The sequence below is a fragment of the Hyperolius riggenbachi genome, chromosome 2, assembly GCF_040937935.1.
Source record: "Hyperolius riggenbachi isolate aHypRig1 chromosome 2, aHypRig1.pri, whole genome shotgun sequence".
Classification (NCBI taxonomy): domain Eukaryota; kingdom Metazoa; phylum Chordata; class Amphibia; order Anura; family Hyperoliidae; genus Hyperolius; species Hyperolius riggenbachi.
The window spans coordinates 108,098,097-108,170,185 of record NC_090647.1 but is presented as its reverse complement, the minus strand read 5'-3'; the positions used below and the strand labels follow the sequence as shown (position 1 = coordinate 108,170,185).

At 44.8% G+C, this 72,089-nt stretch overlaps 1 protein-coding gene across 1 annotated transcript; it reads left to right on the top strand.

The window, feature by feature from the left end:
• The first annotated feature begins 25,263 nt into the window (after positions 1–25,263).
• Positions 25,264–42,558, top strand: LOC137544020 (indolethylamine N-methyltransferase-like). Its single transcript, XM_068265087.1, has 3 exons — positions 25,264–25,480; positions 31,322–31,529; positions 42,105–42,558. Exons 1-3 carry the CDS (start codon positions 25,324–25,326, stop codon positions 42,529–42,531), a joined length of 792 nt encoding a protein of 263 aa, XP_068121188.1. The 5' UTR covers positions 25,264–25,323; the 3' UTR covers positions 42,532–42,558.
• The last annotated feature ends 29,531 nt before the right edge of the window (positions 42,559–72,089 follow it).

Below are 72,089 nucleotides of genomic sequence, written 5' to 3'. Positions count from 1 at the left end.
TTGAAAATCATTTTTCAACACGCTGCAATTGTAAAGGTACCAAAAATGGGTACTGTTAAAATTATTCTGAATATTTTGTTGCTTGCTGGTGGCTTAAAATGCATTTTATTGGTAAGTAGTGACCTAGGAAAAAATGTGAAAAAATGTGAAAAAAACTATTATGCCCTTTGAACCCCCAACATGCAAGAAAATACTCAAAATAATGTTGAGGGGATGCAGAGGTTGTGGCTGCACCAGGGCCCCTGGTCTTGAGGGTTCCACGCAAGGCTCACCTCCTTGCAGCAATTTAATTTTGTGGTGCTGTAGTGCTAATGATCACCTTTATGGCCTCAATTCACTAAGCAGTTTAGACTAGTCTACTAATGGTTTTTAGTCTACTGATGGTTTAGTGTAAATCAGTTACATCAAGAGGGAATTCACTAATAATTACCAAATGTTTTAGACCTGTTTTTAGATCTGGTCTAAAACATTTGGGGCTTGATTCACAAAGCCGTGCTAACTGTTAGCACGCTTGTGATAAGCCCCTTGTGACGCCTAAACTCCGTTTAGGCGTGATAAGTTCTGATCACGTGCAAAGTCCCACAAGCCAAACCATCAGTAGACTAGTCTAAACTGCTTAGTGAATTGAGGCCTATATGTGCTTTGAATGGTGGTAATCATTAAAAAACCAGTGTACAAGAGAGATAGACTCCTAGCACTCAGAATCCGCTGATGAGTAGGACTGAATAAATCTATGCAATTGTCAGTTCGGTGCAGGTTGGAAATGAACGGTTGTGGCGCGCACAAGTCACATATATGAACATGTTTGCAAGTCCAATGGAGGGACAGGAGAGGAGAGAGGATGACTGGAACTGCCGACCCGACCTGGCGCCCACTTAGCCCCATGCATCATATGCAACTGTGTGTTTTTTACATACATTTAAATAAACTTTTGAATGGCAGTTCCAGTCCTCCACTATCTCCATTGAATCATTAACAAACCATTAATTTGGCTATCTGAACACCACTTGCCTGATTACACACAAATAATTATCATAAAACATCCAAAACACTCTAAAATTCTCATTGTGTATTGGTGGACAGATATTCAATTCACTTTTTCTCCCAAGTTTTCTCTTGGGTGATATTTTAGGCCTTAGCAATACAATGCCTTTTAAGCCACCAGGAAGCAAGAAAATACTTAGAGTAATTTTGATAGTACTTTTTCACCTACTTTGGTACTTTTTGATTTGCAAAGTGCTGAAAAATTATTTTAATCACAAGATGAAAAATTATCTCCTAGGAGAAAACTTAGGAGAAAAATTGAATAAGGGCTGATTCTGTCAGCAGATAGAGGCATTCTTGCCTTACTACACTGTCATCGGCCATTAAGTGCTGACTATTGCGAAAAGCTCATGAAAAACACATTAGCTCCTATTCAATTATTTTTTTAACACATTGGCCCCTATTTAACATGATTGAAGTATTGTCCCAGGATTTTACACCTTATCAATAAAGTGCACGTTATGCCATCAACAAGCAAGAACATACTCAGAATAAGTATCATATTTACTTTTTACCTACTTTTTAGTACTTTTTCAATTGCAAAGTTACTAAAAGTTACTTCGTAGAGATGAAAAAAATGTCTCTTTTTATATACTTAAAGAGGAACTATTGCGAAAATCTTAAAATTTAAAACACATACAAATAAGAAGTACATTTCTTCCATAGTAAAATGAGCCATAAATGACTTTTCTCCTATGTTGCTGTCACTTACAGTAAGTAGTAGAAATCTGACATTACCCAAAGGTTTTGGGCTAGTCCATCTCTTCATAGGGGAATCTCAGCATGGCCTTCATTCTTTATAAAGACATTCGCTGATCAAGATTTATACAATGATGCTGGACAGCCTCCCTGCTCACCATACACTTTTTTGGCAGTTGGACGGAGCAACTGTCATTCACTAAGTGCTTTTAAAAATAAAGGAAACTCTAAGAACCCCATATGAGAAGATGGGCTAGTCCAAAATCTGTTGGTAATGTCAGATTTCTACTACCTACTGTAAGTGACAGCAACATAGGAGAAAAGTAATTTATGGCTCATTTAACTCTGGAAGAAATGTACTTCTTATTTGTATATGTTTACATGTATTTTAAATTTTAAGATTTTCGCGACAGATGTGTTCTTCGATGATGGCTAGGTGTGACTGCATTACAGGTAGGCCAATGCACTATCCATTTTAAACTGTTTTCTACTATTGTAGTAACTTTTAGGGCATCTCCTAGAGTTCTTAGTATAGGTACCTACCTCTGTTGGGAGATGGATTCGTATGGGCTATTCATAAATATTGTTTGAACCACAGTTCAGTGTTTAAGATAGGCCATGATGGTTTATTGTTTTAAACTACAAGGCTCTGTCCTGGCTTTTTAGCTATGGATAGGGAAAATGATGTGCCAGGTTAGCGGTGATAGGTTCAAACATATGGCATTGGAGTATAGCTGAAACATCACCAGCTGAAGATGGTGGAAGGTGAGTACTGGCTAGGGTTACCAGTTATATTTAGGCTTATAGAGTAAGAAGATTAGATTTCAGGGGCAGTGTAGGGGAGGGTAGCTTTACTCATTAGAACTAAAAAGTTATGACTAGGCATTCAAAAAGGAGTTAATGTTCATATAAAGGTTAGCATTAGATGTTAGGGAGAAGTTAACACTGGGTGGGGCATATATCAAATAAGAGTGCCAGGAAAAAAAGGTGCTTTGTATAGCTGAAAGATATTGTTGATAACATTTTTTTAATCATTTCTTTATCTGAGATAGAATAATAAATACGTTTTAAATGGTATTAAGAAGGGCATCGTCTATAACAATCAAAAGAAAAATATATTTACAGTCGTAATGAGCATATGTGAAAAACATTGTTAAATGTTACCAATATTTTACTACGACTAAACCTAACCCTACTCTCAAACAGAACCCTCCCTGGTGGTGCCTGACCCTAAAAATCCCCTGGTGGTGCCTAACCTTAAAACCCCTCTTCCTAATACCAAACCCTAAAACCCCCTTTCTGATGCCTATTAACCCTAAAACCCCAGTATTAATAATATTAATACAAAAAGCGATACATTTCTAAGATAATACATTTCAAAATTTACGAACTTATAATTGTCAAAATGAATTTTAAAACAATATTTTTCAAAACACTAATTCTCAAAACTAAAAATCTTGGTTGGACAAGTCCGGCACCTGCTATGTATCGGGCGCCCAAATTTCGTCTTTGGTGCCCAATAGCCGATATTTTACATTAGCGCCCCTGGGGCACCCAAATAGTCCATTAGCACCATAGGGGCCCACATTGCTTGATTCCTGGGACTACGGTGGTTAACTTTAGAATTCAGCAAGGGGTTATTGTTAGAGTGGAAGTTAGGGTTAGATATCAGGAAGTGGTTCAGGTGGTTCAGGTTGGGAGGGGGTAGGTTAGGGTTAGGTGTTTAGGAAGAAGAATAAATGATGAGGGAATAGGGAAAATTGGGCTAATGACAGATCATAACAACTGCAAATCTTGACAAAAAAAAAACTTTGAAGCCAGTTGAAAAGCATTGTAACAGACTAACAGCATATTTCTGATACCCTGAATATTCATCCAGCAATACTGTACAAGGAAAAATGCATACACAGTTAATGTTTTGTTTTAGACATCGCCAATATTGGTACACGTTCATATGATGAATTACAGCAGAATAAGAAACACTAGGAGAAGGTCCCTGCCCTTGCGAGCTTACAATCTAGAGGTTAGTGGGTTGGAAACACTAGGGAAGGAGACACAGGAGTTAATGGATGAGACAGTGAGCCTCCATTGGGACATACAGTAAATTATAAGCTTGTCTTAAAAGAAACACAAAAAATTGCTTTCCTAAAACAGAAAGAATTTGCGATAATTCAGGTTGGAGTGAGCTCGAGATGTCTCCCAGAGCACCACTGCTGAATATATGCAAATTAACCATTGTACCCTTAGAAGCTAAACACACCTCCAGAACCGCTGGAATGCAATGATGCGTCAGCTTGTTAAATTGTACAGAGCCATAATAATCCAACATGCATACAGACTGTTTCGGATTGTTTGATCCTCATCAGTGCATGGCATGGATTAATTTGGCTCTATGGAGTAGGGCCTGTAAACTGAGAGGCACAGACTAACCAGCAAGCTCATGGTGACCCAGAACTCATTGGAGTGTGTAAGGGACTACAATGGTCCTAAAAGCCCCCTTACTAAGATGTTAAGAAAAACAAAAAATTGCTTTCCTAAAACAGAAAGAATTTGCGATAATTCAGGTTGGAGTGAGCTCGAGATGTCTCCCAGAGCACCACTGCTGAATATATGCAAATTAACCATTGTACCCTTACACACTCCAATGAGTTCTGGGTCACCATGAGCTTGCTGGTTAGTCTGTGCCTCTCGGTTTACAGGCCCTACTCCATAGAGCCAAATTAATCCATGCCATGCACTGATGAGGATCAAACAATCCGAAACAGCCTGTATGCATGTTGGATTATTATGGCTCTGTACACATTAACAAGCTGACATATCATTGCAATCCAGCGGTTCTGGAGGTGTGTTTAGCTTCTAAGGGTACAATGGTTAATTTGCATATATTCAGCAGTGGTGCTCTGGGAGACATCTCGAGCTCACTCCAACCTGAATTATCGCAAATTCTTTCTGTTTTAGGAAAGCAATTTTTTGTTTTTCTTAACATCTTAGTAAGGGGGCTTTTAGGACCATTGTAGTCCCTTACACACTCCAATGAGTTCTGGGTCACCATGAGCTTGCTGGTTAGTCTGTGCTTGTGTTAAAAGGTGTGTTTTGAGAGTAGGTTTGAAGTTTTCCAGGCATGAAGCATGACAGGCTGTGGGAGAGAGTTCCAAAAGAGAGATGACACTCGTGAAAAGTCCTGGATATGGGAGAGAGATGAGGTAACCAAGCCAGAGGACAAGAGGGTCTCTTAGGAGGAGACAAGAGGGTCTTCCAGGTCGGATGGTATCTGGAGATTAATGAGGAAATGTATGGAGGTGACAACTTAATGTATGTAGAGCTTGTAAGATGGTCAAGGTTGGAAGACTTCCTGGAACAAGTAAGAGAGTTTTTAGGCATACAAAAAGTGAGAGGTACCTGGTAGTAGAATCTTAGAAAGGCCTCTTGCACAACCTGTCTAGTGTTTTGAGCTCCCTTACATTTTACGGAGGCAGCTAGCAGCAAATGGAAAGTGCCAAGCGCAGCTTCAGAATCACTATCCATTGCCAAATATGGCACATTGTTATAGATAGATCATTTTACTATGTGGCCCCATGAGGACATGCACCCTAAGGCCCTGTTTACACTTAATCAGTTGCTCTCAGTTATAACTGAAAGGACAACTGATTTTCAAAGTAATGCCTATGTTTTCCTAGGGGCACCTTTCACACATAACGTGTTTTGACTGAAATCTTTTTTACAATGCACTGCTATGGAGAAGAAAAAAAACGCGTACCAACTGATTAAGTGTAAACGGGGGCCTAAGGGCCCGTTCACACTACACACGTTTCCAGCCGCGTTTTGGAAACGCGTGCGGGTGGCCCGACACGCACGACATCAGACAGTGCATAGAGTGCACTTTCTGATGTTCACACTGCATGCGTTCCGGACCTGTGCGGTCCGGGAACGCATGCTGCACGCAGATTTAGCAAAAACGCGCGGCTGTCCCATTCACTTTTCAGTGATGGGATCAGCCCCGCAACGCATACAAATGCGGATGGCGTGCGTTCATACGCGTTGCGTTCCGCATGCGTGGCCATCCGCGTTTGTAATGTGAACCGGCCCTAAAGGTTTTTTCATATTTTTTTTGTTTGAGAATTACAATCAATTTTTCTGACTTATTGTAACTTTTATAACCTCTGATCCACAGTTATGAAAACAAATATCAAGAACTCGGAAAAAAAATTGCTGGAGTCTATAAATCTATAAATTGACAATTTATCCTACACCATACAATTTTCTAAAAAATGTCATCTGAATTTTTATGCCATTCCCGCTTGACTTGTATAAAAAAAAACAAAACTGGAAATTCAATCACATTTGCAGATAAAAAAAAAGAAAAAAACACCTTTGTGGCCACCTTTAGCCTGATGTCTATTCTCTGCCTACACAGGTCCAGATGAACAAACTCGATCTTGTTAAGTAAAGAGAATAGTCATAAGATACAACTGTTTCAACTTTCAGAACTAGCACAACAAACACGAGTTTGTTAAGCAAAGATTCTTATCATGAAAGCAAGTACAAACATTATGATAACATCTACTGCAAGAGAAATTATTAATAAGCAATATGTCAGGTGTTTATAATATTTCTTATGGTCATAGAGATTAACAATGATAAAATGAAACGGCATCTCTTAGAAACCGCTGCATCACTTAGTACTGTATGTGAGAAGCCAAGAAGGCAATCAAGACATATCTTCCACTGAGGGTAGTACATGTTTCGAGACTCTGTCCCATTATCAGGATCCACACTTGTACACATGTTGGACAGTGCAAGGTGGTCAACCAGAGCTGCCTCTGCTGAAAATCTAGTGTGTCTACACTCTAAAGCAGTCCCCACCTTCCTCAGTGCTTCAGCCAATGATCATCCTGATGGATCATCGCGAGCACTGGCCATAGGCATAATTCTTCTTACCCAATCTGCCCATTATGTGCCACTCTGTCATGGGCCATTTCATCTTCCCATTTACCACTTGCATGGTAACAGGAGGCTAGCAATGAGTCTGTACAGCCTTGGCTCTGCACTGCCGTCTTATGTGTATGTGTATTTAGTCATAAGCCAGGCCTTTTAGGGATGAAAGAGTGAGAATCATAAGTTTGATCTCATGGTGAATTGGACCTTTCTAACTTACCAAACTATCCCATGAGGAAGGCTCAGTGCTTTGCATGCTATCCCTTTCTCACCAAATTTTCATGGTCAAAGTCTAGCGGGCAATATGGTTTACCGAAAATACCAAAAATCTCCCCCGGAAGTGCGAAATGGGTGTTCAAATGATTTGCTCCCAGGATGCACATCAATCTCCAGAAGCCAATCAGCAGAGATCGCATCCCAACTAGAGATGGCTCGAACCTCCGATTTTCGGGTCGCGAACCCAGTTCGCGAACTTCCGCGGAAGGTTTGGTTCGCGTGAACTTTCACGAACCGCAATAGACTTCAATGGGGAGGCGAACTTTGAAATCTAGAAACACTTATGCTGGCCAGAAAAGTGATGGAAAAGATCCAGGTGAACAAACTTGATCTTGTTAAGTAAAGAGAATAGTCATAAGATACAACTGTTTCAACTTTCAGAACTAGCACAACAAACACGAGTTTGTTAAGCAAGATTCTTATCATGAAAGCAAGTACAAACATTATGATAACATCTACTGCAAGAGAAATTATTAATAAGCAATATGTCAGGTGTTTATAATATTTCTTATGGTCATAGAGATTAACAATGGTGGACCCTTGACCCAATGCTCTTCGCCAGAGATGACACCACTTGCCTGTCAACTGCATGGTACAGTTTGGGTATGGCCTTTTTAGAAAAATAATTGCGGCCTGGTATCTTCCACTGCGGTGTCCCAATGGCCACAAATTTCCGGAAAGCCTCAGACTCCATCAGCTTGTATGGTAATAGCTGGCGAGCTAATAGTTCCGCCACGCCTGCTGTCAGACACCGGGCAAGAGGGTGACTGGCAGAAATTGGCTTCTTCCGCTCAAAGACTTCCTTCACGGACACCTGGCTGCTGTGGGCAGTGGAGCAGGAACCGCTCAAGGGCAGAGGCGGTGTGGAGGAGGGTGGCTGTGAAGGTGCAAGGGAGAAAGCGGCTGAAGATGCTGCACCTGAAAGAGGAAGAGGAGGCGAAGGGTGGCTTGTCTTTTGAGTGCTGCTCTTCCTCAGGTGTTCTTGCCATTGCTGTTTGTGCCTTTTCTCCAGGTGCCTTCGTAAGGCACGTGTCCCTACGTGAGAGTTGGCCTTTCCACGGCTTGGGAATGGCATAAAACAGATGGCTTTGCTCCGATCTGAGGCACACACGTTAAAAAATTTCCAAACCGCTGAGCCCCCCTGGGGTGATGGCACTATGGTGGCATCAGCAGCTGACGTTGAAGGGCATGTTGGCTGGCTGTCCATAGCTGGCGATACATGGCGCCGGACACTGCCCCCAGCTGTTCCTGAGGACGAGCTCCCTCTGCTTCTTTCATGGACTCGTCTCGTCCTACTCCTCTCTAAATCCCCCTCTGAACTGTCCCCCTGGTCATCTCCTCTATTGGGAACATATGTGGCATCCGTATAATCATCATCATAATCATCCTGCCCAACTTTGCTTTCCTCAGACACCTCCAGAACTGCACCAAAACCAGGTACTTCATCATCTCCCTCCTCACACGTTACGTCCATACTATCGCCACCTAACTCAGACGTATGAGGTGGTGTAACTTGCTTAGCGCCTTCATCTTGGTGTAACAGTATTGGCAGTGAATCAGTGATTTCCACATCAAATAACTCCTGCGAAGTGTCAAATGCAGCGGATGTGGTGCTTGTAGTAGCGCTGGTGGCTGCGGAAGATGAGGTGTTCTGTATTAAACAGTCAACCACGTCCTGACAATCTTGGGAAGTGATGGGATGTGGCTTCTTCTGAGCACTGTACTTTGGGCCAGGGCCGCACGAAATCACATCAACACGACCTCGCATAGACCTACCGGTGCCAGGTGGCCTTCCTCTGGGTCTGCCTCTACCTCTTCCTCTACCTGGTTTGTCCATTTTGTCCATCTCGGGGGGATGCTAGGTGCAGTAAGGTGGGTTCACGCAACACAAAAGGTAGGTAGATGCAGTGAGGTGGGTTCACTCAACACAACAGCTAGGTATATGCAGTGAGGTGGGTTCACTTAACACAAAAGGTAGGTAGATGCAGTGAGGTAGGTTCACTGAACACAAAAGGTAGTTATATGCAGTGAGGTGGGTTCACTCAACACAAAAGCTAGGTATATGCAGTGAGGTGGGTTCACTGAACACAACAGCTAGGTAGATGCAGTGAGGTGGGTTTACTGAACACAAAAGGTAGTTATATGGAGTAAGGTGGGTTCACTGAACACAAAAGGTAGTTATATGCAGTGAGGTGTGTTCACTGAACACAAAAGGTAGTTATATGCAATGAGGTGGATTCACTGAACACAAAAGGTAGGTAGATGCAGTGAGGTGGGTTCACTGAACACAAAAGGCAGTTATATGCAGTGAGGTGGGTTCACTAAACACAAAAGGTAGGTAGATGCAGTGAGGTGGGTTCACTCAACACAAAAGGTAGGTAGATGCAGTGAGGTGGGTTCACTCAACACAAAGGTAGGTATATGCAGTGATGAGGTGGGTTAACTAAACACAACAGGTACTAGGTATATGCAGTACTGGGTATTAAATGTGTACTTGTGTCACACAGGTAGTCACTTCATGTGCTGGGCCGCTGGCAGTGGAACACACACAGTATTAATTATCAAGGCTGTCTATGCAACACAAGTGTCAGTGGGACACACAGAAGAAAAATAAAATAGATCACAAGAACAGGATTAGCTCTGAAAAGAACTGTTATGGGGTGCTATTACAGCAATAAGATTCAGCCAGGAGCAAGCTAACAAGCCAAGAGCCTAACTAATCTTTCCCTAGGAGAAACAATCTGCAGCAGCTCACCCTACTCTGACTATTGCAGGCACACGAGTAAGTGTAATGGCCGGCGGAGCCTGCCTTATATAAGGGGGGGAGTGGCTCCAAGGTTGAGTGTAGCCTGATTGGCTACAATGTGCCTGCTGACTGTGATGTAGAGGGTCAAAGTTGACCCTAATGGAGCATTATGGGGCGAATCAAACTTCCGGGAAAGTTCACCTGGAACCGTTCGCCGGCGAACCGTTCGGGCCATCTCTAATCCCAACAAGAGATAGCTGGTAGTAAGGTTTACCAACTGCAGTTATATACTGTGTCTATTTTCCACCCAAATAAAAATGACCTTCATTTTATTCATTTTGACATTTTACTCATGGTTACTGTTGCCATGAGGTGGGGTGAGGCGGGTTCCTTTGTACTCACAGTTTAATTGAATGACCTGTTCCACAGATTTTAGTGCTGTCACCTTTCAATGCTCCATTGACACTAGTTGTATGTACACTTCTGGTTGGCATTGCTGCTGATCCTTTCCACCCAGGTCATGCTGCCAGCAAGCAATAGGCCTCCCTTGTCATTGACCCATGCTCCATCTCAAGCTCACCTCCTTCTTCTGCGTCTGCCGCCTTTCAGTGCTCTATTGGTGCTACTTGTATACACACTTCTGGGTGGCATTTCTAATGCAGTCCACCCAGGTCAAGCTGCTATCTAGCAATGCGGTCTCCGTGGCTATAGATGGGCTATAGAAGAGCTGAGGCAACACTCTGCCACTGCTCTCACTTTCAACACCGAATTCAACAATTTTAAAATTAATAAGCCAACATTCACAGTAACTATTGCATATCAAGGGCCGCTGTCACTCAACATTTGTGATATCATGGATCTGCTTTGCACCTTTCCCTTTGACATACAGTAGGTGTGTTTTTTTCTGCCATGGCACACTAGTTTGGTTGTTTTACCTTGTTTGGTTCTAGGTCAATTCCTGCTTTACAAGGACAGAAAGGAATGATTTATGTGGCTTTACTCACTGTCCTGGGGTGAAACATCATAGGTGTAGTACCTTGCAGTACTTTTTCAGCAAAAGACATTTAGGTTCCTTTTTCCCCACTTCAACACTATCCTGGCATCTTGGGCATCTTGTTGATTTTTTTATTTTTACATATTCAAAACACAAAGGCTGCCGGCCATCACATCACCAGATGAGTGAATTGTGTAATGAGAAACCCAGCAGGTCATAAAGGGTGATCTATCCAGCAGGTACTCTACTACAGGACCACTTCTGACCTATATCCTGTCCAACACAATGCAACTTTAGTCAATATTTGTCAGCACCCCCTTGTATTACCTATGACAAACTCAATATACAGTATTCATCATAGCAGTGGTACTTGGGGTCCCAGTGTAAGTTTTACATGGGGCCCCAAGCACTCTATTGATATGAAGCCCCAAAACCTACCAAGGACAACTCCACTGTCAGAGAGGTGTATTTAGAGACTAGTGGGCCCTCTGGTCCAGGGGCCCTGGTGCAGTCACAACCTCTGCATCCCCTATTGCTATGCCACTGCATCAAAGGTAATGAATAACAGTGATGAGAAGAAAGTGATCAATAGATTTTAGTGACAGATATGAAGTGAATGGTAGTTTTTAGTGGCAGTTAGTGATCGGTAGATTCTAATGACAGGCAGGTAGTGATTGGTACCAGGGGCGTAACTAGAAATCACTGGGCCCCCCTGCGAAATTTTGGATGGGGCCCCCTCCCCCTCGCTTTCTGCACAGCTAAACTGAGAACCAATGTTCTTCAATTGGCTACAGACAGCAGTGAAGCACTGCATGCATTTTCTCCCAGTCCCAGCTTCTTATTTCACTCACTCTGTCCATCTCTGATGGAGCAAAACGGGCTCTGCAGACTCCAGCATCACTACAGTTCACAGCAATTGGGGAGGGTGGAGAGGCTGGGGGCAGGGCGCTGTTCACAAGACCCTGCTGCATACTGAATAGGGACTATCTACAAATCTTTATCTGCAAAACTTTGATTCCTTATCAGTGACTGAGCAAATGCTGACATTAGAACAGTTGTGCAGAGATCAGGAAGCTTTTTCTTTCCATGCCCTTAGTTGTCAGTCTTTCAGGACAGGGAAAATAATCTATACCTCTAATGGGGCCCCCTGCAGCTTCTGGGCCCCCCTGCAGATGCATCCCTTGCGGGGTCTATTGTTACGCCCCTGATTGGTACCTTCCAGTGGTGAGTATATTCTAGTGGCAAGCAGGTTTTGATAGTTAGGTAGGCACATGCTGAAAAGCAGTGATTGATAGATAGTGGGCTGATATCAGCAACATGCAGATACCAGCAAAGGCTTCTTCCGTGGCCTCCCTCGCCATCCAGTTCAGCCCCTCCATTCTGTTGCTACAATCCAGTCGCGGGCTTCTGCTCATGCGCAGGCACAGAACGCTCCCGGGGACGGGAGTGGAGTTGGGGCTTGCCAACAGCTATAATGGCAGAACAGAGGGACTGAAAAGGACGGCGAGGGAGGCCACGGTCCTCATGGGGCTGGAGGAAGCCCCAGGTAAGTATAAATAAGCCACAGTGTACCATCTCAAGTACACTTTAAAGGGGTTCTGTAGGGGGGGGTTTCGAAAATAAAAACGAACACTTACCTGGGGCTTCTATAGGCCCCCTGCAGATGTAATGTCAAAACTTAAAGAGAGTCTGAAGCGAGAATAAATCTCGCTTCAGACCTCATAGATAGCAGGGGCATGTGTGCCCCTGCTAAACCGCCGCTATCCCGCGGCTTAACGGGGGTCCCTGATCCCCCAAATCCCCTCCGTAATGCGGGGGAGCGCTTCCTCTTTGGGGCAGGGCTAACCGCCGCAGCCCTGCCCTACGCGCGTCTGTCAGCGTGTATCTCTCAGTCTTCCTTCACTGAGAGGGGCGGGGGAGAGGCGGCGATGCGCCGCTGACAGACACGACTGGAGGCAGGGCTGCAGCCGTTAGCCCTGACTCCAGGAACGACCAAGTCTGCAACCAAGTGTCGCAGTGGGGCGTTTGGGGGTGAAGGGACCCCCGTTTAGCGGCGCTATAGCGGCGGTTTAGCAGGGGCACGCGTGCCCCTGCTAACTATGAGCTCTGAAGCGAGATTTATTCTCGCTTCAGAGTCTCTTTAATGAATGTAGAGCTTGTAAGATGGTCAAGGTTGGAAGACTTCCTGGAACAAGTAAGAGAGTTTTTAGGCATACAAAAAGTGAGAGGTACCTGGTAGTAGAATCTTAGAAAGGCCTCTTGCACAACCTGTCTGGTGTTTTGAGCTCCCTTACATTTTACAGAGGCAGCTAGCAGCAAATGGAAAGTGCCAAGCGCAGTTTCAGAATCACTATCCATTGCCAAATATGGCACATTGTCATAGATAGATCATTTTACTATGTGGCCCCATGAGGACATGCACCCTAAGGCCCTGTTTACACTAAATCAGTTGCTCTCAGTTATAACTGAAAGGACAACTGATTTTCAAAGTAATGCCCATGTTTTCCTATGGCACCTTTCACACATAACGTGTTTTGACTGAAATCTTTTTTACAATGCGCTGCTATGGAGAAGAAAAAAATGCGTACCAACTGATTAAGTGTAAACGGGGGCCTAAAGGTTTTTTCATATTTTTTCAGTTTGAGAATTACAATCAATTTTTCTGAATTATTGTAACTTTTATAACCTCTGACCGCGTGTGTTTTTTTCCCCACAGTTATGAAAACAAATATCAAGAACTCGGAAAAAATAGCTGGAGTCTATAAATCTAGACATTGACAATTTATCCTACACCATACAATTTTCTGAAAAATGTTATCTGAATTTTTATGCCATTCCCGATTGACTTGTATCGAAAAAAAACCTGGAAATTCAACCACATTTACACATAAAAAAAACAAAAGAAAAACACCTTTGTGGCCACCTTTAGCCCGATGTCTATTCTCTGCCTACACAGATCCAGTTGAACAAACTCGATCTTGTTAAGTAAAGAGAATAGTCATAAGATACAACTGTTACATCTTTCAGAACTAGCACAACAAACACGAGTTTGTTAAGCAAAGATTCTTATCATGAAAGCAAGTACAAACATTATGATAACATCTACTGCAAGAGAAATTATTAATAAGCAATATGTCAGGTGTTTATAATTAGGGCTGATCGGAACAGCTGAATTCTGATTTCGTCGAAATTTCGTGTACCGCATGCGAAAACCGAGTTTCGTGTTCCGAATTTTCGTGTTCCGAGTGCATTTCTATTGAATTAAATAGTGTTAACTTCTGCGGTTAATTGTAAAACCCCCGTACATGCTATCATTACCAAATTTGCCATGTTTATTAAGCAGATGAGTAGGAACATGGTAAAAAGAAAAATTTGTGAAAAGAGCTTATAGTTTTTGAGCAAATCGATTTCAAAGTTTCATAAGAAAAATGTTTTTTAAACTGTGTAAAATGACACTGATGCAGAACAGGTTACTGCATTCCGAGTTCTGTATACATATTGTATACATTTCATGAAAACAGACAGCGTGGGGTCCCCCCTCCCAAGCCTCCTTAACCCCTTGTCCCCCATGCAGGCTGGGATAGCCAGAATGCGGAGTCCCGGCCACGTGGGGCTTCGCACCCTGAGCTATACCAGCCCGCATGGTCCATGGTATGGGGGGGCTCTGGAGGAGAGGGGCGGCCAACCTCCCCCTCTCCTCCAAAGCCCTTGTCCAATCCATGGACAAGGGGCTCTTCCCCACCTCCGGTGCCCCAGGAGGAGGTGGGGGCTGCCGACGTCCTGGGGGGTTCATGGTGCCATCCGGGGTTCCCCTTTAACAAGCGGACCCCGGAAGCCGCCCCCTCCCCAGGAGAAATGAGTATAGGGGTACACGGTATCCCTTACCCATTTCAGCAGAGTTAAAAAAAACCAAAAAAAAACACGACAACGAAAAAAGTCCTTTATTGTTCTAAATTAACCAGGGATACTTACCTTGCGATAATCTCACGCCAGTAACCTCAGGAGTGGTCCCACGCCAGTATCCTCTTATGACATCCCACCTCCCTCCCACACTGACGAACTCCCACCACTGAATGGTCACAGTCAGCCTCTGCATCTATATAGCAGAGGCTGAGAACACGAAAATGTTGCCTTTAAAACAAGAAATTTCGGCAAACAGTGATGCAATCAAAATGGCCACTGGGAAATCCCCGATCGCTGGAGGCCACTCTAGAGTGGCGAAACCAGTGATTTTTCACATAGATGGTGGGTCCAGGTGACCAGAGCAGGAGGTGCCCTAATCCCCTGGACCCACCCATTCATGTGAAATAACGCATATTCTGACACTCTGAGGTGGCCTCAGGGGAACGGGGATTCCCCAGCAGCCATTTTGTTTACGACACTGTTTGCCGAAAATTCTTGTTTTAGCAAACAATTTTCGTGTTTCTAGCTTATGCAATACAGATTGCAGAGGCTGTCTACAGCCATTCATCCCCAGGAGTTCTGCAGGATCGGCAGGTGCGCGGGACCTGCTAAGAGGATAGAGGGGGGCACAGCGCAGGAAGGTGGGAAAGTGGGCACAGAGCGGCGGGGAGAGGGGGAAGCCTCCCCTCCCTCACCTAGGGCCCCCCCTTGCGCACTCCCCCCCCCCCCTCCACCTCCAGAATTCCAGCCAGCCAGCGGAACGGCTTACCGAGAGCGATAGCTCTGTGACACTGTCCAATCACGCTCTCGCAGTACTTCCTGTGAGAGCGTAATTGGACAATGCAATGCAGGAGACCAGACCAGTAGCGGCACACAGAGCTCTTCTCTCGGTAAGTGATTCCTGCTCGCTGCCAAGTTTCCAAGTTTAGGTAGGCAGGTATATAGGTGTCCCCAGTATAGATATACCCAGGTCTATAGGTGTCCCCAGTTTAGGTAGGCAGGTCACCAGTTAGTGGGGGCCCCCATGCTGGAAGGGGGGGCAGTGGGCACAGAGTGGCGGGGAGGAGTGGAAGCCTTCCCCCCTCCCTCACCTAGGGTCCCCCTTCCATGCTCCCCCTCCAAAATTGCAGCCAGCAGCGGCAGCGAGCGGGAATCACTTACCGAGAGAAGAGCTCTGTGTGCCGCTGCTGGTCTGGTCTCCTGCATTGCATTGTCCAATTACGCTCTCACAGGAAGTACTGCGAGAGCGTGATTGGACAGTGTCAGTGCAGAATACCAGACCAGCGGCACACAGAGCTATCGCTCTCGGTAAGCCGTTCCGCTGGCTGGCGGGAAGGTCCCGCGCACCTGCCGATCCTGCAGAACTCCTGGGGATGAATGGCTGTAGACAGCCTCTGCAATCTGTATTGCATAAGATAGAAATACGAAAATTGTTTGCTAAAACAAGAATTTTCGGCAAACAGTGTCATAAACAAAATGGCTGCTGGGGAATCCCCGTTCCCCTGAGGCCACCTCAGAGTGTCAGAATATGCGTTATTTCACATGAATGGGTGGGTCCAGAGGATAAGGGCACCTCCTGCTCTGGTCACCTGGACCCACCATCTATGTGAAAAATCACTGGTTTCGCCACTCTAGTGTGGCCTCCAGCGATCGGGGATTTCCCAGTGGCCAATTTGATTGCATCACTGTTTGCCGAAATTTCTTGTTTTAAAGGCAAAATTTTCGTGTTCTCAGCCTCTGCTATTCAGATGCAGAGGCTGACTGTGACCATTCAGTGGTGGGAGTTCGTCAGTGTGGGAGGGAGGTGGGATGTCATAAGAGGATACTGGCGTGGGACCACTCCTGAGGTTACTGGCATGAGATTATCCCAAGGTAAGTATCCCTGGTTAATTTAGAACAATAAAGGACTTTTTTCGTTGTCATGTTTTTATTTATTTTTTTAACTCTGCTGAAATGGGTAAGGGGTACCGTGTACCCCTATACTCATTTCTCCTGGGGAGGGGGTGGCTTCTGGGGTCTGCTTGTTAAAGGGGAACCCCGTATGGCACCATGAACCCCCCAGGACGTCGGCAGCCCCCACCTCCTCCTGGGGCACCGGAGGTGGGGAAGAGCCCCTTGTCCATGGATTGGACAAGGGCTCTGGGGGAGAGGGGGAGGTTGGCCGCCCCTCTCCTCCAGAGCCCCCCCATACCATGGACCATGCGGGCTGGTATAGCTCAGGGTGCGAAGCCCCACGTGGCCGGGACTCCGCATTCTGGCTATCCCAGCCTGCATGGGGGACAAGGGGTTAAGGAGGCTTGGGAGGGGGGACTCCACGCTGTCTGTTTTCATGAAATGTATAGAATGTGTATACAGAACTCGGAATGCAGTAACCTGTTCTGCAGCAGTGTCATTTTACACAGTTTAAAAAACATTTTTCCTATGAAACTTTAAAATCGATTTTTTTCAAAAACTATAAGGTCTTTTCACAATTTTTTTTTTTACCATATTCCTACTCATCTGCTTAACATACATGCCAAATTTGGTGATGATAACATGTAAGGGGGCTTTACAATTAACCATGGAATTTAGCACTATTGACTTCAATGTAAACGCGAATTCGGTACTCGGAATTGCCGAATTTTCGGGTTTTGAGAGCTTACTCGGAACTGCCAAATTCCGATGGCAAACTCGAAATTCGGAATCCGAGAGCTCAGCCCTATTTATAATATTTCTTATGGTCATAGAGATTAACAATGATAAAATGAAACTGCATCTCTTAGAAACCGCTGCATCACTTAGTACTGTATGTGAGAAGCCAAGAAGGCAATCAAGACATATCTTCCACTGAAGGTAACAATAACAATAACAATAATATTTATATAGCGCTTTTCTCCCTGGGGACTCAAAGCGCTGTGACCCTGCATTATGCAGTCTCAAAGGCTAGGCAAAAAAATGGTGAGTTTTTAGCCTTTTTTTTTAAAGCTGTCCAGAGAAAAAGCCTCTCGTACTGATTGTGGAAGTGAGTTCCATAGAGTAGGGGCTGCATAGGAAAAGGCCCGAGCACCAAATGTTAAGTGTATCCTGGGAATAACCAGCTTCATCTTGTTGGCAGAGCGGAGGGTGCGTGGAGGGGCATAAAGTTCCAATAGATCCGCTATGTATTTGGGTCCCATGTGGTGTAGAGCCTTGAATGTCAGCAGGCAGATCTTAAAATTGATTCTCCATTTTACTGGCAACCAGTGAAGAGTTTGCAGTACTGGGGTGATGTGTGAGCTGCGGGGGGCATTGGCTAGGAGTCTGGCTGCAGCATTCTGTACTAGCTGTAAGGGGCGCAGAACCTTATCTGTAGATCCGATTAACAGGGCGTTGCAGTAGTCTAGGCGGGAGGATACAAATGCGTGAACCAGGGCAGGTAGGTCTTCAGCTGGGATAAGGTGTTTGATTTTCGCTATATTTCTTAGATGGAAGAAGGAAGACTTGACGACAGCTGATACCTGCTGTCTGAGTTTTAGATTTCCATCCAGGATCACCCCAAGGTTTTGCACAGAGTCTTTATACTGTACAGTATCTCCCCCAATTGCTAGTTTGAGGTGGTGAGCGTTTTGAACTTTATCCATCATGTGTGGACCACCTACCACCAACGTTTTGTCAGAGTTCAGCCTTAGCCAGCTGGTGTTCATCCAATTTTGTAAATCCACTAGACACGCATTTATGGATGCTGATGGGTCTTGGGTGCCAGGCTTGAAGGACAGATACAGTTGTGTGTCATCTGCATAACAATGGTATCCTAAACCATAGTTCTGGATTATTTTGCCCAGTGGGAGCATGTAGACTGCAAAGAGTAATGGTGATAGTACAGAACCCTGTGGAACTCCATAGGCAAGTGGCACTGGATTAGAGTAGTGTGTGCCCAGACATACTTGCTGTGTCCTGCCAGATAGGAAGGTCTGAAACCAGCTAAGAACAGTACCCCTTAGGCCACAGTAATTCTTCAGTCGCTGGATTAGTATTTCATGATCCACAGTATCAAATGCTGCTGACAAGTCAAGAAGAATCAGAATTGAGCAATCACCCTTGTCCCTTGCAGTAAGTAGATCATTCATTACTCGGACTAATGCTGTTTCAGTGCTGTGCCTTTTCCTGAATCCTGACTGAAAAGTATCAAAGATGTTGTTATCTGTAAGCCTGGCTTCTAGCTGGTTGGCGACTGCTTTCTCGATAACTTTTGATAGGAATGGTAAGTTCGCCACAGGTCTGTAGTTGGTTACAGAATCAGGATCTAGTGATGGTTTCTTCAGGAGGGGTTTTATGATTGCTTTCTTTAGTTCTTCTGGGAAAAGTCCACTTTGCAAGGAGCACTGAGTGATTTTGTGAAGTGCTGGCCTGAACAGCGCTGGGCACTGCATTAAGGATCCAGTTGGGCCAGGATCCAGGTCGCAGGTAGTGGGGCGGAGACTTTGAATGAGAATTCCAAAATCTTCTACACTCAGAGTGTCAAAGACTTGCCATGGTGGTACGGTAGTAGGTATATGCAACGTCCAGTGGTCAATTGATGTTGTTGGTGTAATGCTGGCACGGATGGTAGACACCTTGTTTGTGAAGAAGGCAGAGAATTCCTCACACCTTTCCCTGGAGTATGTGGTTGGGGCTTTTAGGCAGGAAGGATTGCAAAGTGATTCCACTGTGTGGAAGAGTTGAGCAGCTCTGTTGTTGGCTGTAGATATTTTGTGCGAGATAAAGTCTGATTTTTTCTTGGTTATTGCTTGTTGGTATTGTCTGAGGTGTTGAACTAGGCTAGATTTGTGCTCCCCAGTACCTGATTTACGCCACTGTCTTTCTAGTCTGCGCCCTTTCTTTTTTAGATCCATGATGGTTTTGTCAAACCAATTAGCTTTCTGCTTTTTGGTTGCTGATTTGGTGCGCCATGGGGCAATACTGTCAAGTGTTTCATATATCGTGTTGTTGTACTGGGTTACTAGAGAGTTTGGGTCCATTTGACTGTGGAGCAGATTTGTAAAATCCAGGTTGGCAGTTATCCTCTCCGGTGTTAATTTACTCAGGGTCTGGTTTTGATTGTTTCTTTAGGGAGCTGCTTGATAGGGTGATGTTCAATAGTAAACTGTATTATGTGATGGTCTGACCACACCACTGGGGTTACTGTTATGTTACTAATGTCCATTCCGAGGTGGAACAGTAAGTCTAGCGTATGCCCTCCTCTGTGGGTAGCTGAATTTACAACTTGTGTGAAGCCTAGTCCACCCATGAGATTTATTAGTTCATTTGCATCTTGTGATTGAGTGTTATCAGCCCGGACGTTGAAGTCACCAAGGATGATCCATCTCGGATAAGACAGAGCCAGCATGGCCAGAAGTTCTGGGAATTCCTGTAGGAAAGGGTCAGCATCTCCGGGGGGACGATAAACCACTAAAATTTTGAAGCCTTTACCAGCTGAGATAGTACATGTTTCGAGACTCTGTCCCATTATCAGGATCCACACTTGTACACATGTTGGACAGTGCAAGGTGGTCAACCAGAGCTGCCTCTGCTGAAAATCTAGTGTGTCTACACTCTACAGCAGTCCCCACCTTCCTCAGTGCTTCAGCCAATGATCATCCTGATGGATCATCGCGAGCACTGACCATAGGCATAATTCTTCTTATCCAATCTACCCATTATGTGCCACTCTGTCATGGGCCATCCATCTTCACATTTACCAACTGCATGGTAACAGGAGGCTAGCAATGTGTCTGTACAGCCTTGGCTCTGCACTGCCGTCTGAGGGTTTGAGTCCCTTATGTGTATGTGTATTTACAGTCATAAGCCGGGCCTTTTAGGGATGAAAGAGTGAGAATCATAAGTTTGATCTCATGGTGAATTGGACCTTTCTAACTTACCAAACTATCCCATGAGGGATGGATCGTACTCAAAATGGGAGACTGTTAGCAGTGGGGTCCCACAGGGGTCTGTACTGGGTCCAGTGCTCTTCAATTTATTTATTAATGACCTTGTAGAAGCAGTAGTGAGCAATGTTGCTATTTTTGCAGATGATACATAATTGTGCAGAATCATCAACTCTCAGGAAGATAGTGTCATGTTGCAACAGGATCTGGATAGGATGGCTATATGGGCACATAAATGGCAGATGAAATTCAATGTTGAAAAATGTAAAGTCATGCATTTTGGTCGTACAAATGGTCTAGCAGCATACAAAATAAATGGGATACAGTTGGGGACATCAAACTTGGAGAAGGACCTAGGAGTACTCATCGACAACAAGTTAAATAATCATACTCAGTGCCAAGCCGCTGCAGCTAAAGCTAACAAAATTTTGGGATGCATTAAAAGGGAAATAAAAACTCGAGATGCTAGCACAATATTGCCCCTGTTTAACTCTCTAGTAAGGCCACATTTGGTATATGGAATTCAGTTCTAGGCACCACATTACAAAAAAGATATTGCATTTTTAGAGCAGGTGCAGAGACGAGCAACAAAATTGATAAGTGGGATGGAAGGTCTCGCTTACCAAGAAAGGTTGGATGAACTGGGTTTATTTAGTCTAGAGAAAAGACGCCTTAGAGGGGATCTAATTAACATGTATAAATACATCAGAGGGAAATATAATAGCTTGGCGGATGAGCTTTTTGTCCCTAGGCCTTCTCAAAGGACTAGAGGACATGATCTGCGCATGGAGGAAAAACATTTTAGCCATTTATTTAGGAAAGGGTTCTTTACAGTAAGAGTGATTAAGATGTGGAATGCATTGCCACAGGAAATCGTTATGCCAAACTCTATACCTGCATTTAAAGGGGGCTTAGATGCTTTACTTGCGTTGAAAGACATCCATGGATACAATTACTAGGTAATGCTTAATGATGTTGATCCAGGGATTTTATCTGATTGCCATCTGGAGTCGGGAAGGAATTTTTCCCTTTTGGGGCTAATTGGACCATGCCTTGTAAGGGTTTTTTTCGCCTTCCTCTGGATCAACAGGGGTATGTGGGGGACGGGCTGGAGTTGTACTTTGTACTGGTTGAACTCGATGGACGTATGTCTTTTTTCAACCAAAATAACTATGTAACTATGTAACTATGAAGGCTCAGTGCTTTGCATGCTATCCCTTTCTCACCAAATTTTCATGGGCAAAGTCTAGCGGGCAGTATGGTATACCAAAAATACCAAAAATTTCCCCCGGAAGTGCGAAATGGGTGTTTGGTGTTCAAATGATTTGCTCCCAGGATGCACATCAATCTCCAGAAGCCAAACAGCAGAGATCGCATACCAACAAGAGATGGCTGGTAGTAAGGTTTACCAACTGCAGTTATACTGTGTCTATTTTCCACCCAAATAAAAATGACCTTCATTTTATTCATTTTGACATTTTACTCAGGGTTACTGTTGCCATGAGGTGGGGTGAGGTGGGTTCCTCAGGCGGCAGAAGTGGTGGTGGGGGAGGGGGAGGAGTGGTGGCGCCCGCCTGGCCACATATCACACCGGATAGGTGTAAAAAAAATGTATAAGCTTATTTGTACTCCCAGTTTAATTGAGTGACCTGTTCCACAGATTTTAGTGCTGTCACCTTTCAATGCTTCATTGACACTAGTTGTATGTACACTTCTGGTTGGCATTGCTGCTGATCCTTTCCACCCAGGTCATGCTGCCAGCAAGCAATAGGAGGCCCCTTGTCATTGACCCATGCTCCAACTCAAGCTCACCTCCTTCTTCTGCTGCTGCCGCCTTTCAGTGCTCTATTGGTGCTACTTGTATACACACTTCTGGGTGGCATTTCTAATGCAGTCCACCCAGGTCAAGCTGCTATCTAGCAATGCGGTCTCCGTGGCTATAGATGGGCTATAGAAGAGCTGAGGCAACACTCTGCCACTGCTCTCACTTTCAACACTGAATTCAACAATTTTAAAATTAATAAGCCAACATTCACAGTAACTATTGCATATTAAGGGCCGCTGTCACTCAGCATTTGTGATATCATGGATCTGCTTTGCACCTTTCCCTTTGACATACAGTAGGCGTGTTTTTTTCTGCCATGGCACACTGGTTTGGTTGTTTTACCTTGTTTGGTTCTGGATCAATTCCTGCTTTACAAGGACAGAAAGGAATGATTTACGTGGCTTTACTCACTGTCCTGGGGTGAAACATCATAGGTGTAGTACCTTGCAGTACTTTTTCAGCAAAAGACATTTAGGTTCCTTTTTTCCCCACTTCAACATTATCCTGGCATCTTGAGCATCTTGTTGATTTTTTTATTTTTACATATTCAAAACACAAAGGCTGCCGGCCATCACATCACCAGATGAGTGAATTGTGTAATGAGAAGCCCTGCAGGTCATAAAGGGTGATCTATCCAGCAGGTACTCTACTACAGGACCACTTCTGACCTATATCCTGTCTAACACAATGCAACTTTAGTCAATATTTGTCAGCACCCCCTTGTACTACCTATAACAAACTCAATTGGATTGATTCACAAAGCAGTGCTAACCTACTTAGCACGTCTAAAGTTTTTAGACGTCTAAAGTTTTTAGACGTGTTAACCAGGGTGCTAAGTAGGTTAGCACCGGATTTCTCAATAAAATCGCGCGCAAAGTCCTATGCGCGCGCTAAGTCCCATAGGCTTTAATGGGCACTTCGCGCGGAGCACCCTGCGCTCTGTGCAGTGCGCGCGTAAAGTTTTACGTGCATAAAGTTTTGCACGCATAAAGTTTTGCTCGCGAAAAGGTCGTTTAGGCGTGCTAACAGTTAGCAGTGCTTTGTGAATCAAGCCCCTTATATTCATCATAGCAGTGGTACTTGGGGTCCCAGTGTAAGTTTTACATGGGGCCCCAAGCACTCTATTGATATGAAGCCCCAAAACCTACCAAGGACAGCTCCACTGTCAGAGAGGTGTATTTAGAGACTAGTGGGCCCTCTGGTCCAGGGGCCCTGATGCAGTCACAACCTCTGCATCCCCTATTGCTATGCCACTGCATCAAAGGTAATGAATAACAGTGATGAGAAGAAAGTGATCAATAGATTTTAGTGACAGATATGAAGTGAATGGTAGTTTTTAGTGGCAGGTAGTGATCAATAGATTCTAATGACAGGCAGGTAGTGATTGGTACCTTCCAGTGGTGAGTATATTCTAGTGGCAAGCAGGTTTTGATAGTTAGGTAGGCACATGCTGAAAAGCAGTGATTGATAGATAGTGGGCTGATATCAGCAACATGCAGACACCAGCAAAGGCTTCTTCCGTGGCCTCCCTCGCCATCCAGTTCAGCCCCTCCGTTCTGTTGCTACAATCCAGTTGCGGGCTTCTGCTCATGCGCAGGCACAGAACGCTCCCGGGGACGGGAGCGGAGTTGGGGCTTGCCAACAGCTATAATGGCAGAACGGAAGGGCGGAAAAGGACGGCGAGGGAGGCCACGGTCCTCATGGGGCTGGAGGGAGCCCCAGGTAAGTATAAATAAGCCACAGTGTACCATCTCAAGTACACTTCAAAGGGGTTCTGTGGGGGAGGGGGGGTTCCAAAATAAAAACGGACACTTACCTGGGGCTTCTATTGGCCCCCTGCAGCTGAAATGTCCCACACCGTCCTCCTACGATCCTCGGTTCCCCACCGCTGGTCTTGGTCTGATAATCGTCTAAAAAGACGAATAGTGCTCGCTCCTGCGCGCGTCATCGGGAGCTTATTGTGCAGGCACAGTACACAGTTTTATTGTACTGCGCCTGTGCAGTAAGCTCCCGAAAATGTGCGCAGGAGCAAGCACGTGTACGGCCATGGCTGCAGCCTCAGTCTAATTAGACAGCAGATTAGACTGGGACCGCCGGAGGACAGCGTGGGAAATTACAGCTGCAGGGGGCCAATAGAGGCCGCAGGTAAGTGTCAGTTTTTATTTTCAACCCCACACCCCCACCCCACACACACACACACACACACACACAACTTCTTTAAACAGATGCTGATGATGTGCAGATACTACCCATGACAAGTAGATTATAGCAATCACAGGCAAGGAATACTAGTAATGGGTAGTTAGTGATGGTTAAATTCTAGTGGCAGGCATGTCGTGTTGATTAGATTTTATTGGCAAACTGATAGTGAATGGTCTATTTTAGTGGCAGGCAGATAGTGATCAGTAGAGATGCAGGCGAACAGCTCGCGAGCTGCGAATAGCCGGCCCTGTACTACTTCCGGGTCACCATGTCCCGGAGTAGTATGCATGCCCGTGTCTCTGCACACGTCCTTTAGTACGCATGCCCTGGCCCAGCGGTGCATGTCATTGCAATCAGGGACGTGCACCGCTGGACCAGGGCATGCGTACTAAAGGACGCGTGCAGAGACACGGGCATGCATACTGCTGCAGGACATTGTGACCTGGAAGTAGTACGGGGCCAGACTGCCCATAGAGATTCGCTGTCAATCTATTCACCAGCATCTCTAGTAATCAGTAGATTGTAACTTCAGGCAGGTAATGAATAGTCTCCCAGTTCAGAGGTTGGAGAAGTGCTTAGGACAGGCAACAGAGCCATGTGTGGGGAATCCTCAGTGCCTGCTCAGCATGGGAAATGTAAACTGCAGATACATACTGCTTATTTGTCAAACATCACACATGTTGACAAAGACAGCATGACTCTGACGTAATATTACAATGTTTAGATGATGTATTTTCCTGGGAACAGATAAAACATTGAAGATCACTGGAAGAGGAGTGATACCAGCACAGCAGACAGAAGATCTTCCATACTGACAATGAGTACCGAATCTACCAGTGATAAGAAGAGTTACCATGATAAAGCCTTAAAGCCAAAGGACTTTGTCGAGACTCATTTTTCTCATGGGCAGGTGCCTATGATTGAAGAGTGTGTGGTTTTCCCTGTGAGGGAACTGCACAGGATGGCTTCAAAAGGTATGCAGAAAGCAGGCATTGACGGTGGTGGTGTTGGGGGGTATCCAGGGGTCGAGTGGAGCGTGGACGCGGGTGAACGGCGTCCACTTACTATTTCCAGAGAGTGGACGCTGTTCACTCTGCCATGTTCGGAGGGGACTTAGGGGAGCAGCGCAGTGGAAGGAGAGCTGTGAGCAGCGGTGGAGAAGGGGGGCCATCTCCCCCCCCCCCCTTCCCTCACCTTAGGTGCTCTCCTTCCCTCGCTCTCCCCTCCTAAAGTAATGTGCGGGAAGCCGGCAAGGGCGGTACTTACCTCTCCTCGTTCCGGCGCCGGATCTGCGTGCCGCTGCTCTGGCCTGGTCCAGACCAGACTTGCGGCACGCAGATCCGGTGTTCCGACGACGAGGAGAGGTAAGTCCCGCCCGTTGCCGGCTGCCCGCACGTTACTTCAGGAGGGGAGAGCGAGGGAAGGAGAGCCCCTAAGGTGAGGGATGGGGGGGAGATGGCCCCCCTTCTCCACCGCTGCTCCCAGCTCTCCTTCCACTGCGCTGCTCCCCTCCTGCTGGGGGACACCTGACTACCTATTCTGGGGACATATACCCCCTGACTACATATACTGGGACATATACCCCTGGCTACATATACCCCTGGCTACATATACTTTGCACATATACCCCTGGCTACATATATACTGGGCACATATACCCCCTGACTGCATATACTGGGCACATATACCCCTGGCTACATATACTTTGCACATATACCCCTGGCTACATATATACTGGGCACATATACCCCCTGACTGCATATACTGGGCACATATACCCCCAGACTACATATACTGGGCACATATACCCCCTGGCTACATATACTTTGCACATATACCCCTGGCTACATATATACTGGGCACATATACCCCCTGACTACATATACTGGGCATGTATACCCCTGGCTACATATACTGGGCATGTATACCCCTGGCTACATATACTGGGCACATATACCCCTGGCTACATATACTGGGCCCATATACCCCTGGCTACATATACTGGGCACATATACCCCTGGCTACATATACCCCTGGCTACATATACTGGGCATGTATACCCCTGGCTACATATACTGGGCACGTATACTCCTGGCTACATATACTGGGGATATATACCCCTGGCTACATATACTAGGCACATATTCCTCTGGCTACATATACTGGGGACTACTATACTCATGGCTACTTATACTGGGGACACCTATAGACCTGGCTACCTATGCTGGGGGTACCTATTTTGGGGGAACTGCTGTCAGATTATCTGCATTCTTGTGGAACCGCTGTTATATATTTTGGGGAACAGCTGCCAGATTATGTGTATGTTTGGGGAATGGCTGCTGCCAGATTACGCGTATTTTGGGGAACTGCTGCCAGATTGTGTATGTTTTGGGGACCACTGCTGCCAGATTATATGTATTTTGGGTGTTACGTGTATTTTGGGTGATCCGCTGCCAGGTTTCGCGTATTTTGGGGAACTGCTTCCAAATTATGGGTATGTTGGGGGAACTGCTGCTGCCACATTATCTATTTTGGGTGAACTACTTCCATATTATCTGTATTTTGGAGGAACTTCTACCAGATTATGTGTCTTTTTAGTGAAATGCTGTCAGATTACATCTATTTTGGGGGGATACACTACAGCAGAGCTCAAACTTCCCCGGCAGACCTTTTACATCACTGCTAAGGTCATGTATATTTGGCCCCACCCATGACCACGCCCATTTTTGGCACGCCGGTTTTCCAGGTGAGTCCACTCACCCCTTTTCCCAGGACTAGACCACTGGGGGTATCATTACTTACTTGGTCATTATTATTATTATTTTGTATTTTTATATAGCGCCAACATCTTCCACAGCGCTGTACAGAGTATATATAGTCTTGTCACTAACTGTCCCTCGGAGGAGCTCACAATCTAGTGGTTATATGTTATATGTAGAGTGGTACATACAACGCCACTCTGTTACCATCACATGTATGCTCGGTATCTTAAATGATATGTTGGTTTTGTGCTATCTAATGACATTTGGACCTTAAAGGACAGTTCCGAGCAGCAAAAAAAAAAAGCTTTACTCACTTGGGGCTTCATCCAGCCCTTTGATGTGTAAAAAGGTCCCACCCCACGGTTCCACTGTCAGCCAGGACTTCCATTCTCCCCTCTGGTAGATCATGATCTGTGGCTAGGTGGGGACCTTCTGCGCATGGGCGAGCTTGCCTTGCATCTTTGAACTGCACAAGCAAAGAGCGTTGCCGGCGCCAGGAGCGCAATGATGAGAGATGCACGGCACACCCGCACATGCGCAGAAGATCCTGGCCTGGCCGCAGGTCATGATCTACCGTCGGGGATAACGGGAGCCCTGACTAACAGTGGAACCGTGGCGTGGGAACTTACACACTTGTTAGTAAAACAATTTTTTTACTTTTTTTTTTTTTTTTTACTGCTTGGACCTGTAAAGTATGTCTAGTTAGAAGTTGCTCCATCTAACTATAGCAGTAGAGTATTGTACTGTGTTAGCCATTCTATCTAATACACACACACAATATACTGTATACCGTGCTTCCCCTAATATAAGTCCAACCTTGAAAATAAGCCTTAGCTGCTATTTCAAGCATGCTTGAAATATAAGCCTTTCACAGAAAATAAGCCCCAGCGATGTAGTGCCAATCAAGCACCAGTCCTGTCATACCGCCAAACAGCAAGGTTATCAGCTATCTAAAGTAAACTACAGTAGTACAGTAGGATTTTTTCAGGAATCCCATGGTCTAATTGACATCTACAGTCAGGTGCGAAAGTTTGGGCAACCTTGTTAATCGTCATGATTTTCCTGTATAAATCGTTGGTTGTTACGATAAAAAATGTCAGTTAAATATATCATATAGGAGACACACAGTGATATTTAAGAAGTGAAATGAAGTTTATTGGATTTACAGAAATTGTGCAACAATTGTTTAATCAAAATTTGTCAGGTGCATAAATTTGGGCACCACAAAAAAGAAATGAAATCAATAAGTGGTGGGCCAAAATTTCGCAATAGCGAAATTTCGCATCGAAATTTGCTGTTTTCCATCGTAATCGTAATGTGAAATTTATGGGAGAATGTGTAATAAATTATGTGTGAACCGTAATTATGTATCGAAATTTCGCATAACTTCGTAATTTCCCGAAATTACGGTTAATTTCAAAATTAGTCATTTAGTATCTTTTGACGCGTATTTTGATTGATGTACGCTTACAAATTTCCGCATGCGGACATGGTATTGTATAGACACGCATGCGCTGTTTAATGCGTATGTTTATACGCATTATAAGAATGATTATACGCATTAATATACAGTGTATAGTATGCGCATTGGCAAGTTTAACGCGGATTTTCAGGCGTAAGTAACGCGTTATTACGTTACGCAATTTGGTTTACAAGCGTAGTACCATAGCCGTAATTACGTTATACCCGTAATTTCCTAAAATACTACGCGAAGTTTAATGCGAAGTTTTACGATGCGAAAAACTTCGCGAAATTTGCGAAACTAAGTTTTTGTCCATTACGAGCACCACTGAAATCAATATTTAGTAGATCCTCCTTTTGCAGAAATTACCTCTAAACGCTTCCTGTAGGTTCCAATGAGAGTCTGGATTCTGGTTGAAGGTATTTTGGACAATTCCTCTTTGCAAAACATCTCTAGTTCACTCAGGTTTGATGGCTTCTGAGCATGGACAGCTCTCTCTAACTCACACCTCAGATTTTTAATTATATTCAGGTCTGGGGACTGAGATGGCCATTCCAGAATGTTGTACTTGTTCCTCTGCATAAATTCCTTAGTGGATTTTGGGCAGTGTTTATGGTCATTGTCTTGTTGAACAATCCAGTCCTGGCGCAGCTTCATCTTTGTCACTGATTCCTGGAGATTGGTCTCCAGAATCTGCTGATACTGAGTTGAATCCATGCGTCCCTCAACTTTGACAAGATTCCCAGTCCCTGCACTGGCCCCACAGCCCCACAGCATGATGGAACCACCACCATATTTTACTGTAGGTAGCAGGTGTTTTTCTTGGAATGCTGTGTTGTTTTTCCTCCATGCATAACGCCCCTTGTTATGCCCAAATAACTCAATTTTTTTTTTCATCAGTCCACAGCACCTTATTCCAAAATGAAGCTGGCTTGTCCAAATGTGCTGTGGGCGGAGAAAAGGCTTCCTCTGCACCACTCTTGCAAATTTATGCACCTGCCTAATTTTATTTAAATCATTATTGCACACTTTCTGTAAATCCAATAAACTTCATTTCACTTCTCAAATAAAACTGTGTGTGTCTCCTATATGATATATTTAACTGACATTTTTTATTGTAACAACCAACGATTTATACAGGAAAATCCTGATGATTAACAAGGTTGCCCAAACTTTGGCATCCCACTGTATACTTATTATTTGCCTGTGACAGACAAGCCTCTTTCGATGTTTATTGCTGATAGCTGCAGAACACACATTCCCATACAGGAGCGAGAGATGAGGAGGAGGACTCAGGCAGCGACAGGCTGCAGGCATAGACATAACTGTGGGTAGCTTGCAGCGTCATCACCCCACCCCCATTGCCCCCTTACGTTCCTGACTGCCAGATCTGGCTGTCCGTGGGTGCCCACAGCTATTTGCAGCAAATTCTGAGACAGGGCAGCTGCGGATCGGGTTCGGCTCACTGCACAGCACACACTGCACACAGCACAGGACTATACTGCTCAGAGTCTGAGAATCCCCCTTGCTATTCAGGCACCCTAGGCCATGGCCTAGATTTGGCTTTGCTGAAACCCATCCCTGCTCAGGTACTCTGCTTTAAATTACCACTATCGCGAAAACATTTAAAATTTAAAATACATGTAAATACAACAAATAAGAAGTATGTTTCTTCCAGATTAAAATGAGCCATACATTACTTCTCTCCTATGTTGCTGTCACTTACAGTAAATAGTAGAATTATGACAGAACTGAAAGGTTTTGGACTAGTCCATCTCTTCATAGGGGATTCTCAGCATGGCCTTTATTCTTTATAAAGACACTACTTGAAAACTGTACACTGTCTTAGTAGTTGGATGGAGCAACTACCATTCATTAAAGAGAAACTCCTACCAAAAATTTAACTTTATCCCAATCAGTAGCTGATACCCCCTTTTACATGATAAATCTATTCCTTTTCACAAACAGACCATCAGGGGGCGCTGTATGACTGATATTGTGGTGAAACCCCCTCCCACAAAAAAACCCTCCCACAAGAAAAGTTTGAACTTTTGACAGTTTCCTGTCTGTGAACCTTGTTGCATTGAGGGAAATAGCTGTTTACAGCTGTTTCCAACTGCCAAAAGCCATGCAGCAGCTACATCACCTGCCAGCAGCAAAATGTTCACTGGAGTTCCTCTTTAAGTGCTTTTTAAAATAAAGAAAACCCCAAGAATACCCCATGAGGAGACGGGCTAGTACAAAACCTGTTGGTTCTGTCAGATTTCTACTACCTACTGTAAGTGACAGAAAGATGGGAGAAAAGTAATTTATGGCTCATTTTACGCTGGAAGAAATCAACTTCTTATTTGCATATCATCTTTATATGTATTTTAAATTTTGCAATTTTTGCGATAGTGGTCCTTTAACATGAATAAAAAGTACACAGATGTTATTAAGGAAGGCCTGATATCTATTCCATCTGTCATTCCTCCAAGACAGAACTGATAATGAAAGCACCTGATCGGTCTCTAAGCATCCCTGTGAGTAGACTTTACTGTTCCTCAGTCCTAGTTACTCAGCTCAGCTGCTCTAAATTATTTCCCTCATAGGGTTACTGAAGGGATCAAAGTTGCTTGACTTCAGCACCGGAGCAACAGTGTTTCAGTTATTACCACTTGCCAAAACATTCAAGGATATCTATGTGGTTGAAGTCTCAAAGGACCACATGGAACACTTTCAAGCGTGGCTGGATAAAAGTGAAAACGCTACTGACTGGTCACATGCCTCCAAACGTCTCTGCCAGTTAGATGGAAACAGGTATGTTGGTACAAACTCAACATTATGTACACTTTCTGTGACTTGTGCTCAAAGCAATTTATTAACCCAAAGTTGTGTGTATTAAAGTAAACCTGGGAAATCCGTAGCTTAAAAATGTAGGTACTTACCTCAAAGAAGGAAGCATTTGGATCCTCCAGACGCTTCTCCCATCGCTCTCTGTCCCTCTGTTCCAGCTCTGGGGCCCCCAAAGTCCCACGGAGCTCGCCTGCACAGCACAGGACAGATCGTATGAGCACAGGAGCATGGAGCTGCCGCTCGGGCTAGGCAGAAAAAGCAAGGTTCAAGCTGTCTGCGCCGGTACCGTGAGTTCTGACCGTCTTACGTTGGTCTCAGCACTGGAACAATGAGGAGAAGGGGAAAGTCTCTGGAGGCTTTCTTCTCTGGAGGTAAGTACCCAAATTTGGACTGTTTTTTAGAGTGCATTGTGGTTAGTTATTATGCTATAAAGAGAGAGTCCATAAAATGTAAAGCTATAGGCGTGATATACACCAGCGGTTCTGGATGCAAGTCAGGCTTCAGGTGCATAGAGAAAATATGCATATTCAGTAGCGGTGCCTTGTGGGTAACCACAGATGTTCACTTTAAGCTGAATTATCGCAAGTACCTTCTGTTTCAAGAAGGCAATTCACACCAAGCAAGACTTAAAGAGAGAATTATCGTGGGTGACTTTAAGATTTCTGTTGACATCAGGGACGGTTCTAGACTTCTTGCCGCCTGAGGCAAACTTGTGAGGATACGAAGAATTGTCAGTTACACTGCAAGAACTGAAGATCATATCAGATGCTGTGCACACTGCAGCTGCCACATACTTATCCGAAGAAAAAACAAACAAGTCCTGAAAGCTACCAACAATCAAAAGAAGCTTAGAGTATCATAGTCAACTAAAAACTAGACTTTCCACTTATCTGGACATGCCTGGCATTTCCACTAGTGTTAGGCGAACATCTGGATGTTCGGGTTCGGTGTGGTTCGGCCGAACATGCCCCTGATGTTCGGCATGTTCGAGCCGAACCCCGAACCCAACCCGAACATGTCCCTTTGGGGCCCCTATAGGGTCCCAGCATAAAGGGAGAGCATGCCCAGAGCGCGAGGGGGGGTCGGAAATGCCCCCCAGCCCTCCCCGCTAAGCTCTCCCTTTTGCCGGTTCCCTATAATGTTAAATTTAAGCCCCCCAAAAGTACCTGAGGAGGAGGGCAGGAAGCGGGCAGCCAGAGATGCTAGGCGCTAGTACCATCTGGTACTTCCGCCCTCTCTTGACGCACTTCCTGTTTACATTTGAAGTCGCATCAAGAGAGCGCAGAAGTACCGCGATGACGCAAACGAGGGTACGCGTCCCACGTACCCTCGTACGCGTCATCGCGGTACTTCTGCGCTCTCTTGATGCGACTTCAAATGTAAACAGGAAGTGCGTCAAGAGAGGGCGGAAGTACCAGATGGTACTAGCGCCTAGCATCTCCGGCTGCCCGCTTCCTGCCCTCCTCCTCAGGTACTTTTGGGGGGCTTAAAATTAACATTATAGGGAACCGGCAAAAGGGAGAGCTTAGAGGGGAGGGGTGGGGGGCATTTCCGACCCCCCCCCCCCCCCCCCGCGCGCTCGGGGCATGCTCTCCTTTTATGCTGGGACCCTATAGGGGGCTATGTTCGGCCGGACACGGCTGTGTTCGGCCGAACAAAGAAGGCCTGTTCGGGTTCGGGCAGCGTGCCCGAACACCCTCCCGAATACCATGAGGTGTTCGGGGGGTGCCGAACCGAACCCGAACAGGCCAAAATCCGGGCGAACCCGAACAGTGGCGAACACTGTTCGCCCATCACTAATATCCACCTCAACCAGGCAATCACAATACAATATAGTTTGCACAATTTTGCCACAGAATATGAGCCATCAGATTGAAAACTACAGATTAAACGAGTTATACGGAAAAGGCAAGATTGTACAATCGGGATCTCATGATATATCGGCAGTTGTACACAGGCTTCTCCCCCTCAGCTGTTGCCCCTAGAGGAGCTGGGCCAGGTGACGTCATGGACAGTGTCTCGGGTGCTCTGGGCAGGATCGGCGGGCAGCATCTGCTGTCTGGCAGGTGGACCGGGGCTTAGCGTCATGTTGTGGGCATTCTCCCCCCGTCCTCACCTGACCATGAAGTCACTGAAGCCTGGGCTGGTAAGCATTGGGCTGAGCGGAGTGACTCCAGGCATCCGACGCGGTTTAATAGGAGTGTGGGCGGAGCCAGGCACCTTCTCTCACTTTACCACGCATTTGAGAACGGCTGTGTTCTAAGGCGGCAGCACAGTCACATAACACTGTGATGCGCGAGGAGGCAGTGGTCGCTTCTCCGTCTCTTCTTTTTTCCCTGCGTTACAGTTTACACCTGGTAGAAGCCAATCACTTGTCTCTCTCAGATTGCCAGTATGACTGCCCAGAGACAGGCACATCGAGGAGCCAATGCGGGAGCTCTGAGGAGGGTATTGCAGCGTACAGGAGGCGATAATTAGACAAGCTTCATGCCTGGGGCTCCCATTGGCAGAGGGTGGGTTGCCGGAACTTTTGATGACAGACTCCTCATTGAATAACGTCACCTGCTTATTGCAGAAGACTTGAATCCTGGCTAGGCTCAGTACCTATTCAGTAAGGAGTTCAAGGCAAGACCCCCTAACAGTGCAGGGTGGAATCCACTGGCTGCAGCTCTAGAGCGCTTTGAGTCTGCCAAGAGAAAAGCGCTATACAAATGTTCGTATTATTATTATTAAGACTTACATGAGGTAACGGTAGTTAATACAAGCGGGCGAGAGTATGATTGATACGTCTGCTGCGAATCAGGGCGGTGCGGTGCTAGGTGGCCAGTGGCATGCTTCATTAACTGTTTCAGCCTGGCACCGTCCCCATACCTCCGCCACCTTAGGAATCTGCATCACCCTGCGTCATGGGCAGGACAGCCCTGGTTGACATCAATAATTTTGTTGCCACCAAACTTCTCCCACTCACCTCCTCCTATGGTTTGTCTAAGTGGTCCACTGCCCTAACTCACACTGATGGCCATATTCACTCGTCTCTGTTCTATTACTGATTTTACTAATGCTCTGCCTCTCTGACCCCAATGTATTAGATGTCTCGATCTCCTCCTCTTTCCCTCCTACTCTGGCCTCACACTCACATTTAAGCAGAAACTATCACAACCTAGGCATGTACTGTAATCTGAAAGACAGTAATACCTCAGCGCACCAACGGACAATAAAGATGGCTTTTCTTACAAGTATGCCGCCGCTCCAACGAGCCAGGCCAGCCAATGGAATATGTGAAAGGAGCAATACAGTACCTCTTCCGGCCGTGCGGGTGGTTGTTAGTACCTCTCTCTATGCAAACAAAATCTTGCTGTAATCCCGATATCCAGGAGCGCGATGCCGCTCAGCTCCTCTCAGAAAACAATTGCTCCTCCTCTCAGAAAACAATTAACCCCTCCTGTATGAGCAGGGGAAAGGGAGGGGAACGTCACACTAAACACTGAATAAGATAAGCAACAGCTTAACAGTAAAATAGCTAAAAACAACTAAAAATAAATAAAAATAAAAATAAAAATAAAAAGGAACTAAAATTATACAATTGCAAGGATTATCTCCAAAATGTATTCATCTCTAATGAAACAATTAAGGTCAATGTTGGCATTTAATCCATTTGGTGCTAAAGTCTGTAGCTGAAAGATTCAGCAAGTTTCCAATTGGGACAGAGTTTTTATCACATTGCCACCACGCCAATGTGGCGTGATGGTGTCGATAGCATAACATCTAATCCCAGTGGGATCGCGATTGTGGTGTTTCAAGAAGTGTTCCGGCACACTATGTTTTTTCTTTTCAGGGTGCATGATATTGTACACATGTTTCGAGCACCTTTTCTTCGCCCGCCTGCCAGTTCTTCCCACGTATTGCTTGCCACACGGGCACTCCAATACGTATATGACATTAATTGTGTTACAAGTGATAAATTGATCTATTTTAAAACTTCTCCCATTAGCTGTGGAGGTGAAGGTAGTCACCTTCTGCCCCCCAAATTCGCAAATCCGTGAAATAAGACCCCCCATGTTTCCATTTTTAAAGGGATTTTTTCCATGTAAAAAGCCGAAGATTTGTAAGATTTGCGAAGAAAAGGTGCTCGGAACATGTGTACAACATCATGCACCCTGAAAAGAAAAAACATAGTGTGCCGGAACACTTCTTGAAACACCACAATCGCGATCCCACTGGGATTAGATGTTATGCTATCGACACCATCACGCCACATTGGCGTGGTGGCAATGTGATAAAAACTCTGTCCCAATTGGAAACTCGCTGGATCTTTCAGCTACAGACTTTAGCACCAAATGGATTAAATGCCAACATTGACCTTAATTGTTTCATTAGAGATGAATACATTTTGGAGATAATCCTTGCAATTGTATAATTTTAGTTCCTTTTTATTTTTATTTTTATTTATTTTTAGTTGTTTTTAGCTATTTTACTGTTAAGCTGTTGCTTATCTTATTCAGTGTTTAGTGTGACGTTTCCCTCCCTTTCCCCTGCTCATACAGGAGGGGTTAATTGTTTTCTGAGAGGAGGAGCAATTGTTTTCTGAGAGGAGGAGTTTCATGTATTTAACCTGCTCAAGTTGATTGTAGCCCCACCCCCTGACGAAGGCATTACGCCGAAACTCGAGTCGGGAAGTGAGGCTGCAGATTGTTATGTGCAAATAAACAAGCTTTCATCCAGTAAGTGGAAGCCCCCTGCGTGGCTCCTTTAAGCGCACATTGTACACTATTGTCTGCTCATATTGTCCCCCAGCCAGGAAGCGCCGCTGCTGCCTTCACTGCTATTGGGACGGAGCCACTGTTGGAACTCAAGGAAGCCAGCTACAGGAAGTTCGGGTATCAGCTGACCAGGGGATCACATGGTCAGACTCCATCCACGTAGAGCTGAGCGGCATCGCGCTCCTGGATATCGGGATTACAGCAAGATTTTGTTTGCATAGAGAGAGGTACTAACAACCACCCGCACGGCCGGAAGAGGTACTGTATTGCTCCTTTCACATATTCCATTGGCTGGCCTGGCTCGTTGGAGCGGCGGCATACTTGTAAAAAAAGCCATCTTTATTGTCCGTTGGTGCGCTGAGGTATTACTGTCTTTCATCCTTCCACTTGGGGCTTGGGACTCGCCCCCACCTCTTAGCGGCACATCAGTCTCATATTTTTGCGCTGTGTCCTACTGCTACAATGTACTGTAATCTGTCTCTAATGTCTTGGCATCTGTCATCACATAGTCTTTCACTGACACAGATACAGCAGCAACATATTACCCCAGCACCATAACAGCAGTCATGTATAGAGATGGTCCGAACGGTTCGCCGGCGAACGGTTCCAGGCGAACTTCCGGGGGTTCGCGATCGCGAAGAACCGTGAACTTTACCGGAAGTTCGGTTCGCCCCCATAGTGCACCATTAGGGTCAACTTTGACCCTCTACATCACAGTCAGCAGGCACATTGTAGCCAGTCAGGTTACACTCTCTCCTGGAGCCACTCCTCCCCTTATAAAAGACAGGCATCGCCGGCCGTTTTACTCACTCGTGTGCCTGCAGTAAATAGAGAAGTGACAGCTGCTGCAGACTCTCCCATAAGGAAAGATTAGTTAGGCTCTTGTAGGCTTCTTAGCTTGCTCCTTGCTGATTATTATTGCTAAAATAGCACCCCACAACAGTTCTTTTGAGAGCTAATCTTGTTCTTGTGATCTATTTTATTTTCTGTGTGTCCCACTGACACTTGTGTTGCATAGACAGCCTTGATAATTCATACTGTGTGTGTGCCACTGCCAGGCCCAGCACATTCAGTGACTACCTGTGTGTGTGACAGGTGCACATTACCCATCACTGCATAGACCTACCTGTTGTTCACTGTGCACCCACCTATGTGAGCGCACGCAATGTCACTGTGCCTGTCCGCTACCTGTCTGTGTGTGACAGGTGCACATTGTAATACACATTACTGCATATACCTACCTACCTACCTGTTGTTCACAGTGCACCCAACTACCTACGTGAGTTGAGCGCACGCAGTGTCTCTGCGCCTGTCCACTACCTGTCTGTGTGTGACAGGTGCACATTGTAATACCCATTACTGCATATACCTACCTGTTGTGTTCAGTGCACCCACTTACCTACGTGAGTGCACGCAGTGTGATATACCACTCCGTGCATACCTGTTAACTGCACCTGTGTGACTGACTGCACATTGTATTAGTCAAGTCAGTGCATACCTTTCACTTCATCCCCCCAATATGGACAAAACAAAAGGCAGAAGCAGGCCACCTGGCAGGTCTGTTCGAGGTCGCGTTGTCGTGATTTCGAGCGGCCCTCGACCAAAGTACAGTGTTCAGAAGAAGGCACGTGCCATCAACCCCCAATATTGTCAGATCGTAGTTGACTATTTAACACAGAACACCTCATCTTTAGAGATGTCGCGAACCTCCGATTTTCGGTTCGCGAACCCTGTTCACGAACCACCTCGAAAGGTTCGGTTCGCGAAAAAGTTCGCGAACCGCAATAGACTTCAATGGGGAGGCGAACTTTGAAAAATAGAATAAATTCTAACGCCTAGAAAAATGATAGAAAACCTGTTTCAAAGGCTCTAATACCTGGATGCAGACATGATTGAGTGAAATACACATCAAATGTCCCAGGCTAACATCTAGGTTTCACACAGACCCCTATTTTAGGGCACCCTCCCTCCACCCTCCTCCCTCCTCCCTTCTACCCTTCTACCCTTCTACCTATTCCCTCCTCCCTGCTACCGGAGGGTCTCATCTGCCAGAGAATTATATTATTTCAAAAGCCAGTTTACATACCATAGCTGAGAATTGAACCCAGGTCTCACTGTGTGGTGGGCAAGTACCTTAACCGCTGTACCACAACAGTACTAACTGAAGCTGGCCTAGTATTTACCATTTATGCTCAATCCAAGAGAAAAATTAGACAAGATAGCAGCGTTAGGAAGACTTGCCTAAGGTCTCCTACTGAATAGGTGCTGGCTTACTGAACAGACAGAGACGAGATTCGAACTCTGGTCTCCTGTGTCAGAGGCAGAGCCCTTAACTATTACACCATGCAGAGGAGGGAGGAGGATGGAGAGAGGAGGGAGGAGGGTGGAGGGAGGAGGGTGGAGGGAGGAGAGTGGAGGGAGGAGGGTGGAGGGTGGAGGGAGGAGGTTGGAGGGAGGAGGGTGGAGGGAGGAGGGAGGAGCCCACAAGAGCCTAACTAAAATCTCCCAAGCAGGGTGTGTAGCAGCTGTCCCTTAACTAATTAGTGTAGGCAGACAAGTGAGTCAAATTGTATAAGGACCTTGCTTGGAGGAGGGAGGGGGGGCGGGTCTCCAGCATTGAGAGCAGTGTGTTTGGCTGACTGTGATGTAGAGGGTCAAAGTTTTGCTCCATAGAGCATTATGGGGCAAATCGAACTTCCGGGAAAGTTCGCGTTTGGTAAGCGAACGCGAACCACCGAAGTTCGCCTGGAACCGTTCGCCAGTGAACCGTTTGGGACATCTCTACTCATGTCTCTCTGCTTCCGCACGGAAGCGTGACATATCTTCCTCCTCCTTCTCTGATTCTGGCACCCCACTTAACACTCAGTTGGCCGCCACCACCAAAGTGGCATCACCCCAGTGCTCAGCGGTGTGGAATTTTTTTGTGTGTCTGCCTCAGATGAGAGCAATGCCATCTGTACTCTCTGCCACCGAAATTGAGCCGTGGAAAGACCAAGACCCGCATAAGAACAACTACCTTACGAAGGCACATGATTACAAAGCACAAACTGCAATGGGATGACCACCTGAGGAAAAGCAGGACACAAAAGCAAAGCCACACACCGCAGTGGAAGATAACAGGCCGCATTTTTTTCTCAAAAAAGGCGATACCTAAACTGTACCGTGATGTTGAAAGGCAAGTGGTGACATCTCTGGCACACAGCGTTGGGTCAAGGGTCCATCTGACCATGGATGCCTGGTCTGCAAAGCACGCTCTAGCCTGCCCGAAGACTAAGTCAGTCCCCACACACAGCATCTCTGCCTGCACGCCATGTGACTGCCTGCCCCAAGATTAAGTCAGTCCCCACACAGCATCTCTGCCTGCCCGCAGGTTGACTGCCTTCTCTGCCACCACCAACAGGGTCCAGGACTTTAGGCGGATTCCTGAATTTGCAACGGCCACTATAATATTTTTTCTGGGTCGTGTACATGCCTGCCTAATTTTTCTGTCTGCACTGCAGCTGCAACATTGAAATAAAAGGCATGTACATGTGCCCATTCCCCTTCATGATCATTACCTTGCTGCGGTGAAGGGGCTTGCGTATCACAATGAAGCAATGACCGATGGCTATATGAGTGTGTCAGGTGGGGGGGGGGGCAAACCCACGACAATAACGCTGTTGCTTCATTGTGGACAGACCAAATTTGATCAGTTGGACAGTCACTGTTCTGTCATTCAGCTACCTCAGCCCAGCGACCATATGGGCTTAAAAAACCACCACGGCCTGCACTCTCGTCATGGTGCGCACCAGTCCAGCACGGCCGTCAGAACACAAACAGCTGTTTGCGGTGCGTTACACAGTGAGTTTGGTGTGTCAGTGTGAAGCAGTACTCTAATTACACTCCCTGATTGATGTATACACATGCAAGATGTTTTAAAGCACATTAGGACTGCAATTTAGCATTTAATGTGATTTCTGCCCTTAAAACGCTGCTTTGCGTCCAATCTAGATTTTTCCCTGGGACTTTTGGCGTTTACCCCACTCCGCTATGCCCCCCTCCAGGTATTAGACCCCTTGAAACATCTTTTCCATCACTTTTGTGGCCAGCAGAAGTGCTTCTATTTTTCAAAGTTCGCCTCCCCATTGAAGTCTATTGCGGTTATTGGAAGTTTGCGCGAACCAAACTTTTGGCAGAAGTTTGCAAACCCGGTTTGTGAACCGAAAATCAGAGGTTCGGGCCATCTCTAGTCATGTATACCAATGCCCGCCCTCATCTTGCTAGTCACCAACCCTGGCTGACCTAGGCTGTTAAACTACTAAAAACGGTGCACTAGAGTAACAGAATGGTGTTGGAGAAAAAGCAACCCTAATGAGAACTTTATTTCACACAAAAAAAAAAATCTAGATAACTTTAGAAATGCACTCTCTTCTGCAGAACAGTTGTGTTTTATTTACCTCATATACTCACTCTTCCACAATCCAAAGTGCTTGTTTATGACTTCTTTCTCCATTCTCCTTCCCCCTTTCCCTTCTTATCAGCTGAAGAATTTGCAACATACTTCACTGATAAAATTGAGAAAATCATGGAACTGTTTTTTTGTATGCAGCCCTCAAATTCCATCTGCACCACTCTCCTTGACTTCTCTCCACTCTCTGAACATTCTCTCGCCTCTCTAATCTCCAAATTACATCTAACCACCTGTTCTTTGGATCTCATATTATTCCATAACTGTCTTCATCCCTGTAGTAACATCAATATTTAACCTGCCACGAAAATTGCTACATATGTTAAGGAGAATAGTGGGTACAAGCCAAAAAATGTTTTTTGTTTTTTTTTAAGACCTTGTAGTTTTTGAGAAAATCCATTTTTTCAAATGCAAAGGAAAAATTTTTTTTAAACTGTCATTTTTCTGAGTTTAAAAACCATTTTTATTTGCATACATAAGTAGCAGCTTTGGTGTCAGTAGCATGTATGGGGACTTCGCTATTCACTGCTAAAGTCAGCACAAAATTATGCAAAAATTTACACGAAATTACAAATGATTATATGAAATCGAATGAATTTACCAATCGTAAATGTTACAAAAATGTGCAGGAAATTTTGTGTTATCATAATTAGCTGATTACAATCATCACTAATTGGCTTACCACTCTCATAGTAATCAGCCAGCCAAAGTAGCAAATATAACTAAATTGGTCATTTCAAGTGTTTATTGCACAAAAAGTAGGGTCATCCAGACAACCCATTTCTCAGGTATTTCCTGCTTTATCAGGTCAATGCAAACCACCAAAAAGTGCAAGAACTTTGACTGAATGAAGTAGACTTGAGCGCCTATTGCAGTGTTTCTCAAACCTGTCCTCATGACTCCTCAACGGTGCATGTTTTGGAGGCAACCTCCCCTATGCACAGGTGGGGTAATTCGTGTCTCAGCTAGTTGGATTCCATGTAGCTGAGACACTAATTACTCCACCTGTGCATAGGTGAGGTTGCCTGCAAAACATGCACCGTTGGGGAGTCACGTGGACAGGTTTGAGAAACACTGGTCTACTGCATACCATATTGTAACTATTTTAATCTTCACAGAGCTGGAGCTACATTTCACTAAGTTAAGGTTATCTGACCAGGGTAAGGTTATTCCCTCAAAAATTGCAAACAATGCCAAGTGCAGTCTTTTGTTATTACTCATACCCCCATCTAGGAGCACAACGGAATCTAAATAAGGAAGAATCTCAAGATACTTCTGTCCTATAGTCAATGCATAGCTATAAATTAATTCATTTATTTTATTGTATTCCAGGGAAGATTGGAAGGAGAAGGAGGAGGATTTGAGAAAAGCGGTTCGAGGGGTCGTCACATGGGAGAACTACAAAACAACCCCTTTAGATCCTAAAGTGATACCAGAGGTTGATTGCGTGCTCAGTGTCTATATGTTAAATACTGCCAGTGAGACAAAGGAAGAATTCCAGAGCATCCTGAAAAATCTTGTTTCCCGACTGAAGGTTCATGGTCAGCTAGTCCTGTTTACAGTGATTGACATGTCCTTCTACAAGGTAAATGAGCACCGCTTTTCCATCATGCCCTTGGATGAGAAAACGGTGCAAGAGTCAGTGATTAATGCAGGGATGGTAATAAAACAGTCAGGCTTGATGAAAGCTGCAGAACCCAATGACTTAGTTGACTACAGTGGTGTGTATTATATCCTGGCTGATAAAGTCTCAGAGTAAGACTCTTAAAGTGATCCTTAAGTCTAACATAAAAAATGAGATTTACTCACCTGGGGCTTCCCTCAGCCCCCTGCAGCCGATCGGTGCCCTCGCAGCTCCGCTCCGATGCTCCAGGACACGCCGGCGAACACTTCCAGGAGGCCGCAATAGCAGCATAGGGGGGCGATATTATGACTGGGAACGCGAAGAATCACTTGCGTTCCCATGCCTGTCGACCGGTGACAGCCAAACCAGAAGTGTTTGCCGGCGTGTCCTGGAGCATCGGAGCGGGGTTGCGAGGGCACCGATCGGCTGCAGGGGCCTGAGGGAAGCCCCAGGTGAGTAAATCTCATTTTTTATGTTAGACTATAGGATCACTTTAAGGTGGCAAATATTTTTCTTTCTGCTGCTTATTACTAGGAAGGGGTTAAGACCTCTATTGGGTTCTTGACTGATGTGCCTTAACCCAATGTGGAGATTTCATCTTACTTCCTTTTTAGTGACACATTTCAACAGGAAAGGGAGTGGGTGTTATTCTCTCCCAAAGAAGTTGGTTTCTGCCTCTTTTTTAAATGACGAGTAGTTTTCTGATATGCTATAGAAGCTATGCAGGGATGGTGGTAAGATAGCCATTGCTAAGCCTTTAATTAAAGCAGTCTTGATACCCATTACTACCACCACCCCTTTTGCAGCATGTACAAAACTTCTTTGTGGGTTTTTCCAAGTTCATGGAGGGGTTCTAGTCCCCCCAGTTACACATGGTGATCTTTAAGGAGACCTAAAATGACAGGTGAAACATGATTACAGTGAGGAGCTGATTCAAGTGGCTACATAACCAGTACATTGGGTGATTGTTATTCTTTGATAAAAGAAAAAAAAAAACCTTTTATGTGATCTATATTGTTAGCTGTTGAATCCTGCTAATAATTTCATGTTCCAAGATTTTTATTATCTCTGTAATCACCAAACATTTGTACTGGGACTTTGTTCAGATTTGCCAAGCTTTAGTAAACCCTAGCAATAAATCATTTTTTGAAAAATGTCTCCTGTGTCTCACTCTATTGCTGTGTGCCTTATTATGATACTAAATTGGTTATGATGTACTAGTCACTTTCGGGTGTAATCTTTACATTTTCTTCCCCCCTCTTCCTTTGGTCTCTTTTCCTGTCACGTTCTCCTCCATCCACACCTCGCTCTACCTCATCCTCTTCCATCCTCACTGGTCTTCTCTCTCCATCTTATTCACATCTCCTCTCTTCAACTCTCTACACTCGTCTTACATCTTATAGCAGTTAAACACCACAGTTTATGTTTGTGTAAATAGTTCCCACACCAAGGACATGCTGTTGGACAATGCAGTACAGTGTGCATCCTGCAAAATGTATGTATTCATTGATGCCTACTGTTCCCCTGGGTGTGAGTGTGTTGCTCAATTAGAGGTTGAAATCAGAGAGCTATGTGAGCAGCTTGCAACATTGAGAAGCAATGACAACATGGAAAAGAGAAAACTGAAACCAGTACAGGTGCGAAGGGTGGAGTACAGTTGGAGCAAAGAAAAGGGGTTTTTGCTAGTTGGGTCACAATTGGAAGGGCTAGGGGCAAAAGTGCAAGGAGGCTAGTCCTGAGTGGTTTCTCCCTAATAAATATACTTGTATATGTTTTATATAATACACGTATAAATAGATGACTGATGATGAATGGTCTGAGTGTGGGCGCAATTCTAGGTGCTGGTCTTGGTGCTAGGCCTGGCCTAGTCAGCACTGGAGATGGCCCGAACCTCCGATTTTTGGTTCGCGATCCGCGAACGTGAACTTCCGCAAAAGTTCAGTTTGCGAGAACTTCCGCGAACCACAATAGACTTCAATGGGGGGGGGGCGAACTTTGAAAACTAGAAACACTTATGCTGGCCAAAAAAGTGATGGAAAAGATGTTTGAAGGGGTCTAACATCTGAGTTTTTGCATGGATGAGTGGGATAGATGCCAAAAGCCCCTGGGAAAAAATCTGGATTTGACGCAAAGCAGCGTTTTAAGGGAAGAAATCACATTAAATGCTAAATTGCAGGCCTAAAGTGCTTTAACCCTCCTGGCGGTTTATTAAAATCCGCCAGGGGGCAGCACAGCCGTTTTTTTTTTATTTATTTATATCATGTAGCGAGACAAGGTCTCGCTACATGATAGCCGCTGCTCAGCGGCATCCCCCCAGCCCCTGAAAGAACGGGATCTCCTGGAGGGCTTCCCCCCGTCGCCATGGCGACGGGCGGGATGACATCACCGACGTCCTCGACGCCATGACATCAAAGGGGACTCCGATCCACCCCTCAGCGCTGCCTGGCACTGATTGGCCAGGCAGCGCACGGGGCCTGGAGGGGAGGGGCGGCTGCGGCGTGACGGATATCGGCGGATCGGCGGGGAGCGGCGGCGATCGGATTGCACACGCAGCTAGCAAAATGCTAGCTGCGTGTAGCAAAAAAAAATTATGCAAATCGGCCCAGCGGGGCCTGAGCGGTGCCTTCCGGCGGCATAGCCCGAGCTCAGTTCGGGCTTACCGCCAGGAAGGTTAAAACATCATGCATGTGTATACATCGATCAGGGAGTGTAATTAGAGTACTGCTTCACACTGACACACCAAACTCACTGTGTAACGCACCACAACACTCATATAGCCGTCGGTCATAGCTTCATTGTGATACGCAAGCCCCTTCAATGCGGCAAGGTAATGATCAGGAAGGGGAATTGGTACATGTACATGCCTTTTGTTTTGTTGTTGCCGCTGCAGTGCAGCCAGAAAAATTAGGCAGGCATGTACACGCACCAGAAAAATTATTATAGCGGCTGCTGCTAGCAGCGGCCTTAAAATTTCAGGAATCCGCCTGGTTTCCTGGACCCTGTAGGTGGTGGCGGAGAAGACAGTCAAGTGGCCTGCAGGCAGAGATGCTGTGTGGGGTGCGACTTAGTCTTGGGGCAGGCAGTCACACGGCGTGCAGGCAGAGATGCTGTGTGTGGGGACTGACTTAGTCTTCGGGTGGGCAGTAGCCCTCCGGGATCCATGCTTCATTCATTTTGATAAAGGTGAGGTACTGAACACTTTTGTGACTTAGGCGACTTCTCTTCTCAGTGACAATGCCTCCAGCTGCGCTGAAGGTCCTTTCTGACAGGACGCTTGAGGCAGGGCAAGACAGAAGTTGGATGGCAAATTGTGACAGCTCTGGCCACAGGTCAAGCCTGCGCACCCAGTAGTCCAAGGGTTCATCGCTGCTTACAGTGTCTACATTCACACAACAGCAGAGTTACTTTGGACATAAAGGCAACAGCCAGGGGTCGAGTCCTGCGTGGACGCAGGTGAACGGCGTCCACCCACTTTTCCTTCAGAGTGAACGCCGTTCACCCTGGCTTGTGTGGAGGGATACGCAGATAAGGCGAGCTATGGGGACAGCAGGGATGGGCGGACAACTCCCCCCCCCCCATCCCTCACCTTCGTGCTCCCCTTCCTGCCTCTCCCCTCCAGCGTTTTGAAGTGTCGGGCCCGGCAGCGAAAGTGGGCGGAGACTTTCCGCCTTCTTCCAGTCGCAAGGGACGCTCCGCTCTGTGTGCGGCTAGAAGACCAGACTAGCCGCACACAGAGCGGAGCGTCCCTTGCGGCTGGAACGTGGTAAGTCTCCGCCCACCTTCGCCGCCGGGCCCGACACTTCACAACGCTGGAGGGGAGAGGCAGGAAGGGGAGCACGAAGGTGAGGGATGGGGGGGAAGATGTCCACCCTTCCCCGCTGTCCCCATAGCTCTCTTTCTCTGCTCTGCTCCCTCCAGGTGGGGGCACACCTGGCTACCTGGGCACATATACCCCTGCCTACATATACTGGGGACATATACCCCTGGCTACCTGGGCACATATACCCTGCCTACATATACTGGGGACATATACCCCTGCCTACATATACTGGGGACATATACCCCTGCCTACATATACTGGGGACATATACCCCTGCCTACATATACTGGGGACATTTACCCCTGGCTACATATACTGGGGACATATACCCCTGCCTACATATATTGGGGACATACCCCTGGCTACATATACTGGGGACATATACCCCTGCCTACATATACTGGGGACATATACCCCTGGCTACATATACTGGGGACATATACCCCTGCCTACATATACTGGGGACATACCCCTGGCTACATATACTGGGGACATATACACCTGCCTACATATACTGGGGACATACCCCTGGCTACATATACTGGGGACATATACCCCTGGCTACCTGGGCCCAAATACCCTGCCTACATATACTGTGGACATATACCCCTGGCTACCTGGACACATATACCCTGCCTACATATACTGGGGACATATACCCCTGGCTACCTGGGCACATATACCCCTGCCTACATATACTGGGGACATACACACCTGCCTACATATACTGGAGACATATACCCCTGCCAACATATACTTGGCATATATACCCCTGCCTACATATACTGGGCATATATACCCCTGGCTACATATACTGGGCACATATACCCCTGCCTACATATACTGGGCATATATACCCCTGCCTACATATACTGGGCATATATACCCCTGGCTACATATACTAGGCAACTATACCTCTGGCTACATATACTGGGGACTACTATACTCATGGCTACTTATACTGGGGACACCTATAGACCTGGCTACCTGGGGGTACCTATTTTGGGGGAACTGCTGTCAGATTATCTGCATTTTTGTGGAACCGCTGTTATGTATTTTGGGGAACAGCTGCCAGATTATGTGTATGTTAGGGGAACGGCTGCTGCCAGATTACGTGTATTTTGGGGAACTGCTGCCAGATTGTGTATGTTTGGAGGACCACTACTACCAGATTATATGTCCTTTGGGTGTTACGTGTATTTTGGGTGATCCGCTGCCAGGTTTTGCGTATTTTGGGGAACTGCTTCCAAATTATGTGTATGTTGGTGGAACTGCTGCTGCCACATTGTCTATTTTGGGGGAACCACTTCCATATTATCTGTATTTTGGAGGAACTTCTACCAGATTATGTGTCTTTTTGGTGAAATGCTGTGAGATTACATCTATTTTTGGGGGATACACTACGGCAGAGCTCAAACTTCCTCGGCAGACCTTTTACATCACTGCTAAGGTCATGTATATTTGGTCCCACCCATGACCACGCCCACGGTGTGCTTGACCACGCCCATTTTTTGGCGCCAAGTGAGTCCACTCACGACTAGACCCCTGGCAACAGCAGAAGCGTGTGGCAGCAGTGTAGACTGTGGACCCTGGTAGTGGGAGCACAGCCGGCAGGAGGGAAGCAGCAGGAGGAGTATTATTTGGCAGCAGCATAGGCCATGGCTTCTGGCAGTGGGGGCACAGCTGTAAATAAACACAACAATAACACCAGGAGATTCCAGGTAGCAGTCATGAAACCCACATTGCTTCCGATACACAACTTGGGACAGCACAGTTTTCAACCCAGACACCTCAATTTTTTTAACAACAGCAGAGCAATTTTAAACACAATAGCAAGAGGAATCTATATAGGAGAAACAGGACAAAAACTGCGCACAAGAATGAACCATCACCGCTTTAAAATTAATTAGGGTAAAATGGACACACCAGTGGGCCAACACTTCTGCGAACCAGGACACAGCATGCAAGATCTAAAAGTATTTATTCTTAAGGGTAACTTCAAAAATGAACAAGCAAGAAAGATTTCTGAGTACAAATTTATGAAAATGTTCAAGACATTAACAGAAGGTTTAAATTGTGGAATGGGATTCATGACTCCTTATGTAACATGATTGACTTGGCTTCACTATCTTCAGAAACCTGCTAGATTTCATGTTTGCTTGCATAAGCTCACTGGCTCCAGCCTGCTGATCACCTGACATCTAACTGCTAAACAGCAACCAGTACAACTGCCATCTTCATGCAGCTTCCCTGCATCAGTGTTTTACTACAGCTAACATCTAGAAATATGCCTGAAGAAGGGGACTAGATCCCAGAAAGCTTGCATTATTTAACTTTATCAGTTAGCCATTAAAAGGTATTACTTTTACAAGACTTTTTTTTTCTACCTACAAACACAATAGCAACAGCAGTAGCGTGTGGCAGCAGCATAAACTGTTGACCCTGGTGGTGGGAGCACAGACAGCAGTAGGGAAACTCAGAAGGAGTAATAGCATGTGGCAGCAGCATAGGCTTTGGCCCCTGGTGGAGGGAGCATAGCTGAAAATAAAGGGACGGATGAAAAATGTTCTCCATCTTCCTGTTTTGGTGACACCTATTTCTGATCTAGCTGTTTCTCATCTTGGGAGTCAGAGGTTTGGTTTTCAACATTGTAGTCTTGGTATCAATATGTTTACAGTAGGTGTTCAGCCTATTTAGAGGGGTATGTTTTGGCAGCTGATTTTCAGTATGTGTGATATGAAAGTGGTAGTAATAACAGCCTTACATAGTTTTGGTAAATTTGAATTGTACACTGCTATTTTTAACTTTCTGAATCCTTTAAAATGTTCTAATTTTTTTTATGAATGTGACCTAAAACATTATCTGATTTCCAAGCAAGTCATAAAAGCATATGAAGAAACCTAGTTAAGCAAATAAAACAAAATTAGTATACTTAGTTATATATATATAGTGGTGTGAAAACGATTTGCCCCCTTCCTGATTTCTTATTCTTTTGCATGTTTGTCACACTTAAATGTTTCTGCTCATCAAAAACCGTTAACTATTAGTCAAAGATAACATAATTGAACACAAAATGCAGTTTTAAATGATGGTTTTTATTATTTAGTGAGAAAAAAAACTCAAAACCTGCATGGCCCTGTGTGAAAAAGAAATTGCCCCCTGAACCTGATAACTGGTTGGGCCACCCTTAGCAGCAATAACTGCAATCAAGCGTTTGCGATAACTTGCAACAAGTCTTTTACAGCGCTCTGGAGGAATTTTGGCCCACTCATCTTTGCAGAATTGTTGTAATTCAGCTTTATTTGAGGGTTTTCTAGCATGAACTGCCTTTTTAAGGTCATGCCACAACATCTCAATAGGATTCAGGTCAGGACTTTGACTAGACCACTCCAAAGTCTTCATTTTGTTTTTCTTCAGCCATTTAGAGGTGGATTTGCTGGTGTGTTTTGGGTCATTGTCCTGCTGCAGCACCCAAGATCGCTTCAGCTTGAGTTGACAAACAGATGACCGGACATTCTCCTTCTGGATTTTTTGGTAGACAGTAGAATTCATGGTTCCATCTATCACAGCAAGCCTTCCAGGTCCTGAAGCAGCAAAACAACCCCAGACCATCACACTACCACCACCATATTTTACTGTTGATATAATGTTCTTTTGCTAAAAATGCTGTGTTACTTCTACGCCAGATGTAACGGGACATGCACCTTCCAAAAAGTTCAACTTTTGTCTCGTCGGTCCATAAGGTATTTTCCCAAAAGTCTTGGCAATCATTGAGATTTTTTTTAGCAAAATTGGGACGAGCCTTAATATTCTTTTTGCTTAAAAGTGGTTTGCGCCTTGGATATCTGCCATGCAGACCGTTTTTGCCCAGTCTCTTTCTTATGGTGGAGTTGTGAACACTGACTTCAATTGAGGCAAGTGAGGCCTGCAGTTCTTTAGATGTTGTCCTGGGGTCTTTTGTGGCCTCTCGGATGAGTTTTCTCTGCGCTCTTGGGGTAATTTTGGTCGGCCAGCCACTCCTGGGAAGGTTCATCACTGTTCCATGTTTTTGCCATTTGTGGATAATGGCTCTCACTGTGGTTCGCTGGAGTCCCAAAGCTTTAGAAATGGCTTTATAACCTTTACCAGCCTGATAGATCTCAATTACAGTACTTTTGTTCTCATTTGTTCCTGAATTTCTTTGGATCTTGGCATGAGGTGCTTTTGGTCTACTTCTCTGTGTCAGATAGCTCCTATTTAAGTGATTTCTTGATTGAAACAGGTGTGGCAGTAATCAGGCCTGGGGGTGACTACAGAAATTGAACTCAGGTGTGATAAACCACAGTTAAGTTATTTTTTAACAAGGGGGGGCAATAACTTTTTCACACAGGGCCATGTAGATTTGGAGTTTTTTTTTCTCACTAAATAATAAAAACCACCATTGAAAACTGCATTTTGTGTTCAATTATGTTATCTTTGACTAATAGTTAACGGTTTTTGATGAGCAGAAACATTTAAGTGTGACAAACATGCAAAAGAATAAGAAATCAGGAAGGGGGCAAATAGTTTTTCACACCACTATATATATATATATATATATCCATGTAGATTTGAAGTTTTTTTTTCTCACTAAATAATAAAAACTATCATTGAAAACTGCATTTTGTGTTCAATTATGTTATCTTTGACTAATAGTTAACGGTTTTTGATGAGCAGAAACATTTAAGTGTGACAAACATGCAAAAGAATAAGAAATCAGGCAGGAAGGGGGCAAATAGTTTTTCACACCACTATATATATATATATATATAGATAGATAGATAGATAGATAGATAGATAGATAGATAGATAGATAGATAGATAGATAGATACTATATATATATGTATATGTGTGTGTGTGTGTATGTATATATCCAACATGTCTGCATGAGGCAAAGGTAAAGGCTCTCGATATTTGGTATATCACCTTGAGCAGCAATAACTACAAATTCATGCAAATCCAGGCAGTACTGAGAGCTTGACAAGAGTCCAGCCAGATATTGCGGAACTTTTTTTAAGCTCCCAGTACTGCCTAATGACGTGGGATATTGCTTATGAAACATGTTGCAATATTTTTTTAGTTTTAATCCTCTTTTGAGTCTATTCGTGGGAGGTAAGTCCACTGCTACCTCCTTTTTAAGTCGTTTTAAACGATGTTATCTTTATTTGGCACCTCTGTTGTTCCCTGATGATCATGCCTTTCACAACGATCCAACCAAGGACCCTAGGTCTACAATGGAAAAATGTGTCTCTTTTTACAAATATGTAACAAAAAATGTTCAATTTATATGGCTGCTCAGTATCTCTGTTGTTTACATGTTTCCTTTGGCCGGCATGGTGGAGTAGTGGATAGTACTCTTGCCTTTCAGCATTGGGTCCTTGGTTCAAATCTGGGCCAGGAAACTATCTGCACAGAGCTTGTATGTTCTCCCTGTGTTTGTGTGGGTTTCTTCTCTGTACTCTGATTTCCTTCCCCATCCTAAAAACATACAGATAAGCTAATTGGAACATAATACTGCATTGGGAACATAAGACAATGAATGACTGTTGTGGGGATTCGATTCTGAGCTCCTGTGAGGGACAGTTAGTGAAAAGATTATATACACTATGTAAGAGTGCTGCAGAAGATTTGGCAGTGTATAAATATCAAATCAGGATAATAAAAGGTTGTTGACATGGCAGAGTCATGGTCTCCCCTTTAGGGCCCTTTTCCACTAGCAATCGCTAGCGTTCGCGCTAAACGCTAGCGATTGCTGAATCGCAAGTGCAGGAAACTTCCCTGCGATTGCGTTCATGATTTTGCTATGCAATGCACTGCATAGCAAAATCGCAGCAAAGATCGCTCCGCGGTGCGATTGCGTTTGAGTCAAAAACGAATCACGGTAGTGGAAATTACCTACCGCGATTCCTATGTTAAAAAGCAAACCGTAGCGATTTCAAAATCACTAGCGGTTTGCGATTTTGCGATTCAGCATCGCAAACGCCGCTAGTGGAAAAGGGTCCTTACTGCATATTATTTACACATTTTTTTTAATTAGGGACTCAAGCACCATGATTGAATCTCCCATAAAGTAGTGTGATGGATCATGTAGGATTTCTACAGGTAATTCTTACCAGTGCTGCATAATCCCTTGTTGTGATGCTTCGTGGACCGCTCTGGTCTCCACAGACGTAGAAATAGAAAGTTAGTTTTCAGTGGTGTGCTCACAAGATCTCCAGGTTAAAAAACTATGCAAATAGTCTCTTTGCTTCTTCTGGCATTGTGTTCTGTAAAAAATCTGACACGTGTACAAGAGCAGTTTTATTTCCCCCTGATGCTGTTCCTACATTACAGTTTGTTTCATTAATTTCATTATGTGTATCCTGGTTCTCCTTATATCCTCCACAGTAGCTTTGCTTAAAAAAAACAAAACGAAAAACTGTGCAGCCCTATCTAAGGCTTATATCACAATGGTGTTAATTACAAAGGAGAAGAGAAGGGAAAAAGAAAGGGGAAAGGAGGTACTCACAGTGCAGCATTGATATTTTAGAGTTGTTGTAGTAGCGGCTGCAGTGTGGGGTTCCCTGCACACTGCAGATCCGGTTTCCGATTCTGATGCCGATTTATGGTTCCGATTTTCCCTGCAACTATTGTGAGATACTATAAGTGGTGTAATGCATCAATCTTTCAGGGATTCACACTCAGCGGCTGGATTTGCACCCATTCCTAGTAGCTTTTCCTCTCATATACCTATAAGACCGGTGAGGGCATTTCTTTTTTTTTTGGTGGTTGGTTTTTTGTTTTGTTTTTTTTATGATTTGTTTATTTATTTTTTTTATTTTTTTTTTTTTTATTCTATTCTACTATAATATTTTTCCTCGTGTGATTTTTCTTCTTTTTGTTGTTGTTGTTGCTGTTGTGTTATGTCTATATAAGTGGATTCAGACTATGATGTGAAGATGCGCCCAGGGACACAGGAGCACGGCTGTGAAGTCATGTTGATGGAAGTCCGGGCAAGATAATACGCTGAGTCTGAAGAAAAAAAATAAAAAAAAAAAAAAAATAAGATATTTGGTATGCATTGATTCACCTATATTATTACACCTAGCACTCACTACAGGCAAAGGGGGGTGTTAGCTTCAGTAAATAGTGTGTGCACAGATTATTACCTAATAGACTTCCCCACATTGAATCTGTGAACACATTATTTACTGAAGCTAACACTCCCCCTTTGCCTGTAGTAAGTGCTAGGTGTGTAATATTGTCCAGTTACTGGAGCTCTGCACATCTATGCAGATTGATCATTCAGGTATAACTTCTATTTGAAAGTGCTGCCATGTCTCCCGCTACACAAATTGAACGTAAGTATACTAGTGGCTAGCTGCATTCATTGCTTCAAATTTACATTCAAAATTTTGAGATCAGAATTAGTACATAATTTGCATCTGTTTTGCATTCAAGGCATGTATTTAGCCCCAGTGGGGCTGTGCATTGCCTTTGTTGGTTTACATTGCAGGTGCAGCCTTGAGCTCTGTCATTGTCTGTCTGTCTGATTGATTCACCTATGACTACATAGATGTTTAAAACAAAAAAAACCACTGAAGTGTGTCGACAATACTTCTTCTCTCCCACTTACCTCAACACTTCAGAAGTGTGAGTGGTGTGTATTTTTTGATATGCATAAAGAATGATGTAGCACCAAATTAAAACTTTGCAACTTAATCTCACAATACTTTGGTCTGGGAGTGAGTTTGGTACGCCCCAGTGCTGTTATAATTCTTTAGTCCTCTATACTAAACGTCTGATAAGTTTGCCCTATGCATTAAACAAATTGACTCAAGTGTTAACTTGCTACTTATAGGAATATCAGAGGACAATTTTGGTAAGCTTTCTTCAACAACACGTATTACTTATCAGCTTTTGCTAATTTTGTTCTGTTGTAACTTTTACTTTTGTTTACATTTTCTTAAAAGTTGTGACACCATTTTCAAAGTTATGACCCCATACCTAGAAAGTGTGGAAGTAATTGAAAGGGGACTTATAGTCCAAGAAGTTCAAGATGTCTGTCCTCTTAAAGTTACACTGAAGTAAAAAAACGTATGATGTAATGATTTGTATGTGTAGTACAGATAATTAACCTCTTGAGAACCGCAGTGTTAAACCCCCCTAAAGACCAGGCCATTTTTCATTAAATTGGCCACTGCAGCTTTAAGGCCAAGCTGCAGGGCCACATGACACAGCATACAAGTGATTCCCCCCCCCCCCTTTGCTTCCCACCAACAGAGCTCTCTGTTGGTGGATCTGATCGCCCCCAGATGTTTGTTTGTTTATTTTTGTTTATTTGGGTTTTTTTTTATAAAAAGAGTGTCTTTTTTAATACCATTGTATACCCCCCTCCCTCCCTCCATCCCCCCACCAGCCAATCCCCATGATCAGCTGTCATAGGCTTCAGCCTATGACAGCCGAATGAGCCGATCACCTCTGTGCCTCAGGAGGGGACAGCTTTTATTAACACATAAAGCAAAACAGAAAGAAAAGATAACATACATATTCGCCAAGATAAGTAACAAAAATGTCCACACATAAAACATGGCATTGGTAAAAGTCACATGTACAGTAAATAGCAAAAGTAAGTTTTCATAGCCTCAGGCGTCACCCTGGATACATTATTGGGAAAGCATACCCCGCATGGCCGCAACATTCGGACCAGAGGGCCCAGACCTTCTCAAAGTTTGACATACGGTTGGAGATTGAGAAGGTTACCCTTTCCATTAGGTAAATCTCCTGAATTTTGTTAAATAGAGCCTTAGGATGGATACTAGAGGATTTCCACTCTTTAGCTATAAGCGCTTGGGCCCCATTGCAGAACTGAAGAATTTTGATCTTTAGAACGGGCAGGAGATTTAAAGGCTACCCAAGGGCTAAGAGGGACATCTATTTTGAGAACCTTAGAGATCTAGTGGAAACAATATTTCCAAATCTTAGATACCTCAGGGCAGGTCCACCGACAGTGAAGCTGGTCGGTTCTATCATCACAACCTTTGAAACACTTAATTGAGGAGATCATCCCCTTGCATACAGCCCACTAGGAGTCCTGTACCAATCATATGAAATTTGATAGCCCCTTTCTTTCATAGTGAAATTAATGAAGGTCCTTTCTAGGCCTTCAAAAACCAAGTCCCAATCGTCGGTAGGTAAGACAGTAACAATTCTATCTTACCATTTGACCATAGCAGGAGTGATGGGGGACAACTTGTCATACCAAACTTCATAATACATTATAGAGATAAGACCTGGTCTGTGGGAGTATGAAAGAAATTCTTTCATACTCCTTTGGCTGGAAGTCAACACCCCGTTTGAGTCGGGAAGACAAAAAATGCTGTATTTGTAGAAAACAAAAACATTTATTTCGTCCCACGATAGAGGAATAGAGTCATGCAGAAGATATTTAATCTTCAAGAAACCATGGTTAATACAATGGTGCCAAACCTCTGGTTCTTGTCCCGGCGGAAAATCATTGTTAAAGAATCGACTCCTCCAGGGAACCTAACCTCAACCTCAACCTCAAGGCATCTAGCCAGGCCCTTCCATATATATAAGGATTCTCTGACAACTGTGAGGGGGGAACCTTGTGGCAAAGTGGGATGTTTAGTCCATAAGAGAGAGCTAAGAGGGAAAGGGGGAGATCAGGGCTGCCTCCAGATCGACCCATCTAGTGGAACCCAGTCTAGAAGACCACTGGGCAAGCTGAGCTAGCCTTGAGGCCTGATAATAATGCATGAGCTTAGGGACCCCCAATGCACCCCTGGATCTATCTCTAGCCAGCTTTTGGTACCTAATACTCGGCTGTTTTCCTGCCCCTACAAACGAGCCAAAGTGGGATTGCAACTTTCTAATGTCCGATACAGATACTCGGATGGGTAAAGAGCGAAAAAGATATAGGATTTTTGGAAGAGCAGTCATCTTGAGGGCGTTGATCCTGCTCAAAAGTGAAAGGTTAAAGTGTTGCCACCCCCTAAGGAGAGCATGCAACTTGTTTATCATAGGAGTGTAATTTGCAGCATATACATGATCCATTGAAGGAGTTATAAAGACACCTAGATATTTCATACCACGTGGCTGGAACTTGAAGTGAAAGGAGGCAGCCAAGGATTCCTGTGGGGAGGGGGGGGGGGGCATACAAAAAGTCATGGCCTCTGATTTTGATTTGTTGGAGCTTTTGTATTTTAAACTATAAAACAAGCAGAGCTAATGACCCGTTCAACTTCCCTACAGTAGATCTCATCTAAATCTGTCTCTGTTTCTTTGATGTATAAATGCTCGAGAAAACAGCAACCCAAGTTGGGTCAGAGAGCTCAGAGAAGCTCTTTTGCATAGATAACCACAGAAGTTTCTTAACTCTTCCTGTACTGGAAACAATATGAGACTCCTATCTGTGCTACTAATGTTCTATTTCTTAGCTGCACTACACATACAAATCATTATCTCATTAGTTTATTTTAACTTCAGATTCCCTTTAAGAAGTACTTTAGTGACCTTACCTATTTCAACAAAGAGTTACATTAAAAATATCTTCAAATACCTCAAACAAATAATTTTATTTGAAAAAAGATAGTTCTCATGAAGAAAAATCAATAGTTTTGTCCCCCACTACCATAATCCAAATGCGCTTTGAGTCCCACGGGAGAAAAGCGCTTTACAAATGTTATTTGTTGTTGTTGTTGTTGTAGCCGTGTCACACGGTTGTCCCCAGTACAGCGCTGCTGCAGATCGCAGAGCTGTACGTGTAATTAGACGGCAGTTTCGCCGTCTAACAGTCTCCCGAGCAGCGATCACCACTCGGAGACTGAAGGCGGAGCTCCGCCCACCAAGAAGGAGATGCAAGTGCAGCCTGCGCGCAATTTCCTGCAAAACAGAGCCCCAGGACTTTACGCCGATCGGCGTTAGGCGGTCCTGGGGCTGCTGCCGCGGCCCCCTCCCATCGGAGTGACACAGTCAGCTACAGGTTAATAGAACATTAGTAGCAAAGGAAATAGTCTAATAATTTAATTTTTAGATATATATATTTTTTCAACAAAAGCTTTTATTAACACATAAAGCAAAACAGAAAGAAAAGATAACATACATATTCGCCAAGATAAGTAACAAAAATGTCCACACATAAAACATGGCATTGGTAAAAGTCACATGTACAGTAAATAGGAAAAGTAAGTTTTCATAGCCTCAGGCGTCACCCTGGATACATTATTTGGGAAAGCATACCCCGCATGGCCGCAACATTCGGACCAGAGGGCCCAGACCTTCTCAAAGTTTGACATAAGGTTGGAGATTGAGAAGGTTACCCTTTCCATTAGGTAAATCTCCTGAATTTTGTTAAATAGAGCCTTAGGATGGATACTAGAGGATTTACACTCTTTAGCTATAAGCGCTTGGGCCCCATTGCAGAACTGAAGAATTTTGATCTTTAGAACGGGCAGGAGATTTAAAGGCTACCCAAGGGCTAAGAGGGACATCTATTTTGAGAACCTTAGAGATCTAGTGGAAACAATATTTCCAAATCTTAGATACCTCAGGGCAGGTCCACCGACAGTGAAGCTGGTCGGTTCTATCATCACAACCTTTGAAACACTTATTTGAGGAGATCATCCCCTTGCATACAGCCCACTAGGAGTCCTGTACCAATCATATGAAATTTGATAGCCCCTTTCTTTCATAGTGAAATTAATGAAGGTCCTTTCTAGGCCTTCAAAAACCAAGTCCCAATCGTCGGTAGGTAAGACAGTAACAATTCCATCTTACCATTTGACCATAGCAGGAGTGATGGGGGACAACTTGTCATACCAAACTTCATAATACATTATAGAGATAAGACCTGGTCTGTGGGAGTATGAAAGAAATTCTTTCATACTCCTTTGGCTGGAAGTCAACACCCCGTTTGAGTCGGGAAGACAAAAAATGCTGTATTTGTAGAAAACAAAAACATTTATTTCGTCCCACGATAGAGGAATAGAGTCATGCAGAAGATATTTAATCTTCAAGAAACCATGGTTAATACAATGGTGCCAAACCTCTGGTTCTTGTCCCGGCGGCAGTGGCGTAGCTAAGGAGCTGGGGGCCCCGATGCAAGTTTTACAATGGGGCCCCCCTAAGCACTCTATACATAACAATTGATACGGCGCACCAAAACCTGCCAACGGCAACTACAATGTCTGAGGTGCAAGAAGGGGATGGGGAACAGCTTGTTAAGGATTACCACTATTCAAAGTATCTATAGAAGTGATTATTATGAGCACAGGACCAATAGAGAGCTAAAACTGTAGTTGTGGGAGGGCCCTTCGGGGCCCCTCTGGCCCAAGGGCCCCGATGCGGTCGCTACCTCTGCAACCCCTATTGCTATGCCCCTGCCCGGCGGAAAATCATTGTTAAAAAGAATCGACTCCTCCAGGGAACCTAACCTCAACCTCAACCTCAAGGCATCTAGCCAGGCCCTTCCATATATATAAGGATTCTCTGACAACTGTGAGGGGGGAACCTTGTGGCAAAGTGGGATGTGTAGTCCATAAGAGAGAGCTAAGAGGGAAAGGGGGAGATCAGGGCTGCCTCCAGATCGACCCATCTAGTGGAACCCAGTCTAGAAGACCACTGGGCAAGCTGAGCTAGCCTTGAGGCCTGATAATAATGCATGAGCTTAGGGACCCCCAATGCACCCCTGGATCTATCTCTAGCCAGCTTTTGGTACCTAATACTCGGCTGTTTTCCTGCCCCTACAAACGAGCCAAAGTGGGATTGCAACTTTCTAATGTCCGATACAGATACTCGGATGGGTAAAGAGCGAAAAAGATATAGGATTTTTGGAAGAGCAGTCATCTTGAGGGCGTTGATCCTGCTCAAAAGTGAAAGGTTAAAGTGTTGCCACTCCCTAAGGAGAGCATGCAACTTGTTTATCATAGGAGTGTAATTTGCAGCATATACATGATCCATTGAAGGAGTTATAAAGACACCTAGATATTTCATACCACGTGGCTGGAACTTGAAGTGAAAGGAGGCAGCCAAGGATTCCTGTAGGGAGGGGGGGGGGGGGGGGGGGCATACAAAAAGTCATGGCCTCTGATTTTGATTTGTTGGAGCTTTTGTATTTTAAACTATAAAACAAGCAGAGCTAATGACCCGTTCAACTTCCCTACAGTAGATCTCATCTAAATCTGTCTCTGTTTCTTTGATGTATAAATGCTCGAGAAAACAGCAACCCAAGTTGGGTCAGAGAGCTCAGAGAAGCTCTTTTGCATAGATAACCACAGAAGTTTCTTAACTCTTCCTGTACTGGAAACAATATGAGACTCCTATCTGTGCTACTAATGTTCTATTTCTTAGCTGCACTACACATACAAATCATTATCTCATTAGTTTATTTTAACTTCAGATTCCCTTTAAGAAGTACTTTAGTGACCTTACCTATTTCAACAAAGAGTTACATTAAAAATATCTTCAAATACCTCAAACAAATAATTTTATTTGAAAAAAGATAGTTCTCAGGAAGAAAAATCAATAGTTTTGTCCCCCACTACCATAATCCAAATCTTATAAACTATCAATCATTGAAGTATTCTAGAAGTCTTTAATACATTCACACCAGCACACACCACTGCAACCCTGAACTGAATTAAAGCCCTGTCAATATATCTTTGAATTTTCTGGCAGGACTCCTTATTAGTCAGTCAATCTGAAACAATGGGAAACCTTGACAGGAAATTCCTTGAGTCTTACCATTGGTCCTCAACAATGGAACAGTGGGAAAATATGTGGGAAAGTCCAAAGTACTTTTGTCAGGGCTGGGCTCTAGTTCCAAGGGACATATCGGTAGCCTGATTTAGTGGCATAGCAATAGGGGATGCGGAAGTTGTGACTCCACCAGGATCCCTGGTAGGGTTGATCGGAACAGCACAATTCCATTGTCATTGAAATTTGGTGTTCCACAGGCAAACACCAAATTTCCTGTTCTGATTTTCGTGGTCCAAAGGTATTTTCTATCGAAGTCAATGGTGCTAGTTTCCACAGTTAATAACAAAGCACCCACCCATACATGCTATTGCCACTAAATTTGCCATGTATATTAGGCAGATAAGTAGGAACACGGTGAAAAATATATTGTGAAAAAACCCTATAGTTTTTGAGAAAATCCATTTTAAAGTTTCATGCGAAAAAATGTTTTTTAAACTGTGTAAAATGACACTTTGTTGCAGTACACTGCATTCTGAGTTCTGAATACACATTGTATACATATCATGAAAATAGACAGCGTAGGGTCCCCCTTACATGCAGGCTGGGATAGCAAGAATGCAGAGGCCGGACTGCACTCCACAACCTAAACTATACCAGTCCACATGGTTCATGGTATGGGGGGGGGGGGGGGGCAATGTAGATCGCATTAAACAAATATTAGGGAACATAGATGCATGAGAAGTTCAAAACTCTGTACAATCAGGACATCCAGCAACACAAGTACGAATACATACACAGTATAAATACATACATAGTTTATGGATGGTTTGAGGAAAAGGAGGTGATTCCTGCCGTTACAAGTGGAGTGGAGACACTAGGGACGGAGACACAGGAGTTAGCGAATGAGGCAGTGAGCCTCCATTGCGACTTACAGCAAATTATACCAAACACACAGGAGATACTCACTTCCCAAACAGTTCTCTGCTGCTTATATAAAGCCTGCAGGCTGCTTGTAAGCCAATCAAGAAGTGCACACACACGTTACACCTAGTCTGCAGTAATTAATTTAAACAGAAGCTGAGCAAATTCAGCCAGTCGTTGGAGAGGGTGTCAGTTGCATATAGACAATGGCTATATGGCCAGCAGGGGGCACCAGCGTGCAGGATATACCCTCTCATCTGCCCCCCTCCTAACTAAACTGCATGGGAATCTACAATAAAATTAAAAACAATAATGGTGCACAAGCCAGCCTGGGGCCCCAGGAACTCTCACTGCCCGGGGCCCCAGAACCAGCATGTGACACCATATGTGAGCGCAGCCAAGCCCTGGATCTGCCACACCCAGGAGATTGTCCCCAAGAGCAGTTGGGGACAATCTCCTGGGTGTGGCAGATCCAGGGCTTGGCTGCGCTCACATATGGTGTTGCATGCTGGTTCTGGGGCCCCGGGCAGTGAGAGTTCCTGGGGCCCCAGGCTGGTTTGTGCACCATTATTGTTTTTAATTTTACAGCAAATTATAGGCTTCTTTAAGAAGGTGTGTTTGGAGAGTACGTTTGAAGGTTTCCAGGCTCAAACCTTGATTGACAAGCTGTGAGAGAGAGTTCCGAAGAAGAGGTGACACTTGTGAGGTAATGTAAAGAGTGAGACAAGGTAACCAAGCTAGAGGACAAGAGGGTCTCCTGGGACGAAACAAGAGGATATTCCAGGTGGGATGGTATCTGGAGATTAATGAGGAAATGTATGGAGGTGACAACTAATGTAGAGCTTTGTAAGATGGTGGTCAAGGCTGGAAGACTTCTTGGAGCAATATTGTAGACAATGTTACAGAGGCGCCAGAAGTATAAAACGAAATAAAATGTTTAAAAGACAGGGAGGTCGTTGGTGGACTTACCTCCCCGATGTAGACACAAGAAAATGTCAGATTTTCGACAGAAAAAAACGTTTTATTTACATACTCCAATTAAACTGCAACGCGTTTCGCGGGTTTTTTCCACTTCATCAGGCTATAGGTAGGAGCAAATAAATTTGAAGTGGAAAAAACCCGCGAAACGCGTTGCAGTTTAATTGGAGTATGTAAATAAAAAGTTTTTTTCTGTCGAAAATCTGACATTTTCTTGTGTCTACATTGGGGAGGTAAGTCCACCAACGACCTCCCTGTCTTTTAAACATTTTATTTCGTTTTATACTTCTGGCGCCTCTGTAACATTGTCTACAATATTGTGTCCACCCCTGGTGGAGGGGAATTGGCCCCTTTTTCCTATCTACAGAGAGCGACTTCTTAGTCCTGAGTGGGGACAGGCCTAATCTCCCCACCTGCCTATACAGTGGTTACCTGGAGGGTAACCCTGACTTGTGAGTATTACTCTACATTTACACACCTACATTTAACTTCCAGTACATACTGCACCATAGTGGGCTCTCAGTGTCTCCCTCCCCCTTCTTGGAACAAGTAAGAGAGTATTTAGGCATTCAAAAGTGGAAGAAAACCTGGAAGTAGAGTTTTAGAAAGTCCTTTTGCATACATTTTCTGGTGTTTTGAGTTCCCTTCCATGTTATGGAGGCAGCTAGCAGTAAATGGAAAGTGTCAAGTGCAGATTTACTATTCATTTCTTAATATGACACATTGTCCAACTACTGTCATTTCCCTCAAAGTGGCTACATTTTAATAGATAGATAGATCATTTTACTATGTGGTCCCAAAGGGACATATGCCCTAAAGATGGCCACACACCATACATATTTTTTCTTTTTTTTTTTTCAGTGCAAGAATTACAATCGATTTTTCTGAATTATTGTAACTTTTGAAGCATTTGACCGATTGAAACTGATTTTTCACAATTATGAAAAGAATGATTAAAAAGTCGCAAAAATTTGCTCTGGTCTATAAATCTAGAAATTAAAAATGTATCCTACACCATACAATTTTCTGAAAAATGTACCAGAATTTTTTATGCCACACCCGATCGACTCGGATATAAATCAACCTTGTGTATAAGTCAGTGCATAACATATTGTAGCCATTAACCCTCCCGGCTCTGAAGTGCAACCAAAAATTCTTCCAGACCCCCATATGCAGCCATTAACCAAATGGGGGCTGCCTCTCTCTATCTCTCTCCCTCCCAGCAGTGCTAAATTGAACCAGCCACCAGCATATTTTACTCCCCCCCCCCACCACCACCATCATCACCAAAAAGGGGGAAACCTCACTTTTACCCCTCCTCACAGTGCTGTATTCAGCCAGTTTGCTTTCATCCCACCTCACCACCCAAAGAGGGTCTGCCTCTCTCTAACCCCCCTCCCCGTGTCCGTGTATATGAAATGCACTCACACTGGTTAGATATCCCTATATTCATTTTAGATAACCGGCGGGGAGTGAGTTGAGTTCTGTAGAGGTATTTCAGAGCAACAACCTTGTGACGGGCTGCAATGGGGACCTTAATGAAATCAGAAACAATGCCTTCCCTGTCTGCATCAGGCAGGTTTGGAAAGTCACGCGGCCATGCCTGGAAGGGTTTTTGAAATGTAGTCCAATTGTAAGAGGTCAGGATGTTGTATAATTTGGATGTAATCTCCATCAGCCCAGAGTGCATCATCAACTGTTCGGCTGCATGAGATTGGAGTACTATTGGATGGAGTTGAACTTGAGTTGTATATGGAGCGACCAATTTATGGTAAGGCTTGAGAATTCACTGAAATGAGATATCAAATTGAGGGCTGTGGTCAGAGATGATAGTGGGTCAGCCAGACAGAGGCTTCTCCTCCAGTCCAGAGATATGAGGACCAGTGATGTCCAGACTGAATCTCAGAGGCATCCTAAGGGGAAGAAGGGGGAAACCCTGCCGCCTGTCCATTCACTGGCTTTAGGATTACAGTACAAGGCTTGAATATATGCAATAAGCTTTTACCTGATTCAGGATTTCCAGAGTACCTCCCACAAATACGTCCACTCGACAGTGTCAAATGCCTTTACGGCGTCAAGAGAGGTCATGATTCTAGATCCGGCGTTAACATGTTGAGTGGATATTTTGGTCATGAGTCTCCTCAGGTTAATATCACAAGCCTTACTAAGAATGAAGCCAGATTGATCTTTGTGGATCAGGGAGGTGATGACCCCCTATGAGGAGCAGGAGGCAGGGTCCAGACCCTTTTTATGAATTACAGTGATAAGGGCTTCAATTATTGAGGGGGGGGGGGGCTGTGCCAGTGGTGAGAATTTGTTTGAAAAGCTTGAGCAATCGAGGGGCTAGCTGCTTTTTATCTAGCCTTTGTTTCTTAAGCGTGGCTATTGCCACCTCAACTTCAGGGAGCGTAATGTCAGCCTCTAAGGATTTGACATCCTCCTCATTAAGGTGCGGTGGATCAATGTCTGCCAAGTAAGTTTTAAACTGAGCTACAGTTTTAGTGATTTTTGATGTGTATAGATCAGAATAGTTTGATTGAAAGGCTGCATTGATATCACCAAGGTGGGTAAGTTGGAGAACAGAAGAGGTCACAAGAGTCGCAATTTGCGTGGGTCCTGTTCCTTGGCTAACAAGCTGGGCCAACATCCTCCACTTTTTGTCTCCATGTTCAAATATCCTGTTTTGTGTGGAAAGAAGTCCTTGTTTAGTGTAGTCTATTTGCTTAGTCAATAGGGACAAAAGTGCATCTTGCCAGAGGCAGAGCTCATATGATTGATCAATTTGGATAGCTATATATAAATTCTCTGCCTGTGTTGCCTTTAGCTCGAGGTCCTAAAGTATCATCTGGTACTGGTTTGTTTGTTTTTTCTGCTGCGATACTAGAGATATAGGCACCCCTTACAACAGCTTTGTAAGCATCCCAGGCTATCAAGGGTAAAACAGGTTCAAGAGGCAAACACCGATACTCTCTCATCCTGTCCATAACCATGAATTGTACCCTTGGTATAGTCAGCCAGTGGGGAGCATGCTTCCACATACGTTCAGCATGTGAAGGGCCAAAATCTAGGGTTAGCTGAATTAGGCAGTGACAAAATATACCTCTGGATCAGATATACCTCTGGGCTGAAGGGAAATATCATGCATGAGCATCTGTCCCACTGGAGATGCATACAACAGATCAATCCGTGACAGTGTATTGAAGGAAGAGAAGCTTATACAGAGGCACCATAATAGAGTAAAACCATTTAAAAAATGTTTTAAAATGGTAGCAGTAGTGGCCTTACCTCCTCAACAAAAAAAACACAGACTGTGTTGATTAAAGTTTCAAAAAATATACTGTTTATTTAAATACTCCACAATGCAACACATTTCACAAGTTCTATACCGAGTCATCAGGCAATCAAAGAAGTATAAAACTAGTACAACAAGTCTGGGTTCAAGCCTAATGCCACAGAGGTGTGGGTTCAAGCTTCTCTTCATATTGCTAAGTCCACCCATGGTGGAGTGATCGTACCCCTTGTTTTCTATCTACAGAGAGTGACTTCTTAACCTGAGTGGAGTCAGGTCGTAACATCCCCACCCTCCTATAATGGTGTTGCCTTTGTGGTAACCCACATTTATGAGTATAAACTTGTATACAGCTTACTTCTACCAATAGCTTCCTAAACCTATTACGCTATTTTGGGCTCTATGTGTTTTTTCTCCTTCTGCAAGTGTATGGAAGGAAGTTAAATGACATGTAAATCCTGGATCAGCGGTATGCTTCCATCTCCATACATCAATCAAGGAGTGAGCCTGAGACCACCCAGATAATGCCTGCGTATCTGACACCCTAGGTGTTAATCTGTCTATAAATGGCGAATGACAATATTGAAATCACCTAGAAGAAATATATAGGCGGTAGGGTATTGAAATACAAGTTGCGCAACCTAGTGTAGAAAGTCCAAAAAGCCAGGAGAAGGGTTGTATAGTCAGTGAGAATTAAAGTAATCTCATGACTTTTAACATGGAGTATAACATATCTACCAGTCTGGTCCAGCACCAAGTCTAGCAGCTAAAATTGGAGACCCTTTCTAATTAAAATGCTAATGCCCCAGGAGTAAGAAGAATAAGTGGAGTTACAGAAATACCCCACCCAGGGTTTCTTAAAGGACAACCGAGGTGACATGTGACATAATGAGATAGACATGTGTATGTATAGTTCCAAGTACACAAATAACTAGGCTGTGTTCCCTTTTTTCTTTCTCTGCCTGTCTGTCTGTCCGGGTCGGGACCGGGTCAGACTGGGTCAGACTATAGCATAACCCTCACTGATTGGTAATTACAGCCATAAAATACTTCCCTGTCAGTAAATGGCTTCTGAGAGCAGGAAAGAGATAAATAGGGTCAATAATTCATATATTTGAACTCTGGCATATGATGAAGGTATCATTTTGCAAAGACAATGAAACAGTAAAAACTTAAAAACTTGATTTAAGTAAAAAATAAAACTGTGGGATATCTAAAAAGTCATTTTTAGGAGAAGGAGAATACATACAATTGCTTTTCTCATCAGTTTATTTTCACCTCGGATGCCCTTTAAGGGCTAAAACTCTCTCCATTAAATGAGTTTCAACCAGAATAACTACATGAGGGCTATACTTTTTAAGGTAGTTGAAAGAGATCTTTGGAATGAGGATCCCAGACCTCTTACATTCCATAAGACACAGCTAGCTCTATCCCATAAAGGACACCCGAGGCAAAAATAAACTAATGAAATAAACGATTGTATATATCTTCCTTCTCCAAAAAATGACTTTTTAAGATATTCCACAATTGTATTTTATGTTTAAATCTACTTTTTAAGTTTTAACTGTTTTATTGTTTTTGCTCAATGACACATTCATTGAAGAATGCCAGAGCTACAATTTATGAACCACTGACCCTTTTTATCTCTTTCTTGCTCTCAAAAGGCATTTTCTGCTAGGGAAGTGTTTTATAGTTGGAATTTCTTATCAGTGAGGGTCACACTGTAGTCACTTCCTGCCTGAGTCAGGACTGAGTCAGCCACTTACATACCTCCTGAACTCTTTCAGGCAGAGAAAGAGAAAAAGGAACACAGCATAGTTATTGTGTGCTAGGCATTGTATATACCTGTACCCATGTCTATCTCATCATGTCACATGTCACCACGGGTATCCTTTAAGTTGGCTATTTACAAGGGTCATGTAGCATTAATGTAGACCTAGTACCCAGCTGTAAAGTCATGCATCACTTGAAATTGCATGGTGACCGTGCCCAGATCCCAATCAGGGAGACCACCTTAACCCTATAACCCCCCCCCCCCCCATTTATTTTTCCCAACCCAACAAACCCACCCTGCAACTTCATCAAAACACTGTCAATAAACCAATAGTCAATAAACCATGCAAACATAACAATTGCTCCATCACGTGGCATCAATCTATATATCAGAAAATGTGTAAAAGCATAAATATAACTCGACTAAGACCTTCAAGCCACCTATAGAAGGGGAAAAAGAAGGGTTAAAATAGCATCTTATTGATAAGGAGTATACCAGGAGGTGAGACTCCAAAGGAACAGTTAGAATGTAGAAATACAGTAGTTAGGAGTCGCAGAGAGCAATATAGTGCATAAAAGACACCTAAGAGGGTCCACCATCAGGGTGTATCAACAAATCGAGTGCCCACAGGAGCAGCCTGTATAAATCTTCCAATGATAAAAAGACAGGGCTAAGTAAGAGACATCTAGCTCCAAAGCACTACAAGGTGCCATTTACACAGTACATATAGCAAAGCTCCCATCATCACCAAGATGGGCGACAGTAAAAAATAGGAGGCAGTCTTACCATCCATTAGCACTCAAGATTGTTCAGCCATTCAAAAGTATCCTCTGCAGACGGAAAGAATTTCACCCTGTCATAATGTTATGTACCCACAATTTAGCTGGGAATAGCATTGGATACTTCAAGCCTTTAGCACGAAGTCGGGATCTCACTGTATCAAAAATCTTGCGTTTTCTTTGGGTTTCTGCGGCAAGGTCTGGGAAAAACATAAGGTTGGTGTTCTCATAACTTATGTCCTTATGCTGATGGGCCTCTTTCAGGATAAAAACAAGTAATTGAGTTTCTTGAAGATATAAGGGCGAGGATTAGCACCAGGAGGTCGACCTCGGGCAGGGAGTCGATGCACCCACTCAATGACAAAACAGCTTGAAAATGGCGCCTCAGGAAATAGTTGTCGAAGCAGTCGAATCATGAAGGCCGACAGATCATCAACCTCAGCACCTTCTGGAAGGCCCAGGATTCTCACAGGATTATCCGCATCCGCTATTTTGTCTTCCAGGCATTGGATGCGGCCAGCGTAATGCTTGGCTGAGCAGTCTAGTGCAGTGATGGTATCCTCCGTCTCCCCAAGGCAGCGTTCAGCCTCGCCCAGGCGGTTGCAGATAGTGCGTGGATTCTGATGCAGGATCGCATCCTGCACCTGCACATTGTCAATCTTGACCGCTAGCGAATCTCTCGTGGTGGCAATGAGCTCCTTGCAGGAGGTGATGGCTGCAAGCAGAGCGGCTGCATCAGGCTGTTCTTCAGCCATCTACTGCATCTGGATGGCTTTACCTTTCTCCTTCATGGGCAAAATGGCAGTGGGGCCTACTTCCGGTGGGACCGAGGTGTCACGATTACCCTGCTGCATTGTTGAGCCACTGTAGAGGTCATTTGTGGAGGCAGGAGGTGTCCTGGATGTCTAGGACATGGGTGTGGACCAGAAAGAGCAGGTAAAATCACTGGATCGAGCCAGTAAGGATAAGCCATGGACGGAGCTACTCACCAACATGTCCTTTCAGTCCATGCGCATGGCCACAGGCCACGCCCCCAAATAAAAAAATGGTAGTGTATCGTTTGTGGCCACCTTTAGCCTGATGTATAGTCTCTGCCTACACAAAACCAGATGAACAAACTTGATTTTGTTAAGTAAAGAGAACAGTCATAAGACAACTGTTAAATTTTTCAGAACAAACATGATTTTGCTAAGCAAAGAGTAAAAACAACATTTTCACATTGTTGTCACAAAAGGAAGTACAAACATTAAGATAATATCTGCAGGCAGAATTCAGCCACATATACTTTATGTAAAGTGAAGAATGAATCACCGGTATGTCAGGTGTTTATCAGTGATTAGCGAAAATGCCAATAATCTTTTTGCATTAATTTGCATTTATCACAAATTTTTGTGGTAAAAATACAGATTTTTACCTTAAAGCGGTATTGTCACCATAAAAATAAAATTTCAACAGCAACTGTTCTGAGTGTGTTAAGTGATTAAGATGCTAATCCAGCATTCAGATTTTTTATAAATATGTCTGCTGTTATTTTGCAGCATAACGCTGCATTGGACGTATTTTCGCCGTCGCCGTGGGCTGGAATGCCTGGGGCTCTCCTAGCTATAATTTATGCGGCTATTTCCCCTCCTTCTAACCCACCCACCCCTCCCTTGCCTCCCACCCACATCGCTCCTCTTCCCTGGTTGGCTGACACCGCATGTGACGTCTATACTAGACGCCACAAGTGTCAGCCACCGCTGTTGTGGGAAGAGGAGCTGCTGATGCCTGCAAAGTGCCCGGAGCTCTCATCACCGCCGCCCAGATCGCCTGTCACCGCCGCTGCCGCCCCGGATCCCCTGTCACCGCCGCTGCCCACCGAAGAGGACACCTGCACCGCTTCTGCCCGGAGCACCGCCGCTGCCGCCCGGATCGCCTGTCACCGCCGCTGCCGCCCGGATCGCCTGTCACCGCCGCTGCCGCCCGGATCGCCTGTCACCACCGCTGCCGCCCGGATCGCCTGTCACCGCCGCTGCCGCCCGGATGGCCTGTCACCGCCGCTGCCACCCGGATCGCCTGTCACCGCCGCTGCCGCCCGGATCGCCTGTCACCGCCGCTGCCGCCCGGATCCCCTGTCACCGCCGCTGCCCACCGAAGAGGACACCTGCACCGCTTCTGCCCGGAGCACCGCCGCTGCCGCCCGGATCGCCTGTCACCGCCGCTGCCACCCGGAGGCCATTTCGTCGGAAGAAGAGGATCGCCGCTTCCGTCAGGAGAGGTAAAGGTACTATCTTGCCCCCTGCCTCTCCTCTGCACTCTTCCTGCTGGCATGCGGCACATATACTACATATAGTGGGCAAATATACCCCCTGACTACATAAACTTGGCACATATACCCCTGGCTATATATACTGGGGCACATATACCCCTGCCTACTTATATCCTGGGCACATATACCCCCTGACTCTAAATATCCTGGGCACATATACACCTGGCTATATATACTGGGGCACATATACCCCTGCCTACTTATATCCTGGGCACATATACCCCCTGACTCTATATATCCTGGGCACATATACCCCTGGCTACATATACTTGGGCACATATACCCCTTGACTACATATAATGGGCATATATACCCCCCTGACTACATATAATTGGCACATATACCCCCTAACTACATATACTGGGCAAATATACCCCCTGACTACATATACTTGGCACATATACCCCTGGCTATATATACTGGGGCACATATACCCCTGCCTACATATATCCTGGGCACATATACCCCTTGACTACATATACTTGGCACATATACCCCTTGACTACATATACTTGGCACATATACCCCTTGACTACATATACTGGGCACATATAAAACCCTTTGACTACATATACTTGGCACATATACCCCTGGTTATATATACTGGGCACATATACCCCTTGACTACATATACTGGGGCACATATACCCCTGGCTATATATACTGGGGCACATATACCCCTGCCTACATATATACTGGGCACATATACCCCGTGACTACATATACTTGGCACATATATCCCTGGCTATATATACTGGGGCACATATACCCCTGCCTACATATACTGGGCACATATACCCCTTGACTACATATACTTGGCACATATACCCCTGGCTATATATACTGGGGCACATATACCCCTGGCTACATATAGACTGGGCACATACACCCCCTGGCTGCATAGACTGGGCACATATACCCCCTGGCTGCATAGACTGGGCACATATACCCCCTGGCTGCATAGACTGGGCACATATACCCCCTGGCTGCATAGACTGGGCACATATACCCGCTGGCTGCATAGACTGGGCACATATACCCCCTGGCTGCGTAGACTGGGCACATATACCCCCTGGCTGCATAGACTGGGCACATATACCCCCTGGCTGCATAGACTGGGCACATATACCCCCTGGCTGCATAGACTGGGGACTACTAAACCCCTAAATACATATACTGGGCACATATACCCCCTGACTACATATACTGGGCACATATACCCCCTGACTACATATACTGGGCACATATACCCCCTGACTATATATACTGGGGCACATATACCCCTGGCTATATATACTGGGCACATATACCCCCTGACTACATATACTGGTCACATATACCTCCTGACTACATATAATGGGCACATATACCCCCTGGCTACATAGACTGGGCACATATACCCCCTGGCTACATAGACTGGGCACATATACCCCCTGGTTACATAGACTGGGCACATATACCCCTTGACTACATATACTGGGCACATATAAAACCCTTTGACTACATATACTTGGCACATATACCCCTTGACTACATATACTGGGCAAATATACCCCCTGACTACATATACTTGGCACATATACCCCTGGCTATATATACTGGGGCACATATACCCCTGCCTACATATATCCTGGGCACATATACCCCTTGACTACATATACTGGTCACTTATACCACCTGACTACATATAATGGTCACATACCTCCTGACTACATATAATGGTCACATATACCCCCTGGCTACATAAACTGGTCACATATACCCCCTGGCTACATAGACTGGGCACATATACCCCCTGGCTACATAGACTGGGCACATATACCCCCTGGCTACATAGACTGGGCACATATACCCCCTGGCTACATAGACTGGGCACATATACCCCCTGGCTGCATAGACTGGGCACATATACCCCTTGACTACATATACTTGTACATATCTCTCTCACACACTCACTCTCTCATACACACTCACACTGCGGGGAGCAGAGGAGCCGCCGGAAGGAAGCCTGCGGGGAGCAGAGGAGCCGCTGGAGGGAAGCCTGCAGGGAGCAGAGGAGCCGCCGGAGGGAAACCTGCGCGGAGCAGAGGAGCCACCGAAGGGAAGC

What these genes read in the sequence shown, in the direction of transcription:
- LOC137544020 (XM_068265087.1), top strand. Translation starts at nt 25,324, where the DNA reads ATGAGTACCGAATCTACCAGTGATAAGAAGAGTTACCATGATAAAGCC. An exon ending in GCACAGGATGGCTTCAAAAG is followed by an intron (nt 25,481 to 31,321) that starts GTATGCAGAAAG and finishes TTTCCCTCATAG; the next exon opens with GGTTACTGAAGGGATCAAAG. An exon ending in TGCCAGTTAGATGGAAACAG is followed by an intron (nt 31,530 to 42,104) that starts GTATGTTGGTAC and finishes ATTGTATTCCAG; the next exon opens with GGAAGATTGGAAGGAGAAGG.